We start from the raw sequence: 72,089 nt of genomic DNA on the forward strand, positions 1-72,089 counted from the left end.
CTTTAAAAATACTGATATGGAGAGGGTGTATCTTTTTTCCTTCTCTAATTTGAATAGAAAACACATTTTCAGTCACTTTACTTAGCATAAAGGCATCTCTACAGGGAAACAAATAAAAAGTCTTTTAATTTATTTGATCCCTCAAAAGACACAATGGGAACTTGAAATTGAGAGGGAGTCAGGTGCCTGAATGAGGAGCACATGGAAGAAATAAATACTAAAAGTAATTCAGATAGGAGAGGGCTGTTGAACTGGAAAACTATTAATGGTGTTAATCAGTTTCCACTGTGAACTGTTAACACTCAGAACAATGCTGAAAGCACCCGGAAGGCACATCTGTGAAGTCAAGAAGCCACAGCGAACTTTTTTGTCTGTCAATTTTAGAAAACAGAATAAATATAAAATTCTTTTTAATGTGAAAAGGAGGTAGTTTTGGTTTGGTTTACACAGTTATGTGATTTATAGCCTTCCAAATTATTCCGTATGGCTAAAAATAGAGGATCTGAACTTGTAGTTCCTAAGTTATGTTAACAGGAGAGTTTCTTTTCTCAGCCTCACAATAGATGAACTCTTGGCATTTATTCTGAGCACTGAAAGTCAAGGCATCAAGAACCTGCTGAGATTCAGACATGAGGGTAAGCTAGGCAGATGGTGAGAAAAGAGGGGTTTTATTTCAACATAGTCATAGAAACACGCGGTGCTGGCTGTGATTTACGACATAAAGACAATCCAGAGCATCAGGAGAAGCAAAGTGGGGGGGAAAGCGATCAGAGGAAATGAGGATGAGAGGTGAGGAGACAGCATGTCATGAATCACCTCAAATTCTGCTTTGCCAACCAAAAAGTCTGGCACCATGTAGAGAAGTATTGATGCTGGCTTCATAATACTTATTTAAATGCTTTGATCGGCTGGGCACAGTAGCTCACGCCTGTAATCTCAGCATTTTGGGAGGCTGAGGCGGGCGTTTCACTTGAGGTCAGAAGTTTGAGACCAGCCGGGCCAACATGGTGAAACACTGTTTCTACAAAAATACAAAAATTAGCCAGGTGTGGTGGCGGGCGCCTCTAATCCCATTTACTAGGGAGGCTGAGGCAGGAGAATTGCTTGAACCCGGGAGGCAGAGGTTGCAGTGAGCCAAGATTGTGCCATTGCACTCCAGCCTGGGCAACAAGAGCAAGACTCCATCTCAAAAAACAAACAAACAAACTCTTGATCTGTCCTTTTTAACAAAGGGTCTGCTAGAAAGCCAAACGAACCTCTTGGAAATGATCTAGCATCAGTGGGTGAAGATCTTAGAGAAACTCCGCATCCAACTAGTCTCTCTATGCTATTCACATCAGGCAATGATAGGGCAGTGTTTAATGAACACCTGGCATGCGATGGGGTAAAGGTAGGCATTTTTTTTTCTTTTGAGACGGGGTCTCACTGTGTCGCCCAGGCTGGAGTGCAGTGGTGCAATCTCGGCTCACTGCAAGCTCCGCCTCTCAGGTTCACTCCATTCTCCTGCCTCAGCCTCCCAAGTAGCTGGGACTACAGGCGCCCGCCACCACACCCGGCTAATTTTTTGTATTTTTAGTAGAGACGAGGTTTCACCATGTTAGCTGGGATGGTCTCGATCTCCTGACCTCATGATCCACTCATCTTGGCCTCCCAAAGTGCTGGGATTACAGGCGTGAGCCACCGTGCCTGGCCAGGGTAAAGGTAGGCATTCTTATTTTCACTAGTTTGTGGGTGGAAAAAAAGGCTCAGAGGAGTGAAGTGACTTGCTGAAAGCCATACAAGCTGGTAAATTGCAAAAGCAGAATGAAAAGGCAGTTCTTTCTAGTACTGTAGTGCATATTATCCCTCGACACCCTTGATGCTCAAATTGTTGTCCTAGCAACACCAGAATTACCTGGAAGTTCAACACAATGATGAACCTGGGACTTAACCCAGACCTGCAGCATCAGAATCTGCATTTTAACAAGTTGCCCAGATGATGTATTTAAATTCAAGAAGTACTGTCCTGGATGTCAATCCCTGCTATACCTTAAAATCACCAGCGAGCCTTTAAAACCAAACAAACCAGAACCCACTCCAGAACAATTCTATCAGATTCTCTGGGGAAATCTGTGGGTGTTGGTATTTTTTTAAGCTCCCCAGGTGACTCTTGATTCTTAGCATGACACTGTCTCTGAGGCTCCTTTGCAAAGTTAATTATAAAATGAAAAATAATTTTTTTTTCTGCAAGTAAGACTTGCAAGTGTGTTCTAGGCTTTGCTCTGAGAGCATTTCAGTGATCTGTCTTCCTGTTGGAATAAGGGGGAGGAGGAGAACTTCAAGACAGGAGGTGGAATAGTCAGAGTGATAAGAAGGTGGAGAAGACCTGCTTTGAAGCCTTTAGGGAAAACGTACCTTGTTTCAAGCCACAGTTTGTCTAATTCAGTGGTTCTCCACCCTTGCTGCATACCAGAACCACCCAGAAGCTTTTAAAAATCCTGTTGTGCACAACATACCCCATACCAATTACATCAGAAGCTCTGGGGGAGGAACCCAGGCATCTGTAATTTCTTTAAAACAAACAAACAAACAAAAAAAAAACATGAAGTCTTGCTCTGTTGCCCAAGTTGTAGTGCAGTGGCACCATCATGGCTCACCGTGGACTTGGCTTTCCGGGTCAAGCAATCCTCCCACTCTAGCCTCCAGAGTAGCTGAGACTCAGGTGTGTGCCACCATGCTTGGCTATTTTTATTTATCTGTAGAGATGGAGGGCTCCTTATGTTTCCCAGGCTGCCCTCGAACTCCTGGCCTTAAGCCGTCCTCCTGCCTCAGCCTCCCAAAGGGCCAGGATTATAGGAATGAGCCACAGTGCCTGGCCCATCAACAATTTTAAAAGCTCCCAAGTGTTTCCCATGGGGATCCAGGGTTTAAACCCCTACTTTAATTAGGATCTCTGTGACTCTGAATCTCATCAATTCTCCAGCAATAAATGCCAGTTTCAGGAAATACGGGGAATATAAGAACAAGTGAACAGCACTGTAGGGAAGCAATCAGTTAAATCAAGGAGGAGGGACAATTCACCCAAAATAATTGTGTCTCTGACAACCACATCGATGGCATGAGAGGAAGGGAAGAGGTCTAATATCCTATTTTCTCTACTCTATGTACAGATATTCACATTGTTCTAATAATAAAAAATTCTGGGGCAGGCGCAGTGGCCTGTAATCCCCACACTTCGGGATGCCAAGGCAGGCAGATCACTTGAGGCCAGGAATTTGAGACCAGCCTGGCCAACATGGCAAAACCCCATCTCTACTAAAAATACAAAACAATTAGCTGAGGATGGTGGCGGGCAACTGTAATCCCAGCTACTTGAGAGGCTGAGGCACAACAATCGCTTGAACCAGGAGACTTGAGGTTGCAGCAAGCTGAGATTGTGCCACTGGACTCCAGCCTGGGCGAGGCTCTGTCTCAAACAAACAAACAAACAAAACAAAACAAAACAAAAAAAAACAGGGCTGGGTGCGGTGGCTCATGCCTGTAATCCCAGCACTTTAGGAGGCCAAGGCGGGTGGATCAAGAGGTCAGGAGTTCAAGACCACCCTGGCCAAAATGGCGAAACCCTGTCTCTACAAAAAAAAAATACAGAAATTAGACAGGCCCAGTGGCGGGCACCTGTAATCCCAGCTACTTGGGAGGCTGAGGCAGAGAATTGCTTGAACCCAGGAGGTGGAGGTTGCAGTGAGCCGAGATCGCACCACTGCACTCCAGCCTGGGCAACAGAGTGAGAAAAAGTTTGGGATTAAAAAATATATATCTGGGGGTAAAGCCCAGGAATCTACAATTTAACCCTGTCCTCAGGGAATCCTGGTGAATAATTAAACATTGACAACTCTGGCTCAGTGGCACAGAATTCATTATGGCCCTGGGTTTTCTTGGATCTCACCCAAGTGGGTTTCGGTACTAAAAGCACAGTTATTCTTAGCTTGCCAATGGCATTTGGACGATGATAAATTTTTGTAAAGATTGTCTAGACCTGCACATCCAGTGCGGAAGCAACCAGCAACATGTGGCTATTGAAATGTGGCTAGTTCAAATTGAGATCTTTTTTAAATATAAAATACACACTTATACACTGGATTTTAAGACTTAGCATGGAAAAAAGACTTAGTATAGAAAAAAATTTTTATATTGATTATATGGTAAATATATAACATTTTGGATTTTAATATAAAATTTTAGATATAGTGTATTACATAAAATATATTTATTTTTCCTGGTTTCTTTTTTGTGAGGTAGTTGCTAGAAAATTTTTCATTCTATATGTGGCTCACATATTATTTCTATTTAACAGCATAGTTCTGAGCCTTGCCAATCAAAATGTGGTTCACTGACCAGCACCAACATCATCCTGTAGGACCTTGTTAGAAACGCAGATTCCTGCCCCCTTGTTAGAACTGGAATCTGCTTTTTACCGAGATCTCCGTGCTTCTGCCCACCTCTCAGGCTCTCAGTCTAAAACCCAGAGACTCAACGAGGCCCAACAGACTCATTGAGTCCTTTCTCCTGCCCTAGGCAGCATTGCATTCAAACTTTCTAAGCACGCTATCATCATCACCATCACCATCAGGTTATCCACCTTTCTGCTCAGAGCCAGGAAACAAAATTTCCTCCTCTTTTAACCTCTTTCCTACAATTGAAATCTTTGGTTTCCAGCTCTGTTCTCACTATGCCAGCGCCAATGACTATTTTTCCCTTCCTTAATATTTCCTTTCCAGGCCATCTTTAGATTTTGTTTTTCCTTTTCTAAGTTAATCCCATCCTCGTTGCATAGTTCTCATTTCCCATCCCATCTAAACATTGTTTATCCCCTTTCAAAGGCATGCCATCCCCCTCAAACAAATTCACTGAACGCTGGGGTGTCACCCCCCTGTTCTTTGTGTAAAATCTGAAAATGGCTGGTGCTGGGGCAGAGCACTTAGAGGACTCTGATAAATATTCCTGTCTTTGGAAGGTCAGACCAAAGAAAAAGGAATAGGGAGAGGCTGAACTCCCTCCGAGAGCAAACAGGAAATGGTAAAGTGAAGTGCCTCTGCTTGGAATGAACTGGGTTCAGTGGAGCAAGGAGAGTGGGAGGAACTTAGGAATTCTAATTTTGGCTCGTTCATTAGCTTCCATTACAAACTCAGGAAAAGTCAGTCACCAAGCCCGACTGTCCTGATTTCCTTCAGTGAATGGAGATAATGTCGCTCTTCTACCCCATGGGGGATTTTTTTTAAGTTATGATAAACAAATAAAAATTAACACTTAAAAAATAAAGACAAGCAAGTATCCTTATTACTTCAACATGAGCCATGACAGTTTATCCCCCGTTGGCGTTGGGGATTTCTTTTTTTTTTTTTAGGCAGGGTCTCTCTCTGTCGCCAAGACTGGAGTGCAGTGGAGAGCTAATAGCTCACTGGAGCGTCGACCTCCCGGGCTTAAGTGTTCCTCCCACCTCCTGAGTAGCTGGGACTACAGACACACCACCACGCCCAGCTCATTTTTGTATTTTTTGTAGAGACGGGGTTTTGCCATGTCGCCCAGGCTGGTCTTGAACTCCTGGGCTCAAGTGATCCTCCCTCGTCGGCCTCCCAAAGTGTGGGGATTATAGGCGTCATCCACCATGCCCAGCTACCGTTGGGGATTTCTATGTGAACTTCCCTGGTTAAATGGATAATACTTCCATCTTGAAAAGTCAAATAGTTCTTTAAGCAAGTCATTATTCTAGAACACCTCACTGATATAAACCAGCTCATAAAATTTATTACATTGATTTGGTGACTTAGGGACCCTCACTTCCACAAGTGAAACGAGCAGTTTAACACTCAACAGAGAGCCCCTTAGTGACAAAGAGAAAACTTGAGTGCTATTATGACCGTATTAAAGCTGGAGATATTCAATAGTGGAAATATTGGGGAAGTGGAAACAAATTCATTTTACTAAAGGGATTTCAGAGAAAAATCAGTCTTACAAAAGTCCTGCGTGTGTGTGTGTGTGTTTTATTTTATTTTATTTTTTTTTTGAGACGGAGTCTCACTGTCGCCCAGGCTGGAGTCCAGTGGCTCGATCTCGGCTCACTGCAGGCTCCGCCGCCTGGGGTTCACACCATTCTCCTGCCTCAGCCTCCTGCATAGCTGGGATTACAAGTGCCCGCCACCTCGCCCGGCTAATTTTTTGTATTTTTAGTAGAGATGGGGTTTCACCGTGTTAGCCAGGATGGTCTCGATCTCCTGACCTCGTAATCCACCCGCCTCGGCCTCCCAAAGTGCTGGGATTACAGGTGTGAGCCACCGCGCCTGGCCGTATGTGTGTGTTTTAACTCCAATTTTTAAAAACTTGCCTTATCTCCCAAGGTTCTTCTTAGATCTTCTCAAAATGAACCCAGGTCTCTGAAAGCTAATCATCACCACTACTGTCTAATGTTTTCCTGCAAAAAAGGATTAAAACAGTTACATTCCCTCTACAGTGTGATAAAATTCCAATGAACTTAACATTTATGTTTTACCCTTTAAAAAGTAACCATATTGTGCATTTCCAAAACACTTTACTTCTACTAATTAATATCACAGTTGGGAAAGTGACTTTTTATTCTTTTCTCTAGGCAAACAAGCTGAGAGTTTAAGTGATTTACTGTTCCTGAAAGAGGAGGTCATGAACAGATTTCCAGGATTTGGACCTGTACAAATGCCATTAAGGCAATTTTTCAGGGACTTAACAAATACCCACCTGGTGATGTTAAACTACCTTTGAAGAAAGCAGCTGTGGCCTACAAAGAACCCCTTGGATTTTAAGGGTAAGAAAGATCTCTATGAGGTGGACTGACTTCTCTCCCAGGAGGCAGCCATATGGAAGGCATGTGGCCCAGTGACAACAATAACTGACATTTACTGAGCGTTGACAATGAATGCGCACAAGACTTACACAATCTCATTATCTCTCCAGTACTTAGGTGCGTGTCTAATTATCACCATTTTGCAAATTAAAAAAGAAAAAGCCTAGAGAGATGTAATAACTTGTCTAAGGTCAAAGGCTAAAATTTGAACCAAGAATCTGAAGCTAAAAACCTGTGTTCTAACCAATATCCTCTTGCTGTAAATCCTGTGTTTATAACTGCAGAAGTTATTCACCTTCTTAAACCAAATCGCCGCACCACTCACTCTGCCTCATTTACAGAATGTCAGTCGAATGGTTTATTTATTTTTTTTTTAGAGACAAGGTCTCACTCTGTCACCTAGGCTGGAGTGCAGTGCCACAATCATCCCTCACTGCAGCCACAAACTTCTGTGCTCAAGCCTCCTGAGTAGCTGGGACTACAGGTGTATGTCACTACATCTTATTTTAAAAAATTGTTTTGAAGAGACAGGGTCTTGCTATGTTGCCCAGGTTTGCATATGATTTCTAATTTAAAGCTGAAAGCCTGGTAGATTAAATCTTACTGACTTCAACATTTACTTTTTTTTTGAGATGGAATCTTGCTCTGTCACCCAGGCTGGAGTGCAGTGGTGTGATCTCGGCTCATTGCAACCTCTTCCTTCTGGGTTCAAGTGATTCTTGTGCCTCAGCCTCCCGAGTAGCTGGGACTACAAGCCTGCACCACCGCGCCTGGCTAATATATATATATATATATTGTATTTTTAGTAGAGACAGGGTTTCACCGCGATAGCCAGGCTGGTCTCAAACTCCTGACGTTAGGTAATCCATCTGCCTTGGCCTCCCAAAGTGCTGGGATTATAGGCGTGAGCCACCATGCCCAGCCTAACATTTACTTTTTTTTTTTTTTTTTTTTTGAGATGGAGTCTCGCTCTGTTGCCCAGGCTGGAGTGCAGTGGTGCGATCTCGGCTCACTGCAAGCTCCGCCTCCAGGGTTCATTCCATTCTCCTGCCTCAGTGTCCGGAGTAGCTGGGACTACAGGCGCCCGCCACCACGCCCGCCCCACTAACTTTTTTGTATTTTTAGTAGAGACGGGGTTTCACCGTGTCAGCCAGGATGGTCTTGATCTCCTGACCTCGTGATCCGCCCACCTTGGCCTCCCAAAGTGCTGGGATTACAGGCGTGAGCCACCGCGCCCGGCCTAACATTTACATTTTTAAAGAAAGAGATGTGGCATCACTATTTCTAGTTCTTAATTGTAAACTGCAGACTTGTAACACAATAAATAATTTGGGAGAAAAACAAATGATCAATTAAGAATATTACTAGCTCTTGCCTGGGCGCCGTGGCTCATACCTGTAATCTTAGCACTTTGGGAAGCTGAGGCAGGTGGATTGCCTGAACTCAGCAGTTCAAGGCGAGCCTGGGCAACACGGTGAAACCCTGTCGCTACTAAATTTAAAAAAATTAGCCGGGTGTGGTGGTGCACACCTGTAGTCCCAGCTATCTGGGTGGCTAAGGCACGAGAATTGCTTGAACCTGGGAGGCGGAGGTTGCAGTGAGCCGAGATCATGCCACTATACTCCAGCCTGAGTGACAGAGTGAGACTCTGTCTCAAAAAAAAGAAAAAAAAAAGTTACTAGCTCTTATTTTTAAGTCACCAAATGCAACAAGTGGGGTCTGTTTCTACCTATTTTTTACATACCATAAATGTTTTATTTTCTGTGAGGGGAAAGGGCAGAAAATTATCTAGGGTATTGTGTACTTGATTGTAAATTCATTTTATTTAAATGCAGGCTGTCCCATTTCTTCCACAACATCATTTTTTCCTACTCTTATTTCCCAGAGATTTTTGTTTTTAATCTTTAAAAAAATTATCGACATCATTTTAAGATAGAAAAATTAATCAGTATTGCTAACAGCAGAGCTTTTATCTAAACTTTTATCTAAGCTTTTATTATTTTATGTGAATATTTTTGTCTATTGCTTGAATTAGGCCCACCAACTTTTTTTCCTCATAGTGTTTTATAAATATTTGAAGTAGTTGCTAACATTAAAATCCTGGAAATTTTACATACATGCATATATTTCCACCTTCTCTTGAAAAATCAGAAAGTCTGGAAATACTGAGCGGCCCATATTCCCACGCAGAACTTGACAGTGAATGCCTTTCTTGGGAAGGTACTCACCGTTTCACCATGGTCCCCGCTATTGCATATCCCGACACTTGGCAACTCCCTTCAGCTGCACTCGAATTTATTGTTAATTAGCTATCTCCTCCATCCTGCTCAATCCTAACCTCCCCTGCTTTGCTCAGAGCTGTATTCCTAACACCTACAGCAAGGCCTAGCACATAGTAAGTGCTTGACGAATATTTACTGTAAGAATATGGAGAGGAGAGAATAAATTCCACATGATGTGCGAAAATGAGCATCAAGTAAGTGCCTTGTGGAAGTCTTAAAATATGTCCACAAATTATTCGGCATTTCATCCTATAAAAGGTGGAGACTAATTCTCCTCCCCTTGAGTGTGGGACAAACTTAATCACTCACTATAAATGAATGTGGCTGTGATGATATGTGTGATTCCTGAGACTGTACTGTAAGACTTTTTCTTTTTTTTTTTGAGATAGAGTCTTGCTCTGTCACCCAGGCTGGAGTGCAGCGGCGTGATCTCAGCTCACTGCAACCTCCGCCTCCTGGGCTTAAGCAATTCTGCTGCCTCAGGCTCCCAAGTAGTTGAGATTACAGGCGTGAGTCACCACGTCCAGCTAATTTTTGTATTTTTAGTAAAGATGAGGTTTCACCATGTTGGCCAAGCTGGTCTTGAACCCCTGACCTCAAGTGATCTGCCCACCTCGGCCTCACAAAGTGCTAGGATTATAGGCATGAGCCACTGCACCCGATTGTGTTGTAAAGAATATTGACACCTTCACCTAACTGTGTTTGGATCAGTCACTCCGGGAGAAAACCAGTTTCAATATCCTGAAGATACTCAAGCAGTCCTATGGAGAGATTCGTGGCAAGGAACTGAAGCTCCTGTCACTAGCCAGCACCATCTTGCAGGGCACGTAAGTGATGCACCTTGGGAGCTGATCCATTAGCCCCAGTCAGGCCTTCAGATGGCTGCAGCCCTGACCCCTATCTTGACTACAACCTCATGAAAGACCCTGAGCCAGACCAGCCAGATAAGCCATTTCTGAATTCCTGATCCATGAAAACTGTGAGATGATGAATGCTTATTGTTTCAAGCCATTAAGTTTTGGGGTTATTACAAAGCAATAGATAACTAATACAAGCCTCAAATTAACCTAAGTAAATTTGGTTGTTCATAATTCATGTGTTCTTTTTGATGGATATTAGTACCCTCTAAGAGTTAGGGTAGGTGAGGGCTCTAGTTCTTCTTCCTGACAATATCACTGAATGAAAACAATGAGGAAAGTTTCAGATTTAATTCTGGTAAGCAAACAAGCAGACACAAAGCAATCACAGATCCTCTCTTGTAAACTCCCAAAAGTCGCTATTCTCTGTCATTTTAGGCACTTTGATAACATTTTGCATGAGTGATTTCTTCCAAGACAAATGCGATCATGTGGTGATGGCAGGATCCCCCACTTTCGAGTCATCTTGACTACACCTTCAGGTGAAGGTAACTTCACCTTCAAAGTGACTTCGCTTTCAGGTGAAGGATTCTTCCGTAAGTAAGTTGAGATGACACAGAAGTGAACTAAGTCATAAACTTTAGGCACCACTCAGGAGGCATTAGGCTTCTGGGCTCACCAGGTAATTAGACCTTATCCATGTCAGAGTGCAGATGCCTGTACAAATTTTCCTGCCAGCTTCACATTTCATACACGAAAACTTATTTTTAACATCTCTTATGCTAATTATTAAAACTTCTGGTGCTGATTCAATAGGGATATTTGAAGCTCTTGGGGGAGGGGGCTTCTCTGGTGTGTGGATTCCTGATTAGGATCCTTCAGATGCTGACCAAGTGTGGATTCTTGATCAGGGCACTTTGAAAGTTAATTCACTACACTTAGGGTGTTAATGTTAACTCGCACATCTGTTACATATCTCTACTGATGTATTTTAGAACATGTTATAGACAAGAATAAGAGATGTTGTATGGGAAATTTCCCTGGTGGAATGATAGCTCCAAACACACTACCAGGCAAGCTAACTAAGAGGTCAGTTAACTGAAAGGCTCACAAACCAAATTAAGATGTTCAAATTGTACGGTTCATTGAAGCAATTTAAAACACCCAGTGTGAAGCAACGGGGGAGAGATGGGATAGGTTAACACACTGAATATAGGATGTCAATGGGGTGAAAAGTTCACACTGAGTTCTGGGGATGTTTACATTCCCTCTCTCCCTCCTCCCCTTCTCCTCCCTCCTCAATATCTCCTTTCTGGCATCAGTCTTCACTGTGATGGTCTGATATCTTTAGGAGGACCAGAGGTGAGGTTTGAGCAAGACACCCAACAAACAGAAGGTATCTGAGACCATAACATATACTTGCTCTATCAGAAACACACTTGCAAGTATTCCTGGCCGACATCTGTAGCCTGCCCAAAAGCTGATAAGAAGCCATAGGCGTTTCTTGGGCAGATATACTTTGGGTATCAGGATGGATGTCATCAATAGGAGACAATTTAAGACCTCATAGATTGAATATCAAATGCTTCATGCACTTCAAGGCAACCATTGCCTTAATGTGATTTTCTGCACTACCTGACTTTAAAAACTCTTGTCTCTAACTTGTGCAGCACGGCTGTTTGGAGTTTCTTGGTCCCTCCATCTCTTTCTATGTTTAGTACATGCACTGCTCTGCTTACCTTATCTACGTCTAATGTGTCTCATAAGCTACTTACTTCTTCTATGTTTAGTTTCATCTCTTTTCCTTATTTGCTTCTCTTATTTTCCATTGCAGAATTGAATCATTTTAAATAATACAGCAAACACATATTACAAGAGATTATCACAGAATTAAGAGATTAAAAAAATTTTTTTTTTAGAAATGATGATGGAACCTATTATACAAAATTCATTTAGCTTATCTATCTTTGGAAATAGCCAAGGGAAAAGTCCTTTTGTTGGTGGTTTGTTTATCTAGGGATTTTACCTGTAAAAAGAGAGGTCTGTGAGGAAAGCAGACACTGCAGAATTAAACTCTAAGTTGCTTTGTGCAAATGAAAATTGGAGACAGGCTAATTCAATTAATTTCTGTTCATGACATCAGTGAGACAGAAATTCAGAACATCAGATCAGATGCAGGAAATAGAGTGTAGTAGGATGCATGAAACCAAACGTCTTTCCCAGAATTTCAGCTCCAACAACCACACTCTTGGTTGACTGTGTTGATCAGCTCAGTACCAAGACCTGTGTGGTTCATTTAAGAGGCCCATACCTGCCATAGAAGACATTCCACAAGGGGGAGCCGATTTGCCTAAATGAATGAGTTATTTCACTTCACATATCACTTTGCTGGAAATTCACCTGTTTTTCTGGAAATTCAGAGCTCTTCCAGCTTTTTCTGACAATTCTGCATTGAATACAAAAACAGGCTCTCTTGGTGTGGAAGATAACAGTAAGAGGAGAAAGCAGTTACATGTAAGTTTTATTAGTGCAGAGTCTGATAAATGAGTCCCCATTAGGAGATGCAACTTAGCTGTTTTTTATTAGGTTGGCACCAAAGTAATTGCGGATTTGTCCTTAAAAGTAATGGCAAAAACTGCCATTGCTTTTGCATCAACTTAATAAAATTCACATTTCTGGGCCTCACCTCAGACCTAATCTCACGTCCAGGAATCTGCATTTTAAACAAGCTGTCAAGAGAGTTCTTCTGCATACTGAAGTTTAATCAACAGATCTAAGGAATTATTTTACTAGCATGAAGATGGAGTAATTTTGTTTGGATTTGTGTAGAAGGTAAAGGCCTTTCTTGTACAGTTCACCCTTTACACTTGGCACCACAAATGGGTGCAGCTGAAACACAATGAATATTTTTCTGTCTTTATTAATGAGACATTGGACCAAAAAAAACCTCATCAGATGACAGCTGTGATATGTTTGGGTTTTGATAACGCTTTTTGGTTAAGTTTAAATGACAGAAGAAAGGCCAGGCGCGGTGGCTCACCCCTGTAATCGCAGCACTTTGTGAGGCCGATGGGGGCAGATCACTTGAGGTCAGGAGTTCGAGACCAGCCTGGCCAACATGGCGAAACCCAGTCTCTACTAAAACTACAAAAATTAGCTGGGTGTGTTGGCGCACACCTGTAATCCCAGCTACTTGAGACGCCGAGGCAGGGGAATTACTTGAACCCGGGAGGCAGAGGTTGCAGTGAGCCAAGATCACACCCCTGCACTCCAGCCTCGGTGACAGAGCAAGGCGCTGTCTCAAAATTAAATAAATAAATAAATAAATAAATAAATAAATAAATAAAATGACAGAAGAAGCTGGAACCTAATTTCCGTTAGAGTGGGGCTTAGTTTTCTTACTGCCAAGCTTAATGACTTTTAAAGGGGCTAGAATAACATTTCCAAATTGAGATTGGATTTATTTAAATGGAAATTTCAAGTTGAGAGTTTTTTCTGTCTCTTTAGCTCCCCATAGCCCTGCTCACATCTGACTCTTTAGCAAGATCCTAACCTCTTTGGGCTTTGGAATCCTCATCTGCAAAATGGTAATAATAACAGGGCATACCTACTATTGCTTGCAGGAAGCTGGACAGTAGCCACCAAATTATGGTCCCTGATCTGCAGTTCTTCAGTTTCCTTCTTAGGCTGCATCCACTACGGGTGCAACTCATTCTTATCAAGATACAGGAAATCAACTGGAAGTTGTTTGTGATACCATCATGGCTCACTGCAGCCTCAACCTCCCGGGCTCAAGAGATCCTCCCACCTCAGCCTCCCTAATAGCTGGGACTACAGACATGCACCACCACGCTTGGCTAATTTATTTAGTTTTTGTAGAGAGGGAGTCTCACTATGCTACCCAGGCTGGTCTTGGACTCCTGAGCTCAAGCAGTTCTCCTGCCTTGGCTTCCTTAAATGCTGAGATTACAGGCCTGAGCCACCACTGGGCCAGATTTTTTTTCTTTAAAGATAAAATAATAAATAAGAACCAGGACCCTTTCAATTATCCATTTGTTTCAAGAAGTTAATTTGCACTCCAGCAATTTGCCTATCCAGGTAACAACTATTTCAGTGGTTCTCCATTAAAACAAGAACTGTGGCCAGGGGCGGTGGCTCACACCTGTAATTCCAGCACTTTGGGAGGCCGAGGCAGGCGGATCACGAGGTCAAGAGATCAAGACCATCCTGGCCAACATGGTGAAACCACGACTCTACTAAAAATACAACAGTTGGCCGGGTGTGGTGGCTCATGCTTGTAATCCCAGCACTTTGGGAGGCCGAGGTGGGTGGATCACGAGGTAAGGAGTTGGAGACCAGTCTGGCCAACACAGTGAAACGCCATCTCTACTAAAAATACAAAAATTAGCTGGATGTGGTGGCGGGCGCCTGTAATCCCAGGCTACTCGGGAAGCTGAGACAGGAGAATCACTTGAAGCTGGGAGGTGGAGGTGGCAGTGAGCTGAGATCGTGCCACTGAGCTCTAGCCTGGGCAACAGAGCTAGACTCTGTCTCAAAAGAAACAAAAAACAAAAAACAAAAACAAAAACAAAAAAAAAACACAATTAGCTGAGCACGGTGGTGCACACCTGTAGTCCCAGCTACTCAGGAGGCTGAGGCAGGAGAATCGCTTGAACCCAGGAGGCAGAGGTTGCAGTGAGCCAAGATTGCACCACTGCACTGCAGCCTGGCAACAGAGTGACACTCTGTCTAAAAAAAAAAAAACAAAAACAAACAAACAAAAAAACAAGAACTGCTTGCAGGGTAGGGTTTTCCAAACTTCCTGAATTAGAAGAATCACCTAAAGCACTTTTAAAAAAATAAAAATGCTAGATGATTTGGGTATGGAGGAAGAGGGTGCAGGTATCCACATTTTTAATGCAATTCCTCAGGTGAGTCCTAAGACATGTCCATTGCGAGTGTTGCCAGAGGACATTGCTGTCCTTACTAATCAAACAATTATTTTTCCTCGTAAAAACATCCAGGTGTTTTCTTCTGAGACAAACTGGCTTGGATGGAATGGGGCAGCTAGGGGACTGACTTTTTTATCAGACTGTGACCCTTTCTTGTTGTAACTTCCTGAGCATATGATTATAACAAGTGTTTTTTGAGCATTCATTGCGGGTTTCTCAGAGAAGGTGCTCAAGAGGTGCTCTTCTGGTTCAGATTTGGCCGGCCAGCCTTGGTCTGTGGATTCTCCTAGATTCCAGAATTAAGCCACATTTCTGTAAAGTTGGCGTTGGCCAATGGAGTCCTGTCCACCCACTGTGCTTGCTGTCACCTCCACTATCTCAGCTCACTGCTTGAGATTAATAACGGCCTGTTGGGAAACCACATGCCAGAACTTGTCCGGAATTTTTCTTGTGTTCTTTGATGTTAGATGACCTTGGTGAAACTATTCATGGAGGCAGACATGTCTTCTGCACCACGTCCCAGGTTTGTTTGGCAGGTGGCAGCTCTGGGCACCCTTCCCACCAACGCTCCTTCTCTGACTCAGCCTCAGTGTCTCCATATTGCCCACTGGGCATCCCAAAGGACACACTGACCTTTCCCAAACCTATGTGGGAGGGACGACAGAGAGAGCACCTGGGCGTGGATGGACAGATCTGGATTCTAGGAACACTTCTGTGATCTTGGTTGTGTCTGGCGCAGATGTTTCTAGGCCCCTGCGTCCTCATTTGTGAAAGACAGAGAGTCATGCCTCCCTCACAGCTTCTTAAGATTGAATAAGATAAGGTGTACAAGGCACCTGGAAGACTGTCCAGTAGGTAGCAGACAATAACATTTTAGTTGTTCTTACTATTAACAATTTTATCAACTTCAATACACCTATCTTTTCATGTGTTAGTCTCTTCTAAAATGAGGGTGCATCTTACAAATGGTGGCATGGCACAGTTTAATTGGCAGAATTTTTTCTTAGGAGTACATTAAAAAGTGGCACATTTTGCAAATGATGTTGTCTTAGGTTGGGTGAGAAATGGCAGCAGTAGTAATTGTCATAACAGAACTTAGATTTGTGTCTTGTGGGTTCATGTGTATTTTCTGATGGAACCATTTAGCTCTGAATAGGTAATTTTTTCATTTTCTGGAATGCTGACTTACCAAGGAACTTGGCGTCTTTTTGACTTACCTGATCAATCTGCAGAATGACTTGGAATTCCAAATTCTGGGTGGCTTTTTCCAGAGAATGCCATCCACATACTGGAGTGCTTCTGTTCCTCTCCAAAGGAAGCAGACTGCTCTCTCTGGCTGCAGGGACCTTTCTTCTGGCTCAGGACTGAAGTATGACACCTGATCCCTTGTTGTTCCCTCCAGCAAGAGGCATAAAATCAGTGAATAAAACAGGAGTGGTTACAGACCCCTGTGGCAGAAGGAGGAAATAGGTAATTGGTTGTCGTATAGACTAATCATCATGTACTGCCCGCTGTTGTGCTCACCTGGAAAACCGACGTGCCCCTGAGGCCTATGAGCTGCCAATGTCAATCCTGCTGACAGCCTGCTTGTAGCTGAGTTACCCATCTTGACATTCTTGGTCCTGGAGTTAGTAAGAGTCTACCTTTATTAAGTACCTACTTATCTCATCTACATCTACAGGCTCGCATCAAGCATCTACATTGTCTGACTTATTTGTTCAAAAGGAGTTCATCTGGTTCTGATTTGGACAGCCAGCCTTGTCTCCCTACAGCCATGTAAGGCAGGTGGCTGTAACATGTAATGAGCATTATATAGAGCAGTCATAAAGACTTGGTTTCCAATCCCAGCTTCCACCTTTACTAGCTGTGTAACTTTGGGTAAATTCCTTCACCTCTCTAGGTCTCAGATTGCTATCTTCAAAACAGAGGTAGGCTGGGCTTGTTGGCTCACACCTGTAATCTCAGTGCTTTGGAAGGGTGAGGTGGGAGGATCTCTTGAGCACAGGACTTTGAGACCAGCCTGACAACATAGTGACACCCCATCTCTACAAAATATTAAAAAATTAGCCAGGTGTTTTGGCGCAGCCTGTAGTCCCAGGTACCCAAGAGGCAGAGGCAGAAGGATTGTTTGAGCCCAGGAGTTTGAGGCTGCAGTGAGCTGTGATAGTACCACTGTACTTCAGCCTGGGTAACAGAGCAAGAACCTGTCTCTGAAACAAAACAAACAAACAAAAAAAAAAACAGATGTAAAAGATAATACTTGTCTCTGAGACTTGATATAAGGGTTCAACATCGTTATCCCTGTGGGCTACTAGGCACAGTCTGGGTGCATTGTCAACACTCAATAGCAGTTTCCCAGAAGTGATTACTGCTTTTTCCATCCCTCATGCTGCTTGGCACACAGTAGGTACTCAATAAAAATTTCTTTAGAGAGAGACAGAGAACTAAGAACTAACCTCAGTAGTTGATCAATAAGAAGTATCTTCTCTAAGCTTAACCCTGTCCTGGGAACCGCAGGGGTCCAGATGAACAATAATAACAAGTTGTACTTATGTAGATTTTACAGTTTACAAAGCACTTTAATGTTTTTCACTTAAAACTCCCAAAAAATATGAGATAGAAAGGGTATTCTTCTTAGTATCTCTTGATGTATCTGAGGCCCAGAGAGGTTAGGGAGCAGTAGGGCCCTGTATGTGCCTCTGACAAATGGAGGAGAATGAGGACAGAGCAGAGGTCAAGGGGTTTAGCAATAAAGAGACCCTTGGTGACCTTCCAGAACACGTTTGTTAGAGTGCTGGGGACAGATGCCAGAACTCAGGGAAATGAGGAAGGTGTAGGCGGGGAGGAAATAAGAATCAACCTCTTGGCAGCAAAGCAAAGGATAGAAATGGGACTGGAGCAGAACCAAATGATGGCTTTTTCAAAATCACGGTGACCTGTGCATGGTTATCCACTGGAAATGACGTTTTGGCTGATTCGTGACAACCCAAACTTAGAAAGGGGTAAATCATGGCAGCTGAAGGATCACGTTGAAAAATGATTCTCTGCTTTGCGAAAGAATTCTCAATAGAATCCAAGTGGCCAAAAACAGGAAAATATACCCAGCCTCCACGAAAAGTAAGTATCAGTTAAAATAAGAATGAGATGCATTTTCCCTTTTTTTTTTTTTTTTTTTTGAGACAGGGTCTCGCTGTGTCACCCAGGCTGGAGTGCAGTGGTGTAATTACAGCCCACTGCAGCCTCGACTCCCTGGGCTCAAGCAGTTCTCCCACCTCAGCCTCCGAAGTGGCTAGGACCACAGGCGTGCACCACCACATATCACTAGTATTTTTAAAATTTTTATAGAAACAGGAGTCTCCCTTTGTTGCCCAGGCTGGTCTCAAAATCCTGGCCTTAAGTGATCCTCCCACCTTGGCCTCCCAAAGTACTGGGATTGCAGGTGTGAGCCACCATGCTCAGCTGAGATACCATTTTCATTGATAAGACTGACCAAGATGAAGCATATGATGATATGGAGAGGGGATGAGGAAGTGGGAATGTAGGGAATGTCATACACTGTTGTTGGGATTGGAAGTTGGTATACTTTTTTGGAGAACATGCTTTGAGAATGCTTGCCAAATTTGACATGCACATACTCTTACCCAGCAATTTTACTCCTGGGAAATTATTCCATAGGTATTCTATATATTACCCTATATATATATATATTTACATATATATTTATTTATATGTTATATATCATTTATATATCATATATACATATAATAACATGTTATTATATATTATTTAATTATATATATTTACATAAATATAAAAAGATATATTTTTAAGGATATATTTACCAGAATGGGGTGTGTGTGTGTGTGTGTGTGTGTGACAGAGAGAGAGAAAGAGAGAGAGAAGAAATCACCTAAATTTCTGTAAGAAGAGGAATGGTTACATAGACCATAGATATTACATATCATGGTACATCCATTCTGCCATTGCAAGAATGAGGGGGCTCTGTATTTCCTAATGGGTGATGTCTATAATGCTTTGAAAGAGAAAAAAATAACAAACAGGTTTTATAAAATCATCAAGGAATATGCAATGAAAATGGCTGGGAAACAAGTAAGGGTTAAGTTGATTATGTGGGAGGAGTTGGAAGGAGGAGAATTGACTATTATATCTCATTACTTTTTTCTCTATTATGTATGAATTATTTTTTTAACCCCGAGCATGTATTACTTTTAAAATAAAGCACTGGTTTGAAAAATGCCCCTCAAGAACGCTTTAAATCTCTAAGGCTCTTTGTATACTTAAAAAAATTCCATTTATAAAAATTTGATTTATTCACTCTTTTTTCTGGAACACATCTCCTGCATTAAGGTACACCAATATGGTTAAATGACCCATCACCAATGGGTTTCTATAAGGACTTTCTTCTCCCTGGCCATTTCCTCTGTTATGGAGGCTAACAAATTGCCAGGGAGTTAAAGAGTCTTACAACCTGTCATTAGAAACGTTTCAACAGTCTCAATGCAGTCAGGCTCATTTGATATGAGTTTTATGATTACAAAAGATGGTTTGAGGACTCTGCCCCATTCTGGATTAGCATATGAAATCTCCCAGATCTGGTTGATCAGTATAAATAATCCCAGAGGTATTTTTTGTTTTTAAGATGACTCCTTTATCACCAATCCCTCTTTTTGACTTGGTAAGTCAAGGTCAGAATCTTTTTTTTTTTCTCTTTTAAGTTCTCAAGACGATTCTAATACAGAGCCAGGTAAGGGAACTCCTGTCTTGCACTGATTGAAATTTCTTTCTTTTATTTCTTAGAAATTACTATGCAGTGGTGCAAGTCATTCTCTCTAGAAAAAGAGTTCCTATTTATTGGCTCAGCAACAGGAATATGTTTACAGTTGCCAGAAGTCCATCGACATGCAGAGGGAATGCGCTAGTGAGGACAGTGTTTCTTAAGGTTCTCCCATAGTGTTTCAGCCACGGAGAGAAGCTTCTAAAAGCTCACAGCTATGACATCGGCTGCACTATGATTGCAGGAGGCAGGGCTGATGAGTGTTTTAAAAAGCAGCACTTCCCAGTGTCTAATGACCTTCAGAGCTTGTCAAGGCAGTTTAGGGGGAAGTAAGCATTCTTGCTAAAATAATTTCCCCGATATCTACCTTTGTCAGAGCCTTGCTTATGATTCACTTAATAGAGATGGACATCAGTCTTGGAGAATACTCAGTTTGGTCTTCTATGTGGATACCTTCCCCCTCCTCCACACTGTGTCCTTAACACATTATCCAGCGGTTGGACCAAACTAGGCTTGGCAACCAGAGAACTGCCTTTTACTGTATTTTTTTTTTGGACTCCTGGTAGAGACTTAATCTGCTTTTCTTTGATTCACACTAATTTAAGATGAAACTTGCGCTTTCATACTGAAAGATAGCATATTTGCTGGCCCTCCCTGTCTCTCCACATTAATCTCCCACTGTCCCCACTGTTTTTGTCCCCTTAGCTCTGACCCTTCTGAACTGCTTACAGTTCCCTGAATGCTCCAAGCTGCCTCTACCCTGTGCCTTTATTCTTTTTGGTCTTTCTAGCTTGGCTAACACCTACCCTTGAACTCTACAGTCAGCCCACAGGGCAGGCCTTTTACAGCTGTCGCACCAAGTTAAGTCTCCTCCTCCGACTTCATCTCTGTAAAAATTCCATTTATTTACTTATATTTGCATGGAACATTTCTGGACAGAAATATTAGAAATAACAACTGTTTGTGTGGTTGTCTAGAAAATGTGGGAGACGTTTCATTATATATGTACTTTTTGTTTCTTTTGAACTTTTGTACTTCATATACTTATTCCAATAAATACAATTCAAATATAAAAACAATAACAAATCTCAGCTGTAGAAGCAATTCTATTCTCTACTATTCTCAGATTAACATATTTTAGGCAGATTTCCATATATACTTTAAAAAAATCTTTACTTTTAATTTCACAATATGTACATTTTCTCTATTATAAATGCCAATGCAAATTAGTCTTTCTGCTACCAGACTTTTCTGACATAATACTCATGTAATTTCCATTCTGGTCTTAAATGTGTTTTCAATTGAGTATATTAAAAAATGTTTTTCTGGAGTGTATTACAAATCCGAAGAGAGACAACTATTTACAAAATGTGAACTTGGGGTGTTTTTAAATTAGTAACATTGAGTTTTGTTGAAAGAGGTAACTGTCTCACTTTTCCTGAAACTAAAAGGGGAGGCTAGACTTTCAGTGCTAAAACTGGGGAAGTCCCATGCAAACAGGAATACGGTTGTCACCCCAGACATTCAACCAATCAGAACAAGGGGCCTGACCAGTCAGAATGAACCCTGGCCCAAAGAGAAGAGATGTTTGATGTAAAACCCCACACTGGGTACTGGTGCATAGCAACTAATTACAAGTCCTGGTTTCACAGCTCTTTCTTCATCTTTCAAGAGTTGATTGCTCATCAACTCTATGACATTTTAAAAAGAAATACCTTAAATTCTATGTTAAACTTCATTATAAAATATGTGGCATAAAGAAGGAATTTCCCTGACATTTGATGCTGTTATGTTCTTAACTGAAGCTTGAAGATTTATCACCTTTAATGGTGCATGCAAAGTAAGTCTTTTTTTTAACTTTAGACTCCTCTAAAAAAAAGATACCATTCCGACAGTTTTTTTTTTCTTCCTGAAATAGTCCGAGGTTTACTAAGAACCACTGAATACTATTGGGGCAGTATGACGAGATAAAAAATTAAAAAGTAAATTAGCAGGTGAAAATAATGAGTTTGTGAGTGGGAGGGGCGGAAAGGACCATAAAAAGTATTCAAGCTGAGAAGAAGCTGAAATGATTAATTTCAGTTAGAAGTCGATAGAGAAAATTTATTGCATTTTCAGCCTAATACTGAAATGCATGCTGAATATGGCTGTTCTAGACTTCATTTACCAGTAATCCATACACATAAGAGTGACACTAAGCAAATAAAGGTGGCAGACCAAAATAAATAAGTTTTCCAAAATAAATGCCTTTTAACAGTGGTTGGCTAATTAGTTAAAATAACAGAAGTCCAAAAAGCAGGTCTATGAAGAAGTTTTCTTCTTTGACGTTTTCTTCTCTGTTCACAATTTGATTTCCTCATTTCAGGAAACTACCAAGAAAGGGAGCAATTTTATATATTCTATGGTTCTTTTCAAAAAGATGAAATCTATAGACTGGAGACTTTGTCTACACGTGGGTTAGTCAGATCCCATGGAACATTTTTAAACTGTTTACTCTGGCCATTTCTGCTGGTTTTGGGGGATTTAGAACAGGAATTCTTTACCCGGAAACCTTTCTGGAGGCACAAAATCATTTGAAATTATCTGCAACCTTTTGTGTTTATGTATCTATGTGTGTTTTCCTGCAGAAGATGTCTTCAGCTTTCTTTAAACTCTCAAAGGGTTCTGTTACCCCCAAAATATTTAGTAAAAATTGAAGTGCTGGCCGGGTGCAGTGGCTCACGCCTGTAATCCCAGCACTTTGGGAGGGTGAGGCGGGCGGATCACGAGGTCAGGAGATGGAGACCATTCTGGCTAACACGGTGAAACCTTGTCTCTACGAAAAATACAAAAAAATTAGCCGGGTGTGGTGGCACAGGCCTGTAATTACAGCCACTCGGGAAGCTGAAGCAGGAGAGTTGCTTCAACCTGTGAGGCAGAGGTTGCAGTGAGCTGAGATCGTGCCACTGCACTACAGCCTGGGCGACAGAGTAAGACTTGGTCTCAAAAAAGAAAAAAAAATTGAAGTGCTACACAAAAGTGCTCCAGGGTCTACATGCTTTTGTGAGTTCTCCATCTCTCTCCTCGCCTTTTTTTTTTTTTTTTTTTTTTTGGTGACAGAGTCTTACTCTGTCGCCCAGGCTGGAGTGCAGTGGCATGATCTCAGCTCACTGCAACCTCTGTCTCCTGGGTTCAAGTGATTCTCCTGCCTCAGCCTCCCGAGTAGCTGGGATTAAGGGTAGGCACCACCACATCTGGTCAATTTTTGTATTTTTAGTAGAGATGGGGTTTCACTATGTTGGCCAGGCTGGTCTTGAACTCCTGACCTCAGGTAATCCGCCCTCCTTGGCCTCCCAAAGTGCTGGGACTACAGGCATGAGCCACCGCACCTGGCCTCTCTCTTTCTTTACACCCTCCTTCCCCAATGTTTTGGTGAAATAGTTTTGTAGGACTTTCTGTTTGCTTTGCTTGTAAAGGGTTGAGAATCCACTCTGCAGGCAGAGTGAATGATACTTATTTCTTACTCATTGTTGCATACAAAAATACATGCTTGATATGGTTTGGGTCTGTGTCCCCACCCAAATCTCACTTGTAGCTCCCATAATTCCCACATGTGGGAGGGACCCGGTAGGAGATAACTGAATCATGGGGGTGGGTCTTTCTCATGCTTTTCTCATGTAGTGAATAACTCTCACGAGATCTGATGGTTTTAAAAAATGGGAGTTTCCCTGTACAAGCTCTCTCTCTTTGCCTGCCGCCATCCACATAGAATGTGACTTGCTCCTCATTGGCTTCCAGCATGATTGTGAGGCTTCCCCAGCCACATGGAACTGTAAGTCCATTAAACCCCTTTTCCTATATAAATTACCCAGTCTCAGGTATGTCTTTATCAGCAGTGTGAGAACAGACTAATACAATGCTATGGATAAGTAGATAGATCCACACACAGAAGGCTTGTTGATTGCCGGGAAAAGGTGGAAAAATTTGCATATGGTCCCAGAAATCTTCAGGGAATAAAGAAATCTAGATCCCAATACTTTCCCTTTCTAGTTTAAGTACATTTCTAATGGACTGGGATAGCCCTGAATAAGACCGACTGACTTTAAAAACAAAACAAAACAAAACAAAAGGGAACCCACTTCAATGGTGAAAGTAACCCTCAGTAGGAGTGAAATCTGAACTGGTAATTTGGACTCTATATGATGTCAGAAAAAATACCTAAAACTTGGAGATAGGGAAGAGATTACTGGGTGTTCTTTCAGTACAGTGCTGGGTTAACTTTCTTTTGTCAGGGCTGTTTCACAACTCATAGGGGCAAAGGTAAACTTGTAGATTTTTTGTCTGAAGGGGTTTAGCCAGATGAAATTAGTTTCTATCAGGTGGAACAGATAACCCTAAGGGTTACAAATTATGGCCTCATTGGATATTAACCAGTTCTTTTTTAAAAATGGAGTAAAATTAATATAAATTAATCATTAAGCATTTTATTTTTATTTATTTATTTTTTTGAGACGGAGTCTCGCTCTGTCACCCAGGCTGGAGTGCAGTGGCGCAATCTTGGCTCACTGCAAGCTCCGCCCCACGGGATCATGCCATTCTCCTGCCTCAGCCTCTCTGAGTAGCTGGGACTACAGGCGTCCGCCACCATGCCCGGCTAATTTTTTTTTGTATTTTTAGTAGAGACAGGGTTTCACCATGGTCTCGATCTCCTGACCTCGTGATCCGCCCGCCTCGGCCTCCCAAAGTGCTGGGATTGCAAGCGTGAGCCACCGCACCCGGCTAAGCATTTTATTTGAAAATTTAATTTATTAATTAATTTAGAGATAGAGTCTTGCTCTGTTCCCCAGGCTGGGTTGCAGTGGTGCAATCATGACTCACTGCAGCCCTGACCTCCCAATCCTCTCACCTTAGCCTCCTGAGTGGCTGGGACCACAGGTGCTCACTACCATGCCTGGCTAATTAAAAAACTTTTTTTTTTGGCCTGGCGTGGTGGCTGACACCTGTAATCCCAGCACTTTGGGAGGCCGAGGCGGGTGGATCACAAGGTCAGGAGATCAAGACCATCCTGGCTAACATGGTGAAACCCCGCCTCTACTAAAAATACAAAAAAATTAGCCAGCCATGGTGCAGGGCGCCTGTAGTCCCAGCTACTCGGGAGGCTGACGTAGGAGAATGGCGTGAATCTGGGAGGTGGAGCTTGCAGTGAGCCGAGATCTCGCCACTGCATTCCAGCGTGGGTGACAGCGAGAGTCCGTCTGAAAAAAAAATTATTGTTTTGTGGATTCAGGGGCTTCCTATGTTGCCAGGCGGGTCTCGAACTCCTGGACCTAAGCAAGCCTCCCACGTCTTCTCTCAAAGTGCTAGGATTATAGGTGTGAGCCACTGTGTCTGGCCTCATGGACTATTTTAAAGTGTACAATTTAGTGGCATTTCATATTTTCGTGATGTTGTTTGACCACTACCTGTATCTAGTTCTGAAACGTTTTCATCATTTTTGCAATGTGTTTGACCACCACTTGTATCTAGTTCTAAAACATTTCCATCACTCCAAAAAGAAATCCTGAAATCCTGTACCCATTAAGCCGTCACTCCCTATCCCACCATCCACTTGGTCCTTGGAAACCACTAATCTGATCTCTGTCTCTATGAATTTGCTTATTCTAGATGGTTTATATAAATAGAATCATATAATATGTGACCTTTTGTATCTGGCTTCTTTCACCTAGCATAATGTTTTCCAGGCTCTTTTGTGTTGGCTATAGTATGTTATCAGTACTTTATTCATTTTTAGGGCTGAATAATATTCCACTGTGTGTGTATATTACATTGTGTTTATGCATTCATCTGTTGATGGACATTTAGGTTATTTCTACTTTTTGGCTATTTTTGGCTATTGTGAACAATGATACTATGAGCATTCAAGTATATGTTTGAATGCCTGTCTTCAATTCTTTTGGGTATTTACCTAGGAGTGGAATTGCTGGTCATGTAGTCAATGCTTAATTTTTTGGGGATGCACCAAACTGTTTTCCATAGCAACTATACCATTGTGCATTCTAACCAGCAATAGACGTGTGGAGATTTCAATTTCTTTACATCTTTGTCAATACTTACTCTTTCACCTCCTTTTTTTTGGTTATGACCAACTTTGTGGGTGTGCAGTATTATCTCATTGTGGTTGTAGTTTGCTTTTCTCTAATTACTAATGACATTGAGCATCTTTTTATATGCTTGTTGGCCATTTGTATGTCTTTGTTGGAGAAATGTTTATTTAAGTCCTTTGTCATTTTAAAATTGGAATATGAGGAAAGCTCTGCTGGCAAAAAAAAAAGCAGGGTAGGAAAATGGCTGCTAAAAGCTGGGTGCATGGCATGTGTTTGTAGTCCCAGCTACTTGGGAGGCTGAGGCAGAAGAATCACTCACGTCCAGGAGTTCGAGTCTAGACTGGGAAACATAGTGAGACCCCTGTCTCTTAAAAAAAGGAGGACAAGAAAATGACTGTTAGGTTGGCAATTAAGAGTGTCTGCCACACAATGATAATACCACTTTCTGTTATATGATTGTTTTACATTCTAAACGAGCACACTTTAGCAGGCTAACATATCTTGTTGGTACTAAATAGATCTGCTTAAAGATGTTACTGTCTGCAAGCAAATCTTTCTGTCTTTCCATTGATCACTCCATCAAACCGCATCCTGATTCAATATTGCGGTGGCTAGGGAGCCCTATGTGTCTTTTTCCTTTAGGCTTCTGTAGAATTTGTGATCCCCTAAGAACCAATTTAATTTAATTAATCTAATAAAGGATAGCACATGAGAAGACTGCTATTGTGCTACAATGCTCAGGAGGTAGCTTTGTGTTTGCTTTTTTTTTAAAGTTTGATTAAAAATCCAATAGAACAAACAGGCTACAATGTATAATTATCATTAATCTCAGCACAGATTATCTTCATGAATTTATAAAAAAAAATACTCCAGTAATCTTATCTAGTCTTGCATTATAGAGGTAAATTTGCTGGGGAGTTCTCTTTTATCTTTCTCCCAGGTTCTATTCTGTCCCAATGTTAGAAACTTCAATTATTTTTCAGTGCATATTTTCTGTTTTATTATTATTGTTGTTATTATTTTTAAAACTATTTACTTATCATTTTTTAAATCCAGTCAGATTTAGCAGTGGAGAGTTATTTCTCACCCTTTTGCTTAAACTTAAAAAAAAAGCTCTTGTTTAAAACGCATGTTGGTTATAAAAGAAAATACAAATAATATAAAACAATAGTAAAACGTAAAAGTTCCCTCCATTCTCCATCCATGCCTCCCTCTCCATCCCAACTCCCCAAGGCCCCTGCCAGCCAATTCCCTATCCTGAAGTCCCCCTCCCAGAGCTGTCCACAGTTAACAATTTCCTTCTTGATCTAGGCCTGTACAAATATGCATATATTCCTATGCACTTAGAGAGTTGTATGCTTTTTAAAAAACCACATTATATATTATTCTGTAATTTTCTTTTTTATTTAATAATGTATCTTGGTCAACTTTTCATATGCATATGCTATATTAAATATATCTATTAAGTATAGATGTATTTAATCTTTTTCATCATGATATGATATTTCATATAATGTATCCTTTGCACTTTTCAAAATATTTTTATGTCCTGCTCGCCTCTTTTTTTCATAGAAAACAGCTCCCCTTTATTATAATTACTTTAAGGAGTTTTAAAAACAGCTCTGATGAACTTTATTAGTACTAAAATCTTGATAAAACACAATCTTGGAACTGGGTAGAAGAAGACTCTAGCTCTGATTTTATAGTGATGATGGTTATGATACCTCCTACTTGTATTTATACATTTTAAGACAATTTTCTATAATGGATTTCATTTAAACTCCATGTAATAACATTTTGTTCTGGAAGTGCCTGCAGATTATCCTGATAACTGTTTTTATTATAATAAAGTCTTACCAGATAAACCTTGAACAGCAAGATAATATTATTATTACACAATCATTATTTAATAAAGATGAAAATTCGTAGCTCTAACATTACTCCATGCCCAGCCTTACCCAAATTTGAATGTAGGTTTCCTGACTACATCTTTTTGTTTCCTACTTCTAAGCTTCAAATTACCTGAAAAATAAAATCAACAGAATTAAAGGGAAAAAGACAATTCCACAACTGTAGTACTGAATTTTAATCTACTGTCACAACAATTTATAGAAAAACTAGACCAAAAAAAATCAGTAAAGACTTGGAAAATTTGAATAACACTATCAACCATCTTGATGTGATTGATATTTATACACCAGGAGCTGCTGAATATACCTTTTCAAGGGCTTAGGATACGCTGATAAAAATAGACCACAAGCTAGGCCATAAAACAAGTCTCAATAAATTCAAGGAAATTAAATTATATAAGCTATTTTTCTGACTACAGAGGAATTAAATTAGAAATTAATAACAATATAATATTGAGAAAACTCTTACATATTTTGAAATAAACATATTTCTAAATAACTCCTGGGTAAAAGAAGAAATCATAGAAGAAATTAGAAGGCATTTTGAACTATATGATAAAGAACTTATAACTTGTTGAAATTTGTGGGATAAAGCTAGAACAGTATTTAGAATGAAAGATAAAAGTTAACATTTGTCTATCAATGACTAAAGGTTGTACATTTACAAGAAGATATAATAAGAGGAACAGAGTAAACCCAAATAAGTAGGAGGAAGAAAATAACAAAGAGCAGATCAATGAAAAAAATCTCAGATGAACAATAAGGAAAATTAATCAGTCAAAAAGTTGACTCTTTGAAACGATCAACAAAATGGACAAACCCCTAGTTAGAATGATCAAGAGAAAAATTAAATACAAATCACCAATATCAAGGATTAGATGTTCTTGTTACAGATCCTATAGGCATTAAAGAATAATACACTGTTACAAACAATTTTATGTCAATAGATTCAACAAGCTAGATTAAACCAACACATTTTCTGAAAAATACAACTTATTTGAACTGAGCAGGATGAAACAGAAAATCTCAATAGCTACATAGCTATTAGAGAAATTAAACACATTATTTAAAACCTTTCTACAGATAAAACATCCTCCAGGTCCAGATGGTTTTACTGGTGAATTCTATCAAACATCCAAGGAAGATGTAAAACCTCTATTTCACAATCTTTAACAAGAAAGAGAGGAGAGAATACTTCCCCACTCATTTTATGAGGCAAGCATAACCTTAACCATCAAACCCGAGGAAGACATTACAAAAGAGAAAGTTACAGATAAGTATCACTCAGGAACATTGATGCCAAATCCTTAGCATAAAATTAGCAAATCAAATCCAACTTCTATGAATGCAAGCTTTTTTTTTTTTTTTTTTTTTTTTTTTTTGAGACAGGTCTCTCTCTGCCGCCCAGGCTGGAGTGCAGTGGCGCGATCTCGGCTCACTGCAACCTCCACCTCCCAGGTTCAAGCAGTTCTCCTGCCTCAGCCTCCCAAGTAGCTGCGATTACAGGCACGTGCCACCATGCCCAGCTAATTTTTGTATTTTTAGTAGAGACGGGGTTTCACCAGGTTGGTCAGGCTGGTCTTGAACTCCTGACCTCGTGATCTGCCCACCTCGGCCTCCCAAAGTGCTGGGATTACAGGCGTGAGCCACTGCACCCAGCCCGAATGCAAGATTTAAGATTCAAAAAATCTGTGAGGTGAGCAGATCACCTGAGGTCAGGCAGGAGTTCAAGACCAGCCTGGCCAACATGGTGAAACCCCGCCTATATTAAAAACACAAAAATTAGCTGGGCGTGGTGGTGGGCGACTGTAGTCGAAGCTACTCTGGAGACTGAGGCAGGAGAATTGCTTGAACCCGGGAGGCAGAGGTTGCAGTGAGCCGAGATCGTGCCACTGCACTCCAGCCTGGGCAACAAGTGCGAAACTCCATTTAAAAGAAGAGAGAAAGAAAGAAGGAAAGAAGGAAAGAAAGGAAGAAAGAAAGAAGAAAGAATGAGAAAGAAAGAAAGAGAAGAAAGAAAAAGAAAGAAAGAAAAAGAAAGAAAGAAAGAGAAAGAAAGAAAAAAGAAAGGAAGAAAGAACTCCCACAAAGTCTTTTTTCCTGTCAGGCCTGAGACTATTTATTTCTGCCAAGAGATACCAAGAGATACCAAGGCAGCATGTGGAACTTGCAGGAGAGCCCCAACTGTATCACATTGCCTGGTCTAGGAAGCTTCTTCATTGCCATGAGCTCAAAACTCTCCTCTCTCATCCAGAGACGCCAAGGCAGCTAGGGACAACAGTAGGTAAATCGCATCTCATCCTTGTCTCACCAAGAGACATCTGGTGGCCTGATCTGAATAAAACTCATCTGTCCCTTCAGCAGCACTAGAGGCATCAGATAAACCAAATATATCAAAATAACACCCCAAATTCTCTGAAAATTAAACTCCCATTGAAACCACACTCCACAAAAGTAGGCCAAGACTTACATGCTAAACCTAAACACGGTGACTCCCAAAATAAAAGATTAACATAGGACCCAGAGTGTCCTAATTAAATAGAAAAATGTACAGAATGCAATTAAAAACCACTCCAAAAACCAAGAACTAAGAAAATCACAATTTAATAAGAAAGAATCAACTGACATCAACATTGAGATAAATAAGATTCTAAAGCATCCATCATAAAATTTTTTCAACAATCAATTACAAATTCTCTTGAAACAAATGAAAGTGAAAAAGTAGAAAATGTCAAAAAGAAGTAGATGTAAAAAGGAAGAAAATGGGAATCATAGAACTGAAAAATATAATAATAAAAATTTTAAAAACTTGCTTGATGGGGTCTATAGTAGTGTGGAGATGGGAGAAGATAGAATCAGTGAACTTGAGGCTGGGTGTGGTGTCTCACATCTGCTATCCCAGTGCTTTGGGAGGCTTAGACAGGAGGATCACTTGACGCCAGGAGTTCAAGACCAGCCTGGGCAACATTGTGAGACCTTGTGTCTATGAAAAAAAAAAAAAATCAGTGAACTTGAGAACAGAGCAATAGAATTCACTCAATCTGAACAACAGACAGCACATAGAAGAAAAAGGCACTTCAGGGGCCTGAAGAAAGTAATATGACAATCCAGCATTTGTATCACCAGAGTCTCAGAAGGAGAGAAGAAAGAGAGTGGGGCTGAAAGAATATTTGAAGAGATTTGACTGCAAACTCCCCAAATTTGGCAGAAGACACAATCTTACACATCCAAGAAGCCGAGCAAATCCCAAGCATGAGAAACCCAAGGAAATCCATGCCAAGACACATGATAATTAAACTTGCAAACTAAAGATACAGAAGAAAAATCTTGAAAGCAGCCAGAGAGACACAATGCGTTATGTATAGGGGACACCAATTCAAACAATAGCAAATTTTTCATCTGAAACCAAGGGGGCCAAAGGAAGTATCACACTATTTCTAAAGTGTTGGAAGAAAACAACTGTCAACCATAAATTCTGTATCTGGTGGAACTATTGTTCAAGAATAAAGAGAAAAAAGAAAACAGTGGCAGACAAGAAAAACTAAAAAACTTTGTGGCTGGTAGAGCTACCATTAAAGATTGGCTAAAGGAATTTCTTAAAACAGGAAGGAAATAATAAAAAATAAATCTTGGAGCATCAGGAATGAAAAAGGAAGAACAGAAAAAGCAGAAACATAAATATATACCGTAGGCTATCTTTTTCCTCAGCAGTTTAATAAATCATATTCAATGATTGAAATAAAAATTATAACACCATTTGATGCTGGAGGCAATGATATTTAAAAGCGGAGAAAGTAAAGGGACCTAAATGGAATTGGGATTCTATACTTAGAAAAGTAAAATGGGCTGGGTGCGGTGGCTCACGCCTATAATTCCAGCACTTTGGGAGGCCGAGGCGGGTGGATCACCTGAGGTCAGGAGTTTGAGACCAGCCTGGCCAACATGGTGAAACCCCGTCTCTACTAAAAATAACAAAAATTAGCTGGGCATGGTGGCAGGTGCCTGTAATCCTAGCGACTCGGGAGGCTGAGGCAGAATCACTTGAACCCAGGAGGCGGAGGTTGCAGTGAGCCGTTATGGCGCCATTGCACTCCAGCCTGGGCAACAAGAGCGAAACTCTGTCTCAAAAAAAAAAAAGAAAAAAGAAAATGATACTGGTATGTGTTATGACACATTTGTATATTAAAATACCCACAGTAACACTATACAAAAATACATAAACAACATGGGGGTCAGAGGCACCAATCCCCTGGCAGTCAAAAATCCATGTAAAACTTTTGACTTGCCCAGAGCTTAACTACTAATAGCCTCCTGTTGACTGGAAGCATTACTGATAACATAAACAGTTGATTAACGTATATTTTTTATATTATATATAGTATACTGTATTCTTATAATCAAGTTGGAAAAATGAAAATATGTTATTAAAAATCATAAGGAAGATAAAATGTATTTACTATTAAGTGAAAGTGGATCATCATAAAGGTCTTCATCCTTATCATCTTCACATTGAGCAGGTTGAGGAGGAAGAAGAGTTGGTCTTGTGTCTCAGGGATGGCAGAGGCAGAAGAAAATCTGCTGTCTTGGTCTCTTCATCGTTGCTGTAAAGGAATACCTGAGGCTGGGTAACTTATATAGAAATAAAGGTTTATTGGGTTCACAATTCTGATGGCTGTAATGTTTAAGATTGTTCATCTACATCTGGTGAGGGTTTCAGGCTACTTCCACTCATGATGGAAAGTGAAAGGGAATTGGCTGTACAGAGATCACATAGTGAGGTAGGAAGCAAGAAAGAGTGGAGAGGTGCCACGCTCTTTTAAACAAACGGCTCTCAGAGGAACTAACAGAGTGAGAACTCATTACCCCTAAGGGACGGCATTAATTTATTCATGAGGGACCTGTCCCCACTACCCAACAGCTCCCATTAGTCCCATCTCCAACACTGGAAATCAAATTTCAACATGAGGTTTAGAATAGACAAACATCACAACCATAGCATCTGCATATAAGTAGACCCACACGGTTCAAACCTGTGTTTAATATAGTTGCCAACTATATTTTTGAAAGACGCTATAAATAAGTCAGGATGGAATTCTAAAAAATGTTCAAGTAATGCACAGGAAGTCAAAACAGAAACAGTGAAATGAGATCTAGAGGAAAAAAATAAAAAACAAACAACTCAAGCCAAGATGGCCAGCTAGAAGCAGTTACAGTTTGTGGCTCTCATGAAGAGGAACAAAAGGGGTTAGCAAATACAGCACCTTCGACTGAAACATCCAGGTACTCTCACTGGGACTAATCAAGGTAACAACTCAACCCAGGAGAATGAAGGAAAGCAAGATAGGACAATGGCTAACCCAGGAGCAGCAACACGGAGCCAGGGGAACCTCCCCAACCCAGGGAAGCGGTGAGTGAATGTGCGACCCTGGGAAATCATGCTTCTCCCATGGATCTTTGCAACCCTCATCAGGAGATCCCTTCGTGAACCCATTCCACTAGGGCCTTCATCTGACACACACAGCTGCAAGGAGCCTCAGCAGAGCAGCCGCTCAGGCACATGTGGAGGCTCAGGAGCTTTACATACTCTGGCTCCAGGCTTCCCAGCAAAAGTGACTGCAACTCCAGCAAGGTGGGAGGTTGGATCTCTGTACACACTCCTAGGAAGGGGGCTGAATCCAGGGGGCCGAGCAGCAATGGAATGAGGACCCCACTTCTATGGTGCCTCACAGGACAAGACCCAGTGGCTTGGAATTCCAGCCAACCACCACCAACAGCGTTGTCCCTACCTGGAATGGAGTTCCCGTGGGGAAGGGTGAGCTGACATCTTTGCTGTTTGGACGACTCAGCTGTTCTAGCCTGAGGGCTTTGGAGAGTCTAAACTGACTGGGGGCATACAGGATGCCCCAGCACAGCACAGCTGCTCTACCAAAACATAGCCAGACTGCTTCTTTAAGCTGGTTCCTGATCCATTCCTCCTCACTGGGCAGGGCTTCCCAACCAGGCCCTCTGGCTACCCCTGCCAGTGTTCTCCAGCAGACAGAGATTTGAATTCTCCCTGGGACAGACTTCTTGGTGGGAGGGGCGGGCTGCCATTTTGCTGTTTGGGTGACTTAGCTGTTCCAGCTTCCATGCTTTCTTTGGAGAGCCTAAGCTAACCAGAGGCAGAGGCAGTACCCCCACACAGCACAGCCACTCTACAAAAGCATGGCCAGACTGCTTCTTTAAGCAGGTCTCCTGTCTCATTCCTCCTGACTGGTTGAGATCTCCCAACTGGGGTCCTTCACCACCTCCTACAGGTGCGTTTGTGCTGGCAACAGGTCCATACCTCCCTGGGACAGAGCTCACAGAGGAAGGGGGCAAGTTGCCATCTTTGCTGTATTGTGGTCTTCACTGGCGATACGTCTAGATACTGGAAAATCTGAGGTGACTAGGGACTGGAACAGAACCCCAGCAAACTGCAGCAGCTCTACAGAAAAGCGGCCAGACTATTAAAAGAAAAAAAAAAAAAACACCCATTCAAAGGTAAGCAACCTCAAAGACTGAAGGTAGGTAAGTCCACAAAGATGAGAAAGAACCAGAGTAAGAATGCTGAAAACTAAAAAGGCCAGAGTGCTCTCTTTCCTCCAAATGACTGCATCACCTCTCTAGCAAGGGATTGGAACTGGGCTGAGGCTGAGATGGCTGAAATGACAGAAATAGAATTCAGAATATGGATAAAAACAAACTTCACTGAGCTAGAAAAATATGTTGTAACCAATGCAAGGAAGCTAAAAAATCACGATAAAACATTGCAGGAGCTACCAGACAAAATAGCCAATACAGAGAAGAACATAATGAACCCAGCAGAGCTGAAAAACACAATACAAGAATTTCATAATGCAATCTCAAGTATTAATAGAAGAATAAACCAAGCAGAGGAAAGAATCTCAGAGTTTAAAGACTGATTTTCTTGGCTAGGTGTGGTGGCTCATACCTGTAATCCCAGCACTTTGGGAGGCCAAGGAGGGCAGATCACTTGAGGTCAGGAGTTTGAGAGCAGCCTGGCTAACATGGTGAAACCTCATCTCTACAAAAAATACAAAAACTAGCCAAACATGATGGTGGGTGCCTGTAATCCCAGCTACTTGGGAGGCCGAAGCAGGAGAATCGCTTGAACCAGGGAGACGGAGGTTTCAGTGAGCCAAGATTGCGCCACTGTACTCCAGCCTGGGCGACAGACTGGGACTCAGTCTCAGAAAAATAAAAAAAGGTAGTTTTTCTGAAATAAGACAGGCAGACAAGAACAGAGAAAAAAGAATGAAAAGGAATGAATAAAACCTCCAAGAAATATGGGATTATGTAAAGAGACCAAATCCATGACTAATTGGTATACCTGAAAGAGATGGGGAGAGTGGAAGTAATTTGGCAAAGGTATTTCAGGATATCATTCATGAGAACTTCCCCAGCCTCATTAGAAAGGCCAACATTCAAGTTCAGGAAATGCAGAAAACCCCAGTAAGGCACTCTGTGAGAAGATCAACCCTGAGACACATAATCATCAGATTCTCCAAGGTTGAAATAAAAGAAAAAATGTTAAGGGCAGCAAGAGAGAAAGGCCTGGTCACCTATAAAGGGAAGCCCAACAGACTAACAGTGGGCCTCTCAGTGGAATCCCTATGAGCCAGAAAAGATTGAGGGCCAGTATTCAACATTCTTAAAGAAAAGAAATTCCAACCCAGAATTTCGTATCTGGCCAAACTAAGCTTCATAGACAAAGGAGAAATGAGATCCTTTTCAGACAAGCAAATGTTGAGAAAATTCATTACCACCAGACCTGCCTTACAAGACTTCTGAAGGCAGCACTAATTATGGAAAGGAAAGATTGTTACCAGCCACTACAAAAAGACATTGAAGTACACTATAAAGCAACCACATAAACAAGTCTGCAAAATAACCAGCTAACATCATGATGGCAGGATCAAATCCATGAATATCAATACTAACCTTAAATGTAAATGGGCCAAATGCCCCAATTAAAAGACACAGAATGGCAATCTGGATAAAGAACCAGGACCTGGCTGGGCACAGTGGCTCATGCCTGTAATCCCAGCACTTTGAGAGGCCGAGACGTGCTGATCACCTGAGGTCAGGAGTTTGAGACCAGCCTGGCCAACAGGGTGAAATCCTGTTTCTACTAAAAATACAAAAAATTAGCTGGCTGTGGTGGCATATGCCTGTAGTCCCAGCTACTCGGGAGGCTGAGGCAAGAGAATTGCTTAAAGCTGGGAGGTGGAGGTTGCAGTGAGCTGAGATCATGCCACTGCAATCCAGCCTGGGGGACAGAGCAAGACTCCATCTCAAAAAAAAAAAAAAACCAAGACCCATTAGCATGCTGTCTTCATGAGACCCATCTCACATGCAATGACACACATAGGCTCAAAATAAAGAGATGGAGGAAAATTTACCAAGCAAATGGAAAACAGAAAAAAGCAGAGGTTGCAATCCTAGTTTCTGTTGGACCACTGTGCAATCAAATTAGAAATCAAGACTAAGAAATTCATCCAAAGCCACACAATTACATGGAAATTGCATAACCTGCTCCTGAATGACTTTTGGACAGATAACAAAATTAAGGCAGAAACTGAAAAGCTCTTTGAGACTAATGAGAACAAAGATACAACATATCAGAATCTCTGGGATACAGCTAAAGCAGTGTTAACAGGAAAATTTATAGCACTAAATGTCCACATCAAAATGTCAGAAAGATCTCAAGTTAATAATCTAACATGACAACTAAAAGAACTAGAGAAACAAGAGCAAAGAAATCCAAGAGCTAGCAGAAGACAAGAAATAACAAAATCAGAGCTGAACTGAAGTGGATTGAGACATTAAAAAAGCCATTCAAAAGATCAATGAATCCAGGAGCTCATTTTTTGAAAAAATTAATAAAATAGATACACCACTAGCTAGCCTAATAAACAAGAAAAGGGAGAAGATTCAAATAAACACAATCAGAAATGATAAGGGAGATTACTGATGCCACAGAAATATAAACAACCATCAGAGAATATTATAAACACCTCTATGCACATGAACTAGAAAATCTAGGGAAATTGATAAATTGTGGATACATACAGCTGCCCAAGAATGAACCAGGAAGAAATTAAATCCCTGAACAGACCAATAATGAGTTCTGACATTGAGGCAGTAATAAATAGCCTACCAACCAAAAAAAACCCAGGACTAGGTGGATTTACAGCTGAACTCTACCAGATGTACAAGAAGAAGCTGGTACCATTCCTACTGAAACTATTCCAAAAAATTGAAAAGGAGAGACTTGTCCCTAACTCATTCTATGATGCCAGCATTATCCTGATACCAAAAACTGGTAGAGCTACAATAACAAAAAAAAAAAAAAAAAAGAAAGAAAAAAAAGAAAAGAAAACTTCAGGCCAATATCCTTGATGAACATCAATGCAAAAATCCTCAACAAAATACTGACAAACCAAATCCAACAGCACAGCAAAAAGCTTATCTACCAAGTAGGTTTCAACCCTGGGATGAAAAGTTCGTTCAACATATGCAAATCAATAAATGTGATTCATCACATAAACAGAACTAAAGACAAAAACCACATTATTATCTCAATAGATGGAGAAAAGGATTTCAATAAAATTCAACATCACTTCATGTTAAAAACTCTCAATCTACTAGGTATTGAAGGACCATACCTCAAAATAATAACATCCATCTATGGCAAACTCACAGCCAACATCATACTGAATGGGTAAAACTTGGAAGCATTCCCCCTTGAAAACCAGCACAAGATAAGGATGCCCTCTTTCACCACTCCTATTCAACATAGTGTTGGAAGTTCTGGCCAGGGCAATCAGACAAGAGAAAGAAAGAAAAGGTATTCAAATAGAAGAGAGGAAGTCAAACTATGTTTGCAGATGACATGATCCTATACCTAGAAAACCCATTGTCTCAACCCAAAAGCCCCTTAATCTGATGAGCAACTTCAGCAAAGTCTTAGGATACAAAATAAATGTGCAAAAATTGCTGGCATTCCTATCCACCAACAACAGTCAAGCTGAGAGCCAAATCATGAATAAACTACCATTCACAAATGCCACAAAACAAATAAAATAACTAGAAGTACACCTAACCAGGGAGCTGAAAGATTTCTACAAGGAGAACTACAAACCACCGCTCAAAGAAATCAGAGATGATACCAACAAATGGAAAAACATTCCACGTTCATGGATAGGAAAACTCAATATTGTTAAAATGGCCATACTGCCCAAAGCAATTTATAGGTCCCACTAATTGTATTCCCATTAAACTACCCTTGACATTCTTCACAGAACTAGAAATGAACTATTTTAAAATTCATATGGAACCAAAAAAGAGCCTGAATAGCCAAGAAAATCTTAAGCAAAAAGAACAAAGCTGGAGGCATCATACTACCTGACTTCAAACTATGCTACAGGGCTACAGTAATCAAAACAACATGGTACTGGTACAAGAACAGACACATAAACCAACGGAACAGAATAGAGAAAACAGAAATAAGATTGCACACCTACCATTATCTGATCTTTAACAATCCTGAGACAAACAAGCAATGGGAAAATGATTCCCTTTTCAATAAATGGTACTGGGATAACTGACTAGCCACGTGCAGAGGATTGAAACTGGACTCCTTCCTTACACCATATATAAAAATCTATTTGAGATGGATTAAAGATATAAATATAAGACTCTGAACTATAAAAACCTGGAGACAACCTAGGCAATACCATTCAGGACATAGGCATAGGCAAAGGTTTCATGACGAAGATGCCAAAAGCAATTGCAACAAAAGCAAAAATTGACAAATGGGATCTAATTAAACTAAAGAGCTTCTGCATGGCAAAATAAACTACCAACAGATTAAACAATCTACAGAATGGGAGAAAATTTTTGCAAACTATCCATCTGACAAAGGTCTAATCTCCAGCATCTATAAGGAACTTAAACAAATTTACAAGAAACAAATGACCCCATTAAAAAGTGGCAAAGAACATGAAGAGACACTTCCCAAAAGAAGACATATATGCAGCTAACAAGCATGTGAAAAAAAGCTTAACATCACTGATCATTAGAGAAATGCAAATCAAAACCACAGTGAGAGATTATCTAACACCGGTCAGAATGGGTACTATTAAAAAGTCAAAAAATAATAGATGCTGGCAAGGTTGTGGAGAAAAAGAAATGCTTATACACTGTTGGTGGGAATGTAAATTACTTCAGCCATTGTGGAAGACGGTGTGGTGATTCCTCCAAGACCTAAAGACAGAAATGCCATTCAACCCAGCAATTCCATTTCTGGGTATATACCCACAGGAATGAAATCATTTTATTATAAAGACACATGCATGTGTATGTTCACTGCAGCAGTATTTACAATAGCACAGATATGGAATCAACCTAAGTGCCCATCAATAATAGACTGGATAAAGAACATGTGGTACATATACCATGGAATACTATGTAGTCTTAAAAAAGAATGATATCATGTCTTTTGCAGGGACACGGATGCAGCTGGAGGCCACTATCCTTAGCAAACTAACACAGGAACAGAAAACCAAATATTGCATATTCTCACTTGTAAGATGAGAACACATGGACACATAGAGGGGAACAACACACATGGGGGTCTTTAGAGGGTGGGAGGACAGAAAGGATGAGGAAAAGTAACTAATGGATACTAGGCTTAATTCCTAGGTGATGAAATAATCTGCACAATACTCCCCCATGACATACGTTTACCTATATAACAAACCTGCACATGTATCTCTGAACTTAAAATTAACATTAAATAATTAAAAAAAAATAAAATGACAGATACATGTGAGAACATAACAATTACCTTAAATGGAAATGGTCTAAAAACACTAATAAAAAGACAGATTGATAGAGTGTATAAGAAAATGTGACCCAACTGTATGCTGCATATAAGAAACTCAGTTTAGTCTAGGTATGGTGGCTTGGGCCTGTAATCTCAGCCCTTTGGGAGGCCAAGGTCGGATGATTGCTTGAACCCAGGAGGTCAAGATCAGCCTGGGCAACATAGCAAGACCCAGCCTCAAAAAAAGTTGATTAAATAAAAAAAAAACTCAGTTCAAATCAACAACGTAGGTAGATTGAAAGTAAAAGGACAGGAAAAGCTATACCATGCAAACAATCAGTAATAGTAGAAGTGTCTGTATTAATATCTGATAAAGTAGGTTTCAGAAAAAGAAAATTACTAGAGACAGAGACATTACAGCATGAAAACAGAATGAATTCATCAGGAAGACATAATGGTCCTAAATGTGTATGAATCAAACAACCGAACCTCAAAACACATGAAATAAAAATTGATGGAGCTGAAAGGAGAAATAGACAAATCCATGATTATGTCCCCTCCTGGCACATACTATACATGCTATTTAAACAACACAATCACCAACAAGGCCTAATTGACATACATAGAAAACAACAACCATCCATGGGACATTGGTCAAGATAGGCCATATCCTGGCTATAAAGCAAACCTCAACAAACGTAAAATAACTGAAATTATACAAAGTGTATTCTGTGATCTTAACAGAATCAAACTAGAAATCAATTATAGAAAAACAATAGGAAAATCTCTAAAATGTGGAAATTAACATACTTCTAAATAATCCATCAATCAAAAAGAAAGTCTCAAAGGAAATTTAAAAATACTTTAAACTCAATGAAAATGACATCACAACTTATCAAAATTTGTGGAATGCAGCTTAAAGCAGGACTGAGAGGGAAATTTATAGCACTAATGCTTATATTATAAATGAGGAAAGATCAAAACAGAAGAAGTGAAGTGAAATCTAGAGGAAACAAAATTTAAAAACCCAATAAAATGGCAGATTTATGTGACAAAAATTATCTTAAATGTAAGTGATCTAAATACACTAATAAAAAGACAGACTGGTAGAGTGTATAAGAAAATGTGACCCAATTGTACGCCGCATATAAGAAACTCAGTTCAGATGGGTGCGTTTAAAATCCGTGAACTACAGGCCAGGTGTGGTTGCTTATGCCTTGTAATCCCAGCACTGTGGGAGACAGAGGTGGGCAGATCGCTTGAGGTTGGGGGTTGGAGAGCAGCCTGGCCAACATGGTGAAACCCCACGTCTACTAAAAATACAAAAATTAGCTGGGCGTGGTGGTGGGCGCCTGTAATCTCAGCTACTCGGGAGGCTGAGGCAGGAGAATCGCTTTAACCTGAAAGGTACAGATTGCAGTGAGATGAGATCGTGCCACTGCACTCCAACCTGAGAAACAGAGCAATACTCCATCTCAAAAAAAAAAGGAAAGAAAAGAAAAAATAAAAATTAATAAACTACATTCCTACTTCAAGAAATTAGAAAAAGAGGAGCAAAATAAACTCAAAGCAAGCAGAAGAAATAAAATAACAAAGAAAAGAGCAGACATCAATGAAATAGAAAATAATAGAGAAAAATCAGTGAAAAGAAAACCTAATCCTTAAGAAAAAAATCAACAAAATGGACAAACCTCTGGTAAAACTTACCAAAATAAAAACAGATGAGAAAGAAATCTCCAACGTCAGAAATGGAAAAGCTATCACTATAGCTCTTGTAGCCATTGAAAACATAGAGAATACTATTAACAACTTTATCATCACACATTCAACACCTCAGAGGAAATGAACCACATCCTCAAAAGCCACAAACTACCAAAACTCAACCAATATGAAACAGACAATCTGAATAACCCTGTAAGTATTAAAGAAATTGAGTTCATAATTGAAAATCTCTTGTGAAATAAATCTTCAGGCCAAGATGGCGTCATTGGAGAATTCTGTGAAACACTTGAAGAAAAATTAACCTCAATTTTATATAATGTATCCCAGAAAACAGAAGAGGAAATACCTCTCAACTTATTTTCTGAGGTTAATATTACCCTGATACCAAACTAGATAAAGATAATACAAAAAGGGACAATTGCACATCAATGTCTTGAACCCAGGAGGTGGAGGTTGCCGTGAGCTGAGATCGTGCCACTGCACTCCAGCCTGGATGACAGAACGAGACTCCGTCTCAAAAAAAAAAAATTAAATTAAATTAAATTTTAAAAAATTGAGTTTTTATGGACAAAATAGTTTCTTTTAAGTTCAGGAGTACATGTGCTGGTTTGTTATATAGGTAAACTTGTGTCATGGGGGTTTGTTGTACATATTATTTCATCACCCAAGAATTAAGCCTAGTATCCATTAGTTATTTTTCCTGATCCTCTCCTTCCTCCCACCCTCCACTCTCTGAAAGGCCCCAGTGTGTGTTGTTCCTCTTGCTGTGTCCATGTGTTCTCATCATTTAGTTCCTACTTATGAGTGAGAACATGCAGTGTTTGTTTTTTTTGTTCCTGTGTTAGTTTGCTAAGGATAGTGGCCTCCAGCTGCATCCATGTCCCTGCAAAAGAGATGATCTCATTCTTCTTTATGGCTGCATAGTATTCTATGGTGCATATGTACCACATTTTATCTAGTCTATCATTGATGGGTACTTAGATTGATTACTTGTCTTTGCTATTGTGAATAGTGCTGCAATAAACACACATGTGCATGTGTCTTTATACTAAAATGATTTATATTCCTTTGGGTATATACCCAGAAACGGGATTGCTGGGTTGAATGGCATTTCTGTCTTTAGGTCTTGGAGGAATCACCACACTGTCTTCCACAATGGCTGAAGTAATTCACATTCCCACCAACAGTGTATAAGCGTTTCTTTTTCTCCACAACCTTGCCAGCATCTGTTATTTTTTGACTTTTTAATAGTAGCCATTTTGACTGATGTTAGATGGTATCTCATTGTGGTTTTGATTTGCATTTCTCTAATGATCAGTGATGTTGAGCTTTTTTTTTCATATGCTTGTTGGCTGCATATATTTCTTCTTTTGAAATGTGTTAACAAAACAGATTTTAAAATTACATGTAGATGCAAGTAAACTAGAATTGCCAAAACAAAGAAGAACGAAGTTAGAGGCCTCAGGGTACATTGGATTGGAGCACATCTATTCTTTTTCTATTATTGTATTCATCATGCTTTACTGTAATTATTACTAAAGTAAGGGACCAGTCTTAAAACCATCTCTGTGTCCCTTAACACAATCACAAATGTTTTCTGTAAAATATGTTGCATTAGTTTTAAAGTAAATACAATTGTGTGTTGATATGATTTTTATTTGAGAGAAAAGGAAAGACTGGGCATCTCAATCACTGAGCAAGTGGGCAGGACTCTCTGGCAACAACATCAGAAATATAGCCATCTTTTTCTTTTTCCAAGAGCAAGATCCAGAATCTTGGGACTGTGGTTTCCATTTAACACATGGGGAACATCCCTTGAGCTTATTCAGTGAGTTTGGTTTTACATCAGGGAATTACTTACAGTCTGGCTTCAGCCAATCCTGGATTTAATTATTCATGGCAACTATTGCTTGCCTATTAACATCTTTGTTTATACTGACTCTGATGATTCTAGTCTTTGATTGCATGTGGCTTCTCTACCTTTAACATCATGCATCACTCAGTTCTCCAAGGTGAGCCGAGGGCTTTCCCCTTTCAACATTTAAGGTCAACTCCTTAGTTCCGGACAACACCAGCCCATGGATTTTACATCTTGCCAATTCTTTAATACTTTATTCTTAATCCATAGCCTTGTGAACTTTAAAAAATAGCTCTGATAATTCCAAAAGACCATCCACTTTATCTTAACAGAAGTTTCACATTGGTATTGGTCCATGTTTGTGTATTTCCAACCATTATTCCTACCCAAAGTTGTTTATTTGTGATGAGATTTGGTCCAGTTTAGTGGCCGTTGAGATTATCCATCGTGGCTTTTGAAATCATCTGTTTTTTGACTGTTTATCTCCTGGAAACTTCACAGCAAACTGCTGAAGTCATTCCAGCTGAAGCTGGTTTTCCCTTCCATTAGGTCATTAAGGACAGCATCAAATCAAGCATACAAAGAAGCTTTTTCTATACAGAAAAAATTAAATGCTCCAATTCCATTTTCTGGGTTTCTCATTCTCACATTTTCTGACCAAGAAGATTTAGATAGTGTCAAGGTGAGGCAAAACAAATAATCTGCTTAGATAAATATATTCAACAGTGTCTTCTCTGAGGGTTGGTGTGGGTGACACAAACAAGGCATATGCATTGAATTATCAGACTTAATCTCACAGGTGTCATCTACAGGTGGATGCTGGAGTCTACGTCCAACCAATCAGTGTTTGTTGGCATCTAGAACATGCCACATCCACACTCTGAGGATTCCAGACATGAAAGAGGTAAGGTTTCTAGACATAGGTATGCAAATCAGGCAAAGAAGTATACAGTAAAGAACAAGGAGGAAGCTTAAAGCAATGCTGTCGGAACTAAAGAGGGAAACACCTTCCAATCGGCCAGACCCTAGGAGATTTCGTGGCAGAACATGGTATTTGAGCTGAGCCTTGAAGTGTGGATAACATTTCCATCAGGAAGGGAAGAGATGCCACGTGGATAAAACAGCACATGCAAAAACCTAGAAATTGCAAAGTCATAGGCTATGTGCATGGTCTTCTGGTCAGCAAAACTTCAATATTCCAGCTCCTTCCTTCCTAACGGTGAAGATACAGAAAGCAGTTGATAGGTTTGATCAAGAGCTAACTCTGAGCCAGGTGCAGTGGCTCATGCCTGTAATCCCAACAATTTGGGAGGCCAAGGCAGGCAGATCACTTTAGGGTCAGGAGTGCAAGGCCAGCCTGGCCAACTTGGTGAAACCCTATCTCTACTAAAAATAGAAAAATTAGCCAGGTGTGGTGGCACATGCCTGTAATCTCAGCTACTCAGAGGCTGAGGCATGAGAATCACTTGAACCTGGCAGGCAGAAGTTGTAGTGAGCCAAGATCCTGCCACCACACTCCAGCCTGGGTGACAGAGTGGGACTCTGTCTGGGGAGTGGGAGGATTAAAAAAAAAAAAAAAGAGTTAACCCTGGACAGAAGCCTTCTAGGGATTGCTCGTTTGCTGGAGTAGATACTCTTTCTCAAATAGTAGCTTACTCACTCAGGAGACTCGAACCCATATGTAAAGATCTGAGTCCTATGCCCTTGCTCTGTTCAGGAGAAAAATGAGCCTCAGAGTAGTAATGTGACTTGTCCAAGCCAACCTGCAAGGTTGATGAAGACCTTGATCTCAAGTGGAAGTCCCTGAAATTTCAGTTCAGTCATTATCCATACTAGGAAAAAGAACTGGATGGTAACATCAAAGCATTTTACTCGAACTTGGAATGTGATTTTTATGTAGCCGTTATACTATTTTCACATAATTCAGAAAGTTGACTTAATACATTTTGTTTGGTTTAAGCTGATATTAACATTAGTTTGCAAATTCTGAGCTTACTCTTCAGATATGACCATTAGGGATGGGGAAGAAATGCATCAGGAATGTACTGAGTGAAAAGTAGATGCAAACATTAATATGCAATATTTATGAATACTAACTACATGTAGGGTCCCAAGAGTTCACATACATCATCTCACTTAATGCTTGTAACAGCACTCAGAAATTGATACTATCATTTCTATTTTACACTTGAGGAAATTAATACAGTTAATTAACTTGACTAAGGTCCCATAGCTAGTAAGTGGAAGAGCTAGGCAATCCGGCTCAACTACCTACCCTCAGCTGCTAGGCTAAGGACAGTGGGGATGAAAATGGTATGTCTCTCATAGAGTTGCTATGAGCATTTCATGAGTTAATACATATGAAGTGCCTACTGCCACATCTGGTGCATCGTACTTACTCATAAATAATAAAAACGATGACTGGAAGATGAAGTTCCTTGCCTAGAGTTGTACTTTGCTAGGCTGACCAAAGAGCACCATGCTGTTAACCTTTATAGTAATAATCATAATAATAATGTAATTAGTTGTTGCTTAATTTTGTTTCAGAAATCTTAACTTGTATATTTTCACAGGCCAGTAAAAGTAAAATTTGAATTCCGTGTTATGCATGTAGAAAACTAAAGTAAATATGGACGAGTTAATATTTTGACATCGTGACTTGAGCATTTAAAAATGATACATGCTCTGTCCATGTTTATAGCAGCATTATTCACAATAGCCAAAAGGTAGAAGCAACCCAAACGTCCATTGGCAAAGGAAAAACAAAATGTGCTATATGCGTACAATAGAATGTTATTCAGTGTTAAGAAGGAAATAAATCCTGATGCATGCTACAAAATGAGTGAACCCTGAAGACATCATGATAAGTGAAATCTTCCAGTCACAAAAGGACAAATGGTTTATAATTCCATTTATTTTAGATACCTAGAGTAGTCAGTTTCATAGAAACAGAAAGTAGAATGGTGGTTACCAGGGACTGGGGAAAGGGAGAAATGGGGAATTATTGTGGTTGATGGGTAGAGTTTCAGATTTGCAAGATGAAAAAGTTCTGGAGATTGACGATGGTGACAGTTGTACAACAAAGTGAATGTATTTAATGCCAACAAATTGTACACCTAAAAATGGCCAAAATGGTAAATGTTGTTATTTATATTATACTACAATTTAAAAGACATGTGCTGAGAAATTGAAATTTTATAACCAAAATGCAAAGGGCTTCACAATCATCACAGTAAAAATGAGGCATTTTTGAAAACAGGTAGAGGTAATTTCCTTGCTTACTCCTTGTGAATGCTACTTGACAAAAGTTTTGTTTGTTTTGAGTATCAAAACATATTAATTGAGGCCTTTGCTATTCAGCAGTCAAATGCTGGATTTCGATAATCCTCCTTGCTGTTTCTCTGACGTTCTTATTTCCAGAATCTAATTCTCCTGGGGAATGTACTACTCCCTTACAGCAGGTGAACAGTTTTTATAATTTAAATATTCAAGACTTTTTGACGCAGCTATGGGGTGGGAGGTGATAGTAGGGAGAGATGCGATTATTTTAGGGACACCATATTAAGATTAAATTGATTCTTCATTCCCTTCTACAAAAAAGAAGGAGTGGCCGGGCGCGGTGGCTCACGCTTGTAATCCCAGCACTTTGGGAGGCCGAGGCGGGCGGATCACGAGGTCAGGAGATCGAGACCACAGTGAAACCCCATCTCTACTAAAAAATACAAAAAATTAGCCGGGCGTGGTGGCGGGCGCCTGTAGTCCCAGCTACTCCGAGAGGCTGAGGCAGGAGAATGGCGTGAACCCGGGAGGCGGAGCTTGCAGTGAGCCGAGATTGCGCCACTGCACTCCAGCCTGGGCGACAGCGAGACTCCGTCTCAAAAAAAAAGAGCTAGTATTTTTTGAGCACCCTTTAGCACCCATGGTTTGAGCAACTATGCTGGGCACTTTCTGTATGTTATTGTATTTAATTCTGATGGCACAGGAATAAAAGAAAATTTGTCAAATCATAAGAGATTGCAAGTGTTTTCCCTCCTCTCTTTTTACTTTTTATTTTTTGAGACGGATTCTCGCTCTATCGCTCAGGCTGGAGTGCAGTGGCGCAATCTCGGCTCACTGCAAGATCCGCCTCCCGGGTTCACACCATTCTCCTGCCTCAGCCTCCCAAGTAGCTGGGACTACAGGCGCCCGCCACCACGCCCAGCGAATTTTTTGTATTTTTAGTAGAGACGAGGTTTCACCGTGTTAGCCAGGATGGTCTCGATTTCCTGACCTCGTGATCTGCCGGCCTTGGCCTCCCAAAGTGCTGAGATTACAGGTGTGAGCCACCGCGCCCAGTCCCCTCCTCTCATTTGTAGGGGTGGAGTCTTGTTGACTCCTTACCCAGGGAACTACCTGTGTTGTAAACATAATCAAGAGATGGAGAACTTCAGTTGATCCACATTTCAATACTCTTACATTTTGTACAAACAGTACGTTGGCTTGGGGCTGGCCTGTGTATTGTTGGATGTTTAGCAGCATCCCTGGCCCCTACTTCGGAATCATGTACCTATGTGTTAAAGAGTTGAGGCTTGGAGGGGACAGGGAGTGAGACCAGAGAGGTGTTATAGCTGGATGTTCAGGACTATTTTTGGGAAAGAAAGAAAGGGGAATTTTGGGGAGAGCTACTGCAACAATTCAGAAAGACAGAAGTCCCAAAATAATTTTCAAGAAGTTATCTATTAAGAGTGAATATTCCCCCTTACAATTTTCTTCAACATTTACATCAAGATTTGAGTTGTTCTCACCTGTGCTTTTCTATTGGTTTGCCGTTTCTTTGAATGTGATTTTGTGTCCAAACTGAACCACATGGTAGGGTTGTGTGTAGATTTTTTGTGGGTTATACTTACAACAGTTCTTTGTAAAATTTTTAGGCTTAAATGACGTTTAATTTTCCTATTAGAAAAGTGGTAAGAATTAATGAAATGATAATCACTGATGGAATAGTGATAGAGTTTTTAATGAAAGCTCAAGTTCCTCTTTAACGTCATTCCTTAGTATTATCAGAAGTTGCCCTGACCTCTTAGAATGGTTAAATTGCATATTGTACCATTCTGTCATTGCTTTTTTTTTTTTTTAATACTTTCACAAGAGCCAAACCATGTTTAGCTTTCTTTTTTCTTTTTTTTTCTTTTTGAGACAGGGTCTCACTTCACTGCCCAGGCTGGAGTGCAGTGGTGCAGTCACAGATCATTGCAGCCTCCACTTCCTGGGCTCAAGCAATTCTCTCACCTCAGCCTCCTGAGTAGCTAGGTCTATAGGCATAAGCCTCCACAGCCAGCTAATTTTTAATTTTTGTGTAGAGACAGGGTCTCTGTATGTTGCCCAGTCTGGTCTCAAACTCTTGGACTCAAGTGATCCTCCTGTTTTGGCTTCCCGAAGTGTTGGGATTGTAGGCGTGAGCCACGGCACTAGGCCAGCTTAGCTTTCTTGAGCTTGTAAAAAGACTAGTAAGAAAAGACGCCCCTGTCCTCTGACCCCCGACCCTCTCATTTTTTAAATGATTACATTCAAAGGAAATTTAACATCTGACCATCAGGTCTGTCTGTACATTTCTTACTGCTGCTGTAATAAATTATCACAAATTTAATGGCTTAAAAACTATAAACATTATCTCACAGTTCTGGAGGTCCAAAACCAGTCTTAGTGAGCTAGAATCAAGGTGTGGTGAGGCTGCACTCCTTCTGGAGGCTTTAGAGAGGAGATCGTATTTCCTTACTTTTTCTAGCTTCTAGAAGCTGCCTGAATTCCTTAGCTTACGGCTTTGCATCACTTCAACGTCTGTTTCTCTCATCACATCTCCCTCTCTCTTTCACCTGCCTGCCTCTTTCTTAATAAGAACACTTGTGATTACACTGGGCCTACCTGAATAATCCAGGGTCATCTCCCATCTGAAGATCCTTAATCACATCTGCAAAGTCCCTTTTGCCATGTAAGGTAACATGTTCACATGTTCCAGGGATTAGGATGTCGATATCTTTGGGGGCCATTATTCTAACTTCCACAGTAAGGGTGTAAAAATGTGCAGTGTGGCTGGGCACGGTAGCTCATGCCTGTAATCATGCCTATTACTATTGTAATTGTTTGGGGTTCCACAAACTGCCCACATCAGGCGGCAAATTTAATCAATAAATGTGTGTGTTCTGACTACTCCACTGACAAGCCATTCCTCCGTCTCTCTCTCCCTCTCTCTCTCTTTGAATATCCCTATTCCCTGAGACACAACAATATTGAAATTAGGCCAGTTAATAACCCGATAGTGGCCTCTAACTGTCTAAGTGAAAGGGAGAGTTGCGTGTCTCTTACTTTGAATTAAAAGCTAGAAATGATTAAGCTTAGTGAAGAAGACATGTCAAAAGCTGAGACAGGTCAAGCACAGTGGCTCATGCCTGTAATCCTAGTGCTTTGGAAAGCCAACGTGGGGGGATCACTTGAGGCCAAGAGTTTGAGACCAGCCTGGGAAACCTAGCGAGATCCCAACTCTACAAAAAATTTAAAAATTAGCTGGATATGGTGGCGTGTGCCTGTGGTCCTAGCTACTAGAGTCTAATGCAGGAGGGTCACTTGAGCCCATGAGTTCAGGACAGCAGTGAACTATGATCGTACCTCTGCCCTCTAGGCTGGGTGACAGAGTGAGACCTTGTCTCAAGGAAAAACAAACAAACAAACAAAAAAAAGAAAAAGCTGAGATAGGCTAAAAGCTAGGCCTCTTGTGCCAAACAGTTTGCCAGATTGAGACTGCAAAGGAAAAGTTGTTGAAGGAAATTAAAAGTGCTACTGCAGTGAACAGTGCTGATAGGGAGAAAGTTCGGTCTGGATAGAAGATCAAAAAGTCACGACATTCCCTTAAGCCAAAGCCTAATCCAGAGCAAGGCCCCAATTCTCTTCTTTTTTTTTTTGAGGCAGAGTTCTGCTCTGTTGCCCCAGGCTGGAGGGCTGTGGCACAATCTTGGTTCACTGTAACCTCTGCCTCCTGGTTTTAAGCAATTCTCGTGTCTCAGCCACCTGAGTGGCTGTGATTACAGGTGTGTGCCCCCATGCCTGGCTAATTTTTTGTATTTTTTTAGTAGAGACAGGGTTTTGCCATGTTGGCTAGGCTGGTCTCAAACTCCTGGCCTCAAGTGATCCACCCGCCTTGGCCTCCCAAAGTGCTGGGATTACAGGCATGAGCCACTGCGCCGGGTCCAATTATCTCCAATTCTATGAAGGCTAAGATAGGTGAGCAAGGTGCAGAAGAAAACTATGAAGCAAGTAGTGGTTGATTCATAAGGTTTAAGGACAGCAGCTGTCTCCATAACATAAAAGTGCAAGGTGAAGCAGAAAGTGCTGATAGAGAAGCTGCAGCTAGTTATCCAGAAAGGTCTAGCCAAGATCACTGATGGAGGTGGCTACACTAAACCTCAGATTTTCAATGTAGATGAAACAGCCTTCTATTGGAAGAATATCCCAGCTAGGACTTTTCTACCTAGAGAGGGGACGTCAAAGCCTGGTTTCAAAGCTTCAAAGGACAGGCTGTCTCTCTTGTTAGGAAGTAATGCAGCTGGTAACTTAAGTGGAAGCCAGTACTTGTTGACTATTCCCCAAACCCTAGGTCCTTGAGAATGATGTGTAATCAACTGCCTGTGCTCTAGAAATGGAACATCAAAGCCTGGATGACACACATCTGTTTACAGCATGATTTACTCAACATTTTAAGCCCACTGTTGAGACCTAAGAAAAAAAGATTTCTTTCAAAATATTATTGCCCATTGACAATGAACCTGGAGCTCTGATGGAGATGTACAAGGAGATGAATGTTGTTCTCATGTCTGCTAACACAACATTCATTCTGCAGCCCATGGATCAAGAAATAATTTCAACTTTCAAGTCTTATTATTTAAGAAATACATTTTGTAAGACTATAGCTGCCATAGATACTGATTCCTTTGATGCATCTAGACAGAGTAAATTGAAACCCTTCTGGAAAAGATCAACCATACTAGATAGCATTAAGAACATTTGTGATTTGGGGGAGGAGGTCAAAATATCAACATTAACAGGAGTTTGGGAGAAGTTGATACCAACACTCAGGAACGATTTGGAGGGGATAAAGACTTCAGTGGAGGAAGTAACTGCAGATACAGTGGAAATAGCAAGAGAATTAGAATTGGAAGTGGAGCCTGAGGATGTGACTGAATTGCTGCCATCTGATAAAGTTTGAACCGACAAGGAGTTACTTCTTGGGTGAGCAAAGAAAGTGGTTTCTTAAGATGGAATTGACTCCTGGTAAAGATACTGTGAACACCATTGAAATGACAACAAAGGATTTTGAGTGTTACATAAACATAGTTGGTGGAAGTGGCAGGATTTGAGAGGATTTCCTCCAAATGTGAAAGAAGTTCTCCTGTGGGTAAAACGCTATCAAACAGTGTTGCATGCTACTGAGAAATCTTTCTTGAGGAGTACACTTCACTGTTGTTTTAAGACATTGCCACAACCATGACAACCTTCAGCAACCACCAGCCTTATCATTCAGCAGCCATCAGCACTGATGCAAGACACTCCGCCAGCAGAAAGATTACACCTTTACCACTTCCCGAAGGCTCAGATTTTTCTTAGCATTTTTTAGAAATGAAGTTTTTTGTTTTTTTTTTTGAGATGGAGTTTTGCTCTTGTCGCCCAGGCTCAAGTGCAATGGCGCGATCTCGGCTCACTGCAACCTCTGCCTCCCGAGTTCAAGTGATTCTCCTGCCTCAGCCTCCCATGTAGCTGGGATTACAGGCATGTGCCACCACTCCCGGCTAATTTTTGTATTTTTAGTAGAGACAAGGTTTCACCACGATGGGCAGGCTGGTCTTTTTTTTTTTTTTTTTTTTTTTTGAGACAGAGTCTCGCTCTGTTGCCCAGGCTGGAGTGCACTGGCGCAATCTCAGCTCACTGCAAGCTCCGCCTCCCGGGTTCACGCCATTCTCCTGCCTCAGCCTCTCCGAGTAGCTGGGACTACAGGCACCCGCCACCACGCCCGGCTAATTTTTTTTTTTGTATTTTTAGTAGAGACGGGGTTTCACCGTGGTCTCGATCTCCTGACCTCGTGATCCGCCCGCCTCGGCCTCCCAAAGTGCTGGGATTACAAGCGTGAGCTACCGCACCCGGCCAGCCAGGCTGGTCTTAAACTCCTGACCATAGGTGATCTGCCTGCCTTGGCCTCCCAAAGTGCTGGGACTACAGGCATGAGCCACCACGCCTAGCCTTTTTTTTTTTTTTTTTTTTTTTGAGACTGTCTCACTTTTTCACCCAGGCTGGAATGCGGTGGTGTGATCTCAGCTCACTGCAGCCTTGACCTCCTGGGCCTCCTCACTCTCAGTAGCTGGGACCACAGGTGTGTGCCACCATGCCTAGCTACTTTTCGTAGAGACGGGGTTTTACCATGTTGCCCAGGCTGGTCTCAAACTCTTGAGTTCAAGCAATCTGTCCACCTTGGCCTCCCAAAGTGCTGGGATTACAGGCGTGAGCCACCGGGCCTGGCCAAAGTATTTTTAAATTAAGGTGTGTGTATTATTATTTTAGACACAGTGCTGTTGCACATTTAATAAAATACTGGATAGTGTAAATACAACTTTTATATATATTGGGAAACAAAAAAATGTTTGTGATTCACTTTATTATGATATTCTCTTTACTTTGGTGTCTGGAATCAAATCTGCAATATCTCTGAGATATGCTATACCAAAAGAATTGAAAACAGGTCTTTCAAAAAAATTTTATACGTAAACATTCATAGCAGCATTATTCACAATAACTAAAAGGTGGAAACAACGCAAGTGTCCATCACCTGACAGATGGATCAACAAAATGTGGTGTATCCATGCAATGGAATATTATTTAGCCAAAAAAGGAATGAAGTATGATGCATGCTACTACATGGATGAACCTTAAAAGCATGCTAAGCAAAAGAAGCCAGACAAAAAAGGTTACATGTTGTAGAATTCCATTGATATGAAATGCCCGTAACAGGCAAATCCACAGAGACTGAAGGCAGATTAGTGGTTGCCAGGGACTGGAGGGAGGAAGAAGGGGAGATGTATACTTAATGGGTATAGGATTTCCCTTTGAGGCCATGAAATGTTTTGGACCTAGATAGAGATGGTTGTTGCACAACATTGTAAGTGTACTAAACGCCACTAAATTGTACACTTTAACATGGTTAAAATGATGAATTTTATGTTATGTATATTTTGCCACCACCACCACAACAATAAAATATGGGATGATCTGAAGGGTCTCCCTTCTTCTGAAGTATAGGAGACACCGATGTTGGGTGAGCATATGGGAATATTTGCATAAGCATCAGCTAGGACTTAAGCAAAGAAAATTAGAAGTTAAAAATTTCAGAAATAATGCCCTTAGTGTCTCTTCAGCTTATTTTTTAAAAATTAAAGTCAATTAGAATTAAATTTAATATTTTTTAAAACCATCTAACATAGATCTGATTTTAGTAAAATATTTCTATTCATCTGTCTAATCTATGTATCAAACAATTTATCTATGTAGCCAACTATCTGTATGTATGCAGCAACTTTCCATATTAATGTTCACCTGATACAAATAATAGTAATTTCCGGGTGGTGGAATTTGGGTCATTAAAATAAGCTCTCCTCTTTTCTGCATTGGTTGGATTTTTAAAAAATAATAAATGTGTGTCATTTTTATCAACATCATTGTGTGATTTTAAAAAACATGAACCAACTAGCCTAACAAGCAAACAGGCCAAGATGGTATGAAAATTAATTCTGTGCAAAACATAGTTAATTGATATTTCCTTCTTTGTACTTTCTTTCTGTTTTGTGTTTTTTTCCTAGTCAAGATCTTACTCTATCACCCAGGCTGGAGTGCAGTGGTGCAATCATAGCCTTGAACTTCTGGGGTCAAGCGGTCCTCCCACCTTAGCCTCTGGGAGTAGCTGGCACTACAGGTGTGCACCACTATGCCCAACTAATTAAAAAAAAATTCTGTAGAGATAAGGGTTTCACTATGTTGCCTGGGCAGGTCTTGAACTCCCAGCTTCAAGTGATCCTTCCCCTGAGGCCTCACAAAGTGTTGGGATTACAGGTGTCAGTCCCTGCACCCATCCCTTCTTTGTACTTTCTTGAGGTGCTTTAAAAATTCCCATAGTATCCTATTTTATTATTATTATTTTTTGAGACAGAGTTTCACTCTGTCACCCAGGCTGGAGTGCAGTGGCATGATCTTGGCTCACTGTATTCTCCGTCTCCCAGGTTCAAGCAATTCTCCTGCCTCAGCCTCCCCAGTAGCTGGTATTACAGGCACGCACCACCATGCCTGGCTAATTTTTGTATTTTTAGTAGAGACAGGGTTTCACCATGTTGGCCAGGATGGTCTCGATCTCCTGACCTTGTGATCTGCCCGCCTTGGCCTCCCAAAGTGCTGGGATTATAGGCGTGAGCCACCATGCCTGGCCTTTATTTTATTTAATTTTTAATTTTCATGGATACATAATAGTTTTACGTATTTATGGGTCTATGTGATATTTTGATACAAACATACAATATGTAGTAATCAAATCTGGGGAATTGGGGTATACATCACCTCAAATATTTATCATTTATTTCTTTGTGTTGAGAACATTACAAATCTACTTCCTTATTTCAAAATATACAATTGTTAGCTCTAGTGTTAGCTGTTGTGCTGCTGAACATTATATCTTATTCTTTCTATTTCACTCTATTTTTTGTACCCAATTACCAACTCCTCTTTGTCATTCCTTCCCCACTACCCTTGCCAGCCTCTGGTAACCACCATTCTAGTGGTGGAGGTCGCTAGGGTTCAAATTCAGATTTGGTTGGCTTCAAAATGGTGATTCTCAGCCTTGAGTTAATCTTGCCATAAGTAATATAGCTTCGTTTTTCAAAAATTCAATCTCAATGCAATTTTCCCCTGGATTCTAATTACTGACTGAGTCCTACATCTGTCCTTCAAAATGCCAAGACTGCAGAGGAGGGCATTGTTTGCTCTTCCTCTCAAGAACATGTTCCAGTTCCAGGAAATCATCCACCTACTACAAAAATGCCCAGGAACAGAGCATCTGCTGCATACAGGGCACAAATAAGATGCATTGCTCAGTGACTCTGAGTCTGAGGTTGTTGTGAATTAAGATGCCCAGTAGCCCACTGTAGAGGGGACTTGGTGGTGTTCATTTATCCATTTACTCCCTGTTTATGGAGTTCCTGGGATCTATAAATGTTGATCCCCAGTTGTCTGTAATGTGCTCCTTAAGACATTTTGCTTGCAAGAAACAGAAACCAATTTATATAAAGCTAAAAGGGAAATTTTATTATAGAAATACTGGATGGTTTTATACGATTCAAAGAGAGAGATACATCTGAATCTTGGGCACGAAATGGCAACAGGGATGAGGGTTGGTGGTTTAGAGTAAATGGGCTGAAGTCAAGTAGTCTGGATTTGAATCTTTGCTCTCACACTTACTAGTTCTCTGACCTTGGATAATTTGCTTAACCACTCAGTATACTCAACGCTAAAACGAGTATAATAACAGTGCTTCCTCATAGGTGGTTCTGAGCATTAAGCAGTTAGTGCGTATAAAGGACTTAACCCAGTCCTTATGGAGCCTGCTATTCAGCAAGCACTCAATAACTGTTAGTTATTTGAATTCTTACATCACTGAAGACTTTATTTCTTAAATTTCCAGTCTACATGGTTAAGAATGACCACTAAATCCTACTGATTTTATATGTCCCTGGTCCAGCCACAGGGGACAAATGAACTTGACACTCTCTTGGTTCCAAATCCAGATTTCTAGAAAAGAGATTGTTTGCCTTAATGGAATAGACATTCATTCATTCCTGGTCCAATACGCTGAAGCCAGTAAGCAGAGACCTGTAAACTTGCTGCCAAGAGCCCAATGTTGTAATCACATGGATGGAGGAAAGGAAGACAGGGAGTAGACTCACTGGCTGGACACACTGAGAACTCAACCATACACCAAAAAGCCTCTTCTTCTTCTTCTTCTTTTTTTTTTTCAAGACAGGGTCTTGCTCTGTAGCATAGGCTGGAGTGCAGTGGTGTGATCATGCATGGCTTACCTTGAACTCTTGGGCGCAAGTGATCCTCCCACCTCACCCTTCTGAGTAGCTGGGATGACAGGTGTGTGCCACCATGCACAGGTGATTTTTAATTTTTATTTTTTTTATAGATAGGGTCTCGCTATGTTGCCCAGGCTGGTCTTGAACTCCTGGCCTCAAGCCATCCTCCCACCTTGGCCTCCCAATGCACAGGTAAGCCATCATACCTGGCCACAAAGCCTCTTAATGTATTATTTTTTTGGTGGCATTCAGTAGGAAAACAGATAACTGAAAAAGAGTTATTTATTTTATCTTGGATGTCCAAAGAGTGTCTCTGTGATTTCCCATCTGTCTCCTTAAAACAAACAAGCAAACAAACAAGGTTCTTGGATTAAACATTTCATGACAGAGACTGAAAATTGCCATGGAGATGATGGAGGAAATTATACACTTGTTCTTTTTTGCTTTTTCTTCACAGCCTATGCATAAGAATGAACTGAGGTGTTAGCCTTAGCTTTCTTTTCATGGTAAAGTGTTTTAAAATTTGCCACTATGCTAGCAATAATAGATTTTTCTACATGTTAGTGTTAAAAATCTTTTTACTGTAACAGATTTAACTTTACTGAACAGCCAGGCCACAGCTGCTTGTTGTGTAAGATACCTTACACTGTGTAAGCTGAGACTCTCTGAGAAATCTGGATACTTGTATTCAAGTCTGTTTTTTTAAAAGGATGCCTATCTTTTCATATGGTTCCAGCCCCATTATTAATTAACTAGTAGCAGAAAAATCAACTTAGACTAGCTTAGACAATAAGAGGAACTTACCTGCTTACTTAACTGAAAAGTTCAGTGGTAGGGCAGGCTTTAAGTATAGATTGATCTAGTGGCTCAACCACATCACTAGAGGCCCAGTTTCTTTTTGTTGCTCCATATTGTTTTTCCCATGATCAATTTCATTTAAAGATTGGCATCCATCGTGGCCACACAAAGCTGGTGGCAGGAACAGCGGCCCCACTTTTGTTTTAGCAGAGAGGAGAAAGTATTCTCTTTGTAGCTTCCATGTTCCAAAGAGAACACACCTTTCCCAGAATTCCTCCAAAAAGCCATTCACTCTGGCTGGGAGAAAGACTTACTGGTTGACATTAGCCAGTTAGGGCCTACCCTTAAATTTTTGAGAGGGTTCAATTTCAGCCAAACCTCATGACTAAGAACTTTGATGTCCTGCTAAGAAGGCAGAAGGCTAAAAGGCTGGAAGTCAGACAACAAATGTTCTCTCCAAAATGCTTCTTTTTCTATTCCAAGGAACACTCTTTTTATGTTCTTCTCTAAATTTCAGTGAAGTATAATCTTTTCACCAATTTTTGGTGAGTGTGGCTAGGTGTCTGATTTTAGTTAGAGAACAATCATCCTCCTGCTTTTTATAGACTGCCTTAGAAATAAATTAAGACAGTGGGCTCCAGCTTTTCCTATTGAAGACATTAATCAGAAAAATGAGATTAGTTTTGGTTTATCAAATAAGAGCCTTTATGTTTAATGAAATACTATGCAGACCTGTTATAGTTTTAAGGGAATCATGCTGAGACATCATGATTTTGAATTTATGATAGTTCCAGCCTGACTCCCAAGCCCCGTTCCCATCATACAGCCACTAATTATTTAGGCTTTGATGAGCATTGCCCTCATCTCCTCTGTCAATAGCTTCATTTATGGTGAAGCATGAATTACTTGATATTATGTATAGGAGGAGTGTCCGCAGAAAAGTAATGTTGAAAGGCAGGCAAATAGTAGGATAGAGGAAAAAAATCAATCTGGATGAAATTTGGAGCCCAGCTATTTAAATAATGTGCTGTGTGGCATTCACTGGTTCCCTTTGAATAAATAAAGCAGATTTGAACATCTGGAAGACTGAGGTTGATTGCCAGAGGGAAACATGGATATGTCAAGATAATTGTTCCCTTTATACTATTTTTCCCTGGTGACCTGAATACTCACCAGGATCTAACTTCTTTTCCTCTTGCCTATTTGCTATTTATCTTTTTTTTTTTTTCTGAAACAGAGTCTCTGTCATCCAGGCTGGAGCGCAGTGGTGTGATCATGGCTCACTGCTGCAGCCTTGACCTCCCAGGCTCAAGTGATCCTTCCATCTCAGCCTCCTAAGTATCTGGGACCACAGGTGCATGCACGTGGCTAATTTTTAATTCATTTTTTTTTTTTTTTGTAGAGACAGGGTCTCTCTATATTGCCCAGGCTGGTCTCAAAGTCCTGGGCTGAAGCAGCCCTCCCACTTTGGCTTCTCAAAGTGCTGGAATTACAAGTGTTAACCACTGCACCTGGACTTGCCTATTTATCTTGTAAAGGCTTTTGAGATCTTCCCAGTGTTAAATACTTGACTTAGGCCCATGGCATCCAGGGGAAGTCTAATATCATTTCTGATCAGTTTCAATTTTAATATTATTATAGGAAGTCACTGATTGCCATTAACTTAGCAAACTAACAAGGAACATCATATCATCTTGTTCCAACATAGCCCTAAAAGCTTTATCTCATTTTTCTTACGTTAAAGCCAAACTAAAATAAAAGAGTTAAGCAAATAGTTAAAACAAGCCATTCTTTATATTATCCTGCTTTTAACATTTTGCTATCGTAGCTGTCCTTGGTTGGCTGTCCTTAAAACTGTGTTATGATTTCTTATTAATTCAGATGGATGTGTAGAATTTGTTGATAATTGTCCATATGTCTTTTATATATATTTTAATATATGATAGCTAAGTGTACCCGTGTAATACAGAAATAAATGATTTTTAAAAATTGTAGTACCATGTATGAAAAAACACAACTTTAAATTACCCTGATCTACTTTATATTAAATTTTATTCTGGAAGTATTTTGGGATCATACAAGTAGAATTCAGACTGCAAACCCAGGTAGGTGAAGTCTAGTTTGTGGTAACTAATTCTCCAGGGAGTTTTTTTTTTCCTGCCTTTGTCCAGAGCTGTTTTCTTCTGGTTCCCATCAGTACATTAGATTTGTTTCTCCTTGCATGGAGGGTATAGCCTGTTTGGGTTTCAATGTTATGTGGGAATATGAAATTAGCACCCCTCTGCACTCCCAACCTTCTGGCGTGCACTCTGAGCAGCTGTATGTGCCAAGTTTCAAGGTCTCTAGTCTCAGAAAAATGTTTCCCAGGAACCTTGATTTTCTATTCTTGGCCTCTGGAGAATCCTTCTTTCGACTGTAACCCAGCAAACCACTTAAACAGACACTTTTATCTTTTTAATCCAGCTTTTTACTTGTTTCATTCAGCAGTGTTGTTTATCTAGTGTCTGCTCTGCTGACATGAAAGTTCTGAATTGCTTTCTAAAATGGTCTTTCAAAACTTTGTTTACAAATAATCTGACTCTTGGATTTGTGAGGTTATACACCCAGTAATAATTTCTAAATCTGTCTTATCTTTCACTTTTTATTTTTTAAAAAATTAGGTGACCCTCATCATTATCCTAAACCAGCATTGTTGAAGTTAGTCTGGTTCAGCAATTCACTCTTCAAATTAAAAAATTTGAGTGCATGTCCTGTGATGAAAGATTTGGTAAGAACTAAAATATAAGGCCAATCCCTTATTTCTGTATTAATTTTTGAGAAAATATAAACTAACCTTATATTCATGCATATATAACATTCTTATGCAATCACTCTTAGAATGCTCTTTATTATTATTATTATAATTTTTAGAGACAGAGTCTCACTCCGTTGCTCAGGCTGGAGTGGAGTGGTGCGATCATGGCTTACTGCAGCCTTGATCTCCTGGGCTCAAGTGATCCTCTTGCCTCAGCCTCCCAAGCAGTTGGGACTACAGGTGTATGCCACCATGTCTGGCTGATTTTTGCATATTTTTTGTAGAGATGAAGTCTTGCTATGTTGCCTGGGCTCAAGCAATCCTCCCACCTTGGTCTCCCAAAGTACTGGGATTACAGGCGTGAGTCATGACACCCAGCCAGAATACTCTATTTTCTATATCGCTAGTCTGTACAGGTCTTAGTCTTTGCTCACAGACTTTTAGTTGTTGAGGTTAAGGACTGCTTTAATTATTTCTGTGTCTCTTACCCCCAGCATCTTACCTGGGCTTTGCATCCAGCATGCTCAGGAAATGATTGAATAAAATAACTGGTTGCTTTAAAGTGTTTCTGTCTCTTCATTGTGTTTTGTATATTCTTGACTACTTCCATGTTACTGTTCACTGGTTTTGGCCATAGTTGGAGCCTCAATTTCCGTCCACTCAGCGAGCTATGCATTCCATCATCATAAGCATGAGAGAAAACTGACAGAAATAGTAAAAGATGCACCTTCTGGGCTGACTGTAACTTTTCCCTTTCTGCCAATAAAATAATGCTCTGTCTCATACTTTCCATTCCTTACCAGGACCCCTGTTTCAGGGATAAACAGCTACATATTGACAATATCACCTGGTGGGCAGGGCAGTAAATCTCACCCTCACTTTTGTGTTCAGTTGACAACAATTAAAATGCCCTTGCAAGGCTGGGTGACTTCTCATTCCTAGCATTTAGCTCTGAGCCTGGCTCATAGTAGTCGCTCACAATATAAAATGAATGAAAGAATCCACATTCACCCATAGAGAAAACCAGAGAGAAGATTAGGTTTAAAAGTCCTGGAAACTCCATTGAAAAGTAATAATCTCAACACAATTGCAGAAAATCATATTGAAAACAGGCATGCAGTTTTGCTCTTGTCATCAGTAGGCCCATTAATAATAATAATAATAATGATAGTAATACTGACTAATTTTTTTGAATGCTTAAGATCCATGTGCTGTTCTGAGCAGTTGGCATATGTTCCAGGTTGGGTTCTTCAGAAGCAGATGGTGAAATGGAGTTTGGGGTGCAAGATGTTTATTAGGGATTAACAAAGTGAAAAGAAGGAAGAGGAAGCAGGAATGGGCAGAGGAAGAAAAACTGTGATTTAGGCTCGGAAAATTCTCAGCCAACTTGCTGGGGAGTTGTGAGTTGAATATTGACTACCAGGAGGTCCTGTGTGAAACTGGAGTAGCCACACCCTTGTACTCTGCCTCGCTCAGCCATGGGGTATAGGCTGCCCCAGGAAGGGCCTGACCTTAAAGGAGGCCCTCTACATCTGAGGCTAACTCGCAGAGAATTATCAGCTATAGCAGCTGCTGCCTGCCCTCCTGCAGCTGGTCAGCAAGTTCTTCCTTGACGGAGATATGGTATATTCATATTCACCATAGTGTAGACTTAATTGGCACCACAGCTCTATGAGCTGGATATTGTTAATCTCTCCATTTTTCAGATGAAGAAATTGTGGCTTAGAAGGGTTAGGTATATTGCCCAAGTAATGGAGCCAGAAAAAAAAATATATATATGTATATACATACACACACACAGCCATTGATTGTCATATATATATATGACATAATATATATATATATAAGCACAGTGAGACATATTTGAGAAAATGAGATTTGCTAATAAATAAGAAGGTATGTGAAGTTAATATATATATAAATATATGTATTAATATATTATTCAGACTAATACATTAGCCTGACTTCCCAGACTTGGGGACTCATTACCCTAGATTAAGCCAAAGGACTGATTATGTCAAATTCTTAAAACCTCATATCGGAAGAGTATCATATTTGTCCTTATTGAAGTCAAATTCCAAGACAAACTTCTCCGTGAAGGCCTCTTCTTAACCTAACACCATCCATCTTTTATAGCCTTTGCCCATGGAGACACAAGATGGCAACTTCAAGGTGAGAAAAAGATGTTAAAAATAAATATGTCAAAATGAACTTTTAAGAGAGGGGATATGTGTCCAAAATTCCAACCAGAATGGCACAATTCCTAAAAGACTTATTTCTGCTTGTTCTCCATCATTCTCAAAACTCTGAGCACCAGTCCTGTGCCGTTTGCTATTCTGAGTGTTGACAATACCCTGGAGAACAAAACGAAAAAAGCCCATGCAAAAACCACAATTACTTTTGCACCGACCTAATATTAATAATTAGGAGGTCGGATAAATACTGGACATGTGATATGCACATGATCTTTTTCTTCAAGCAGAATATAAACTGAAGGAGAGGAAGCTTCCTTTACGTTTCTCTGAATCCTCTTCCGCCGGCCCATGACACTTGTGTTTTCAGTACTAAAGGTGCTCACTAAACTAAAGCGACTCAGCATTCAGAATGTGAAACAGAGGCTCTGTAACTGTTGAGTCCTTCTATGGTTGAGCTTAGCATAGTTTATCTCAATGTTTAGTTGCATATCTATGTCCTCCTTTTGTCAGTGAACTTTGCAGAATCTTATTCTGCTGTGTATCCCAGACCCTAGGATAGTGAATGAAGAAATGAATGCTTTCTATTACATTTTCCCAGCTTCTTTGCCAAGGAAGTCAGCCATCATTGTACCAGCTACTACATAGTGTACAGCTCCTAGGAGATGCTTAATAAATAGTTATTGAAAGAATTAACTCTGCAGCCTGGTGCAGACTGGGAAACAAGTATGATGCATCTACAATGCATGGCTCACACCACTGTGTTTTTGAGACAGGTGAGGAATCCTGGATTCTGGTTTGGTTCTGTTCCCAAGTTGTTGGGTGACTGTGCCTACCCTCTTAACCGTCTGCATCTCTGTTTCCTTATCTGTAAAATTATGTGCGTAAACTGAGGGCTGGTATGTAAGGGTATCTGGAATCTGACCTTATTCCACCATTACTGGCACCCGTAAACTGTGGGCAAATGCAACTATTCTGACCCTCTGTTTCTTTATCTCGAAAGGGAGAAAAATAATAGTCCCAACCTCCCGAGGCTGTTACTGGAAATAGGGCACAAAATTGAGGGAGGTGCCGAAAAAAACAGGAATTTAGATAAATAATATTTAAATACCACATTTTAAAAATACCAAAATTAATGCAAAAAAAAACTCATGATGAAAAAACTATCAACATTTTCAATAAACACAGGATCAGTAACAGTGCTGTGCCAAGCCATAGTGGAAGCTAAGGCAAAAAGAATAAAGGATGAAATGAGATCATGCTTGTAAGGTACTTAGCACAAAGCCTTGCACATGCTAAATATATGAAAATTTTAACCATATTATTAAACAATCTCTGAGGTTTCTTATAGTTATAAAATTGCTTAGCTGCCAATTGTCCCCATAATTGGGAGTCTTTTAAAAAAATGGCAACTACTGACTTTATTTTATGCAAAAATTCTGTAGGGTGGGTGCGATGCCCACCATCCTTCTGTAAAAAAGTAGAATCTGTACTAGTAAAAAATAAAATAAACCACACCCTAAACTTCTTTTATGGGCATTCAGGACACAATAAACAGAGGCATACCTCATTTTATTGCACTTCACAGATTTGTTTTTTACAAATTGAAGATTCGTGACAACCCTGAGTTGAGCAAGTCTGCCGACATCATTTTTTTCCAACAGCATTTAACAACAATTCATTTCATTTCTCTATGTTACATTCTGGTAATTCTTGCAGTATTTCAAACGTTTTCATTGTTATATCTATGATGGTGATCTATAATCAGTGATCCTTGATATTACTATTGTAATTGTTTTGGGGTGCCACAAATCGTGCCCATATAAGGTAGCAAACTTAATCAGTAAATGGTGTATGTGTTTTGAAGTCTCCACTGACTGGCCATTCTCATCTTTCTCCTTCTCCTCAGCCTTGAGACACAATATTGAAATCAGGCCAGTTAATAACCCTACAATGGCCTCTAACTGTTTATGTAAAAGGAAAAGTGACATTTCTCTCACTTTAAATCAAAAGCTAGAAATGGTTAATTTAGTGAGGAAGGCATATTAAAAGCGAAGATAGGCCAAAAGCTAGGGCTCTTGTGCAAAACAGTTTTCCAAGTTGGGAATGCAAAGGAAAAGTTCTCGAAGGAAATTAAAAGTGTTACTGCAGTGAACACACAAAGGATAAGAAAGCAAAGCAGGCTCATAGCTGATAAGAAGACTTGAGTGGCCTGGATAAAAGATAAAACCAGCCACAACACTCCCCTAAGCCAAAGCCTAATTCAGAGCAAGGCCTTAACTCTCTTTAATGCTATGAAGGCTGAGAGAGGTAAGGAAGCTGCAGAAGAAAAGTTCGAAGCTAGCAGAGGTTGGTTCATGAGGTTTAAGGACAAAAGCTGTTTCCATAGCATAAAAATGCAAGGTGAAGTAGCAAGTGCTGATAGAGAAGCTGCAACAAGTTATCCAGAAGATTTGGCTAAGATTGCTGATGAAGGTAGGTACACTAAACTCCAGATTTTCAATGTAGATGAAACAGCCTTCTATTGGAAGATGTCATCTAGGACTTTTCAAACTAGAGAGGAGAAGTCAAGGTCTGTTTCAAAACTTGAAAGGACAGGCTAACTCTCTTATTAGGGGCTAAGGCAGTTGGTGACTTTCAAGTTGACACGAATGCTCATTAACTATTCCAATAACCCTAGGCCCTTAAAAATTATGCTTAATTGACTGTGCCTTTGCTCTAGAAATGGAACAACAAAACCTGCATGACAGCACATCTGTTATGTTGTCTGTAAAGCATGCTTTACTGAATATTTTAAGCCCATTGTTGAGACCTACTGCTCATAAAAAAAGATTTATTTCAAAATGTTACTACTCATTAACCATGCACCTGGTTGCCCAAGAGCTCTGACAAAGATGTGCATGGAGATGAATGTTGTTTTCATACCTGCTAACGCAACATCCATTCTGCAGCCCACAGATCTAGGAGTAATTTCAACTTTCTCTTTTTGGAGTGGGGGCAGGTTCTCACTCTATCACCCAGGTTAGAGTGCAGTGGCACAATCTCAGCTCATTGTAACCTCCACCTCCCAGGTTCAGGCAATTCTCCCACCTCAGCCTCCTGAGTAGCTGAGACTACAGGCACCCACCGCCACACCCAGCTAATTTTTGTATTTTTAGTATAGACTGGGTTTCACCATGTTGGCTAGGCTGGTATTGAACTCCTGACCTCAGGTGATCCGCCTACCTTGGCCTCCCAAAGTGTTGGGATTACAGGCATGAGCCACTGCATCCGGCCACAGTTTCAGCTTTCAAGCCTTATTATTTAAGAAATACATTTCAGGCTGGATGCAGTGGCTCAGGCCTGTAATCTCAGCAGTTTGGGAGGCCGAGGCAGTGGACCACCTTGAGGTCAGGAGTTCAAGACCAGCCCAGCCAACATGGTGAAACCCTGTCCTACTAAAAATAAAAAATTAGCCGGGCGTGGTGATGTGCACCTGTAATCGCAGCTACTCAGGAGGCTAAGGTGGGAGAATTGCTTGAACCTGGGGGGCAGAGGTTGCAGTGAGCCAGGATCACGCCACTGCATTCCAGCCTGGGTGACAGAGTGAGACACCATCTCAAAAAAAAAAAGAAAGAAGTACATTTTATAAAACTATAGCCGCCATTGATAGTGATGGATATGGGCAAAGTAAATTGAACATCTTCTGGAAATGATTAACCATACTAGACGCTATTAAGAACCTTTGTGATTCATAGGAGAGGGTCAAAATATCAACATGAAGAGTAGTTTGAAAGAAGTTGATTCCAAATCTCATGGATGACTTTAAGAGGTTCAATACTTCAGTGGAGTAGGTAACTGTAGATGTGATAAAAATAACAAGACAATTTGAAGTGGAGCCTAAAGATGTGATAAAATTTTACATTTGAGGAGTTGCTTCTTATGAATGAGCAAAGAAAGTAGTTCCCCTTTCTAAAAATCTTTTTATAACAAGAGTTAGTGTCTCACTATGTTGCCCGGACTTGTCTCAAACTTCTGGGCTCAAGCAATCCTCCTGCCTCAGCCTCCAGAGTTGCTGGGATTACAGGTGTGAGCCATCACACCCACCTAGATATAACTTTTATATGCACTAGGAAACAAAAAATTTTGTGTGACTCACTTTATTGCAGTAGTCCAGAACCTAACCCACAATGTCTCCAAAGTATTGTCTGTACACTGAAATGTTAACATAATTTCATAAGAAAGACAAATCTAAATATGTCGAGAATCACCGTCAAACGAAGCACAAATAGCTGTCACTTACCTGTGACATCTACTCAATAAATGCATTTTAAAGTCCTGTTATGTTCCATTGCACTGAGCTAGATGCTGGACTTGCAGATATTGAGAGGCACAGACCTGTGTTTGGAGTATCCGGGAGGGAGATAGGATGTGCTTGTACATATATCTTATACAGGATCCATATCGCATGTCAAGGCTATATCTCAGGAAAAATGCAACTTACAGTGCAAAGACTTATAATGGGAAATTCTTTCCATAAGAATTATTTTTAAAAATGTAGCTACATAGAGCCATACCATTCAACAATTTTGATCCATTAACACTGACCCAAAACACATTTCAAAAACACTTAAATGCATTATGTAAATACCGAAGAAATAATAAAAGGCCATGTGCAATCATTTGTACCTTCAAATGTTGACCCTTGGCTTGGTAGAGGAATTATGGGGACACAGTAAGATGTTGCACAAAATACCACGGCCATAAAAAGTCTATTCTTCAGTGAGGGGAGTGATAATGAGGAGGAGATGGGGAGAGTAAGGATTGTCCAGAGCCACCTCTTTCAACTCTGCATCTATATCAACTCCACGTGGGTACTGAGAGGGTGAGAGACAGATGGGGTGTGAGAAGGAGAAATTTAATGAGGCTCTATGAGAAGGTTTTTCTTTCTTTATATCCATCTTAAGAAAAAAGAAGGAACACAATATGCTAGCCTGAAAAGGCAATATACTATATGATTCCAACTACATGACATCCTTGAAAAGGTGACTGTGGAAACAGTAACAAGGTCAGTGGTTGCTAGGGAATGGGGGAAGGGAGAGAGAAACAGGCAGAACACACAGGATTTCTAGGGCAGTGAAACTACTCCATGTGATACTATAATGATGGACACATGTCACTATAAATTTGTCTAAACCCATAGAACGTACAACACCAAGAATAAACCCTAATGTAAACTATGGGCTTTGGAGGATAACGATGTGTCCTTGTAGGTTCATCAGTTGCAATAGATGTACCACTCTAGTGCAGGATGTTGATAACTGGGGAGGCTGTGCCTGTGTGAGGGCAGGGGATATTGGGACATCTCAGTACATGCTACTCAATTTTGCTGTGAACCTAAAACTGCTCTAAAAAATAAAGTCTTAAGAAAGGAAGGAATAAAGCATCTACTACTTCTTATTTCCAATCTTAGAATTGTGTGTTAGATGTCTTTCAAAGCTTGTGCTGAGGTGTTGGGTAGGGGTGGCGGGTGAGGCGTGTGGGGTAGTCTCCCTGACAAATTTGGAGAGTGAGGGTCACCTGGCAACGGCTCCCACTGTACATAGGCAGTTTACCAGAAGAAATGTCCCTTTGGTGAATCAAATTCTCCTTTTTATTCCACTGTCACAAAAGTTAATGTGACTAGAGATATACAGAGAGGTGCCTACTGCACCTATTGTTCACCACCACCCCGGATTTCCAGAGCTGGGTTAAACTCTCTAATTTTTGTTCTTTGGAATCTTACATGAGTGACCCCTTGTGTTTTGATGTCTGTAATTGATTTTAAATTATGCCAGCAGAGAGAGTGTGATCTAAATAAGTGGTTGATTAGTTTTAAGCTACACCCTAGGAACCGACAGTCTCTCTGATTGGAAATATCCTCAGGAGATGGCCAGTTTGCATTTATTAATAAGGCCATACTCTAGATAAATTTAACCATGAGTGTTTCAACTACTTTATATTTATCCTTGACTAGTACCAAAAGTTTTGTTAGTTAGCACGATAAATATTAGAAGTGAGGTTTCATGCTAAAATGACTAGTGTTCAAGACATGTAGATTGGCTAAAATATTTTACAGATACTTCCCAATATTGTGCAAATAGCACATAAAACTCTAGTGAGCCTTTTACCCTTCGACTTTCAAAGTGGTGCCTAAGGCTTGATTCTAATATAGTCCTACCTCCATCTACTAACTTAGATGATTCTGGTTGTCTGATTCTGGCCAAGAGGTTAACTGAATTCTGCTTCAAGAATGTCGTTGTGTCTGTATCAAGAGAATGTTTCATGCAAAGAATGGAGCACACAGAAGGACAGAGTGCCGGGATTTCATTGAGCTTGGAGGTTATATGACTGTTTTTGTGCCTGCTTGCTAATAAATGCTTATTTAATAAATGTTTGTGTGACAGAATTTGGTACTAGACTCACTTTTATTGCAGCAAGTTTAGGAGAGGTAGTTTACAGGGACCTACCTCTACGTATTAAACAATTATTTAGCAACTACTTTGTGCCTTCTTGCAATTTATATTCTACAAGAGAAGCAACCTAGTAGTTGTACTTAACCAAACTGGCCTGAGTCAGTCAGTTCACATTGTTCCACTACAACTTTCCAAGCTGGAGACAAGCAAATACATCCCAGTGGAGAGTTTGTACATATACCAGTGGTTATCATCAAATACATCCTGTTTCCCTTCTTCCTGGATTTCATCAGTAGAAGAATCGTTAGGCTTGTAGGAAAAAAATACAGGAATGCACTTGGGGTTTGAGGAGTTTGAACATTCATATTTTAAGGGTTTTGGGTTTTTCCCAAATCTTCATGGGAAGGTCTTGTTTTCACACTGGTGCTCTGATCACATGCCTTCCTGAGCTCTCAGTGAGAGCCACCACCTCATGATATAACTTCATAGTGAAGTGATAGCAAAATATGTTCCATATGAATGAATAATGTTGACTGCAAAGGGAACACAGGAAGCATGAGTTCACAAAGTAGGCCCCTCTAACTGCAATTTAACAAAGCAAGTGTTGTGAAAAAGATATAGAAAAGCACATGGGCATTTAGAAGAGACAACAATTACCTTAAGCGGAGAGTGATGAGGTGACATTTGAGCTGCTCCTTAAAAAGTGGCTAGAGTTTGGATGCACATCTACACTTATTTCCCCTTGTACTTACAAATAAAGGTAAGAGATATGCAGAAATATTAATGTGAGTTTTTTAAAAGGACAATTGAATATAGTAACATATAAAATACAATGACTGCTCATTTCTCTATGATGGGGAAGATCTTTTGTGAATATCAAGATGGTGAGGAGAGACAGGGATGGGATTATAGTATACTTGTTAAGGCTCTTGGACATGGAATGAGGGAGCAAAAAGGGAATGAGGTAATGCTAAGGAAAAAGCCATTAAAGAGCATGACAAGGCCTCCTACTTGCACATTGGCACAGTGAGACATATTTGAGAAAACAGGATTTGCTAATAAATAAGACGGTGTGTGAAACTCATAAAGCCTTGGTAAGTGGCTGAGGCATTACACACCTTTTTTTCTGATCATGTCTAATAAGACTAATGGAAAGGAGAAATCTATAAAATGAGGAAACACGGCAAAAGGGCTGTAGTAAAACAGCTCTTTCACTTACTTTTGGTAGGATTGTGAATTGATAGAAACTTTTTTGGAGAGCAGTTTCGCAGTGTATCAATCAGGTTATGCTATAGTAACCAGCAACCCCCAAATGACAGTGGCTTAAAACAACAAATGTTTATTGCTCATTCATGCTATGTGGTTGTGGCAGGTCAGCTGAAGCTCTCTTTCACATGGAACTCACTACAGAACTCAGGCTGGCGGAGCAGCCACTGTCTGTCTGAAATACAGCTGATTACCATAGCAGAAGAGAAACCCCTGGAAGGTTTCAAATTGGCAGTAAAATGGTGATGACATATGTCCCTTGCACTCAACAACTTATTGGCCAGGTCTCACGGCCTTTCTATTGGCAAGAGGACTAGAGGGTTGCAGCCCCGTGAGGCTCTGGAAGGCAAGGAGCTGGAAGTATTCTGGGAGCTATTAAAATTTTAAAAAAAGTCTATACCCATTGACACAGCAATTCCATTTTGGAGAATTCATCCTAAGAAAATACTGGTATAAATACTCAAATAAGTATGTTCAAAGCTCTTCCCTCCAGCATTGAAAATCTGAATTGAGCCTGGGTGTTCTGGCTCATGTCTGTATTCCCAGCACTTTGGGAGTCTGAGGTGGGAGGATCTTGTGAGGCCAGAAGTTTGAGACCAGCCTGGGAAACATAGCAAGCCCCCATCTCTACAAAAAACTTTAAAAAAAGTAGCTGGGTGTGGTGGTGCATGCCTGTAGTCCTAGCCACTTTGGAGGCTGAGGTGGGATGATTGCTTGAGCCCAGAAGGTTGAGTCTGCAGTGAGCTATGAGTGAACCACTGCACTCCAGCATGCGCAACAGAGCGAGACCCTGTTTCTAAAAAAAGAAAGAAAGAAAAGAAGAAAGAAAGAAAGAAAAGAAGAAAGAAAGAAAGAAAGAAAGAAAGAAAGAAAGAAAGAAACAAAGAAAGAAAAATCTGAATTGAAAACCTAAATAAACATCAACAGTGGAATGATTAAACAAATAATGGGACACCAATGCATTGAGATTCTATAAAGTCATTAAAAGGAAGAAGACAGTTATTCCAGATAAACTGACTGAAAAATATTACCAAAGCTTAGGCATAAAATGAAGCCATTTATGTTAAAAATTATACATTATGTTAAAAAATAATGACTATGCTTGCACAGAGGAAGGATAATACAAATCTCTTAATAATATTTCTAACACAGCAATTGTTTATTGAGCAGTTAGTATGGTCAGGCACTGTAGTAATAATATTTCTAACACAGCTATTGTTTATTGAGCAGTTAGTATGATCAGGCACTGTAGTAAGTGTTAAATGTTTCATAAGCATAATTTCCATTTGAAAGTAATAAGAATGATCGTTCTCCTTTTACAGATGAAGAACCTAAGGCTTCAGTTAAGTGACTTGTCCAATGTCACAGAGATCTGCAGTTCTGCATCTGAAGTCCCAGTCTGCCTGAGAATAGTGGCTACCTCTAGGGGTGGGGTAGGGTTACTGGTGGGGCAGAGAAGGGAGGAAGTTCACGGTCTATTTTATGGTGTTTAGTGAGCTTGTACTTGTTTTTCTTGCAATAAGTATTGCTTTTGCAAAAATAATTTTAAAATAAACCTATTCTTTCAAATTTCGAAGTGATGCAAACAAAGGGAAAAAATAGAAATTGTGTAGACAGGATGGAGATAGCTGTGTATAAATAGAAGTTGAAGATCCTTGAGAAAAATTCTACAAATATACGAAACACCCATCCAAGTATGTGAGTTACAGCAGCGGTAGGAAGGAAATCTTATATCAAACTGACTGAATATCTAAAACAAAGATAGGGCAGGGAGCCTGGTGAGAAACACTGGGAGAGGGCGGCCTGGCAAATGGTCGTAGAGTGTTTCTAACAGCCTCCTGGTGAAAACCGTGAAGGCCATCTTGAGAACCTTTCAGTAAACATTGAGAACGATGAATCACCGAAAACAAGCAGCAGGGCTCATAAGGAATAACTCATGTCAGGCAATTTGACAGCCTTTTAAAAGTAGAATTATTAGATTGGTGAATAAAAGAGCCACTATGATGCTCTGCATTTGCAGTTCAGTGGGACTGTCTCAAGAACCCCTCCCATATCATTTTTTCAAAAGCTCTGGTGCTGGTGACATCAGTGTGGATTCAGAGACAGGTGGAAGGTACTCATTTACATACTCTGGATGCAAAGATGCACACAAGGATGCTCATCACAGCATTGTGTGGAACAGGAAGAAGCTGGAAACAATCTAAATATCACCAATGGGGTATTATTTAAAAGTACTTTGGAATATCCACGAAATGGGCTATTATGTAGCTGTTTAAATCAGGGGT

The 72,089-nt window shown here is 40.4% G+C and overlaps 1 long non-coding RNA gene across 1 annotated transcript; it reads left to right on the forward strand.

Annotated features, from left to right (window-relative positions):
* Window positions 1-21,342: 21,342 nt before the first annotated feature.
* LOC134735503 (uncharacterized) lies at window positions 21,343-59,559 on the forward strand. Its single transcript, XR_010118687.1, has 3 exons — window positions 21,343-21,579; window positions 56,431-56,512; window positions 58,356-59,559. It is a non-coding gene; the product is annotated as an uncharacterized lncRNA (long non-coding RNA).
* The last annotated feature ends 12,530 nt before the right edge of the window (window positions 59,560-72,089 follow it).

This window comes from Symphalangus syndactylus, chromosome 21 (assembly GCF_028878055.3).
Source record: "Symphalangus syndactylus isolate Jambi chromosome 21, NHGRI_mSymSyn1-v2.1_pri, whole genome shotgun sequence".
NCBI classification, from domain to species: Eukaryota; Metazoa; Chordata; class Mammalia; order Primates; family Hylobatidae; genus Symphalangus; species Symphalangus syndactylus.